Source organism: Littorina saxatilis, linkage group LG1 (assembly GCF_037325665.1).
Source record: "Littorina saxatilis isolate snail1 linkage group LG1, US_GU_Lsax_2.0, whole genome shotgun sequence".
NCBI classification, from domain to species: Eukaryota; Metazoa; Mollusca; class Gastropoda; order Littorinimorpha; family Littorinidae; genus Littorina; species Littorina saxatilis.
In genome coordinates, this window is record NC_090245.1 from 57,399,517 (window position 1) to 57,471,605 (window position 72,089).

The following is a 72,089-nucleotide window of genomic DNA, read 5'->3' on the forward strand; positions in this document are numbered from 1 at the left end:
ATCAGTGTCTTGTGCATTTGAATCTGAAAGCAGAGTGAATCATTATAAGCGCTCATTGTGTTCTTATACAAATCTTAGTACATGAATGCACCAACACTCTTGGGGAAGACATATCAGGAAACAACATTATTCAAAATAAAGAACGGATTGAGAAGAGATATTGTTTTATCAAGCTTCATCAATATGATCTTAACAGCATAGCCAGTACATACATACTTCTGACTAGAGGACAGATAATGAATTTTACCTGAGTAATGAGGGGGGGGGGGGGGTGGAGCATGTCTACTCATATATAATAATTTCATAGGTAAGGGCACACAAAGAATTTCAAAATGATGCATATATCATGCAAACAAAAACTGTTGGTGCAGATGGCCCATCGCATATGACAAATATCAGTGAAACTGCTTCTCTGCCTTCAGGAAGCTTCATAGGCCATGCATCTCTTGTGCAATGTTTTGTATAGCGGTGGAGTTTCATATTAATTTCCTGTCAAGGACGAATAAAGTATTGATACTGTTATTGCGGCTGTTATTGTGATACAGTTTTGCATAGTCTGAAGTACAAAAGGCATTCCTTGTCTAGCTACATAATACAATACAGATCATACATCACAGTTTACAGATAATCTTTTCCACTGTTAGCATTCCATGGGAACGTTACTAAAGTGGCGAGGTAGCTCCAAGTCTTAGAACATTAACTTAATTATGTTCTCAAAAATGGACCCATACATACTCATAAATAATTCTTCAATATCATGCTCTTTTTTCTCTCTCTCTCTCTCTCTCTCTTGTACATACATACACACACACACACACGCACGCACGCACGCACGCACGCACGCACGCACGCACGCACGCACGCACACACGCACACACACACACACACACACACACACCTACATGTACACATGCACGCACACACACATATTTATACGCTGATGTAAATAATAGAATATACTCATAGTGCTCAAAATATTAATTGTACATAGGCAAAAGTATAGAAATATGCACATGCATACAAAAAATCTTTCTTTATCTTTCTTTATTTGGTGTTTAACGTCGTTTTCAACCACGAAGGTTATATCGCGACGGGTAAAGGGGGGAGATGGGATAGAGCCACTTGTCAATTGTTTCTTGTTCACAAAAGCACTAATCAAAAATTTGCTCCAGGGGCTTGCAACGTAGTACAATATATTACCTTACTGGGAGAATGCAAGTTTCCAGTACAAAGGACTTAACATTTCTTACACACTGCTTGACTAAAATCTTTACAAAAATTGACTATATTCTATACAAGAAACACTTAACAAGGGTAAAAGGAGAAACAGAATCCGTTAGTCGCCTCTTACGACATGCTGGGGAGCATCGGGTAAATTCTTCCCCCTAACCCACGGGGGTATACAAAAAATCATGTAGATTTCAATACAAAAATTACATTTAATCAACAACCGCTTTCAACAGCTATATCCCTATACATGTACAACACATCCATCAGGAACGCAGATGCCAGTAACTCTACACACACACACACACACACACACACACACACACGCACACACACACACACACGCACACACACGCACACAAATGAAAACGATATGGCATTTTCCACCTCCAAACATTGAGAACAACTGTACAGCGTACTGTCACTGTCACAAACTATTCCCAAAAGTAAAATATGTACACAGAAATTAGCTGCATTATACACAAAAACAGCCCTGAAAGTTTAAGTAGTATGTGTAATCACGGATGGTTACTTTAAGCCAGAGTATATACATCCATTTTACTTTTTTTTTTTCCTGTCACTGTGTAAAGTCTGGTCAAAAAAATCATCAATAAATCATCCCATAACTCCTTCTTCACCTCTTTTTCCTCACTCATTTTCCCCCTTTTTCATGCAGAGACAAAATCAAAGTGCTTGATATATTAAATAAATGTACATTAATGTGCTGATCTATGTTCTGGCCAGCCAGATTAAATAGTTAAAAAATCTGCAAGATGTTTGTGGGAGAATAATATGCACATGCATTAAAAAATGCTGATTATAGTTTTGTTTATCTATAACCGTAACTGCATGTATTCATGACATTTTCAGCAAGATGGCAGCATCCACAATGGAAGCCCTTTCGTGGTACACATTTTTCTGAAGGTACAACTTCTAGGTTACCCCACACGAAAACTGACTAAAGCATTTGCCTCCAGACAAAACTGCTACTAAAATATGGCACAGCTTAATTCACAACGTAAGTTTCTGAACACAAAACACTGGCCTTAGTGGTCATATGCTCATATAATTTCTCATCCAACAAAGCATTGAAAGTAACAACGGTTTTTACTGTTTACATAATCTGTTTAATGAGAGCTGCTTCAACTTATCAAAGAAACATGTCTTTCAGATTGAGAATATCAATGGCTCCGTTACAGAGGAAAGTTACAACAATTCAAAAACTCTGAGAGCTTTAAGCTTGACACTAATCTAATGAGCTTCCTCAAACCGTTCTGTAACAATCATTCAATAATTTTGAGTATTTCCAGCCTGACAATAATCTAATGAGCTAGTCTGTTACAATTACTCAAGCAAAAGTACTGTTATAGTGAGGGCCTTTCTCCAGAAAAATAGTCATACAAACACAGCTTTTGATGTGAATTTTACTTGCTATCAAATTTAAACAGATCACTGACCCAAAACCTTGAATAACAGGACATAAGGAATGGATCTGGATATTGTACATCCAAAAAGTGGTATACAATAATTGGTATCATTTTTCTGTTAGGGAATTATATTGACTACTCACCGGCTAGTGAATAGTCTCTCTCTCTCTCTCTCTCTCTCTCTCTCTCTCTCTCTCTCTCTCTCTCTCTCTCTCTCTCTCTCATTTCAGTCTGTTCCCTAAAATGTAGGGGGTTTTCCTCTTCAAAAATCAAAGTCATTTGGGGGCTAACAAGCAACAAGTAATACAATAAAAACCAACTTAGAACATGAGGAGAAAGCAAGAAAAGCTGTGAGAAAGAGACAAAGACAGAGAAAAAGAACACAACATTCATCATGCTAGCCACTTTCTCATCATTTGGTCAGAGCAAGTCAAACACTTCATAATAAATTCCTCTCTGTCTTCCTTCTCTCTTGATGAAAGTGAAATTCATTTCACCATTCATACAACTGCCCTGCAAGAGGAAATATTGCCCTCATCCACACTGAAGTACATCTCAATCGTTATTGTTGGTACGTGGGGTGTCGGCTGACTCAAAAATGTCGCTGACTTCAGAAGCACTGCTTAGCTGGGAACTTATCATCTCTTTCGCACCAATTTTATCCACATTTGTTTCTGCTTCAAAAATGTCACTAATTGTAGAGGACACACTCTCACTGTTACTGTGACATTCGTTGTGGCCACCTTTCTCTGCTTCTTCTGCAATCCCGCTGTTAGCAGAGCAACTTGCACCTTCTGAATTTTGAGAACTTTCTGCAACAGCAGAGCCTGCACTTCTGGGTTCAAAAATGTGTTCATCAGCAGGGGAGCAAACCCCTACTGTTTCATAATCTTCTTGATGGTGGGTCACTTCCCTTGTGAGAGGGGAGAGTAAATAGTGTGTTGTTTGTGTTTGTTGTAACGACTGGGCGGATGACTGTTCAGTTTCAGCATCACTTCTTTTAGCAGCTACAGATATGGAAGACAAATCCACTGAATCAGTACCAGCCTGCCAACCTGCCACAAAAATGTCTTTGGTGGGTTCTGCCTTTTTCTCTTCTTTACAACTTTGCACAGGATCACCTGAGACTTTTTCTTCAGTTCTCTCCCCTCTCACACTTTCTGCTTTCACTGTGCCTCTGCTCGTTTCTTGCCGGATCTCCACTTCCTCTCTTTCCCTTGTCCTTTCTTTCTCAGTCCTGTCTGTTCTTCCCACCAGATCTTTCTCTCTTTTCTCTATATTCTTCTCTCTTTCCCTCTCTCCTTTTCCTCTCTCTTCACTCTCCTCCTCTGCATCCTTCTCCACCCTTCCCCCCTCAGCCCCACCGCTGTTCCCTGGCGTGGCCAAGGAATAAATATACATGGGTCTACTCTTGTCTTCAGGGCTGATATGCCTCAGCGACGTCTGGTCAAAACTTTGGATGGATTTCTGGTGAACCAACTTGTTGAGGAATGTGTAAGTGTTATCACGTGTGACGGCTTTCTTCAGCGAGTGTTGTTTGTCAAAGCCTCGGATAGCAGCGGTCAGAGACTGCAATGTTTTCAGGTCATCTTCCTCGAAGGCTGCGAAAAGCTGCTGCACACTGACTTGACTTCTTCCCACCACTGCAACAACAGAGGGTGAAAAGACTGTCACTGCTATATGGAAGTGGATGAACTTTATAAACAAGTCGCGTAAGGCGAAAATACAATATTTAGTCAAGTAGCTGTCGAACTCACAGAATGAAACTGAACGCAATGCAACGCAGCAAGACCGTATACTCGTGGTCCACCGCTCACGGCATAGGCAGTGAAATTGACAAGAAGAGCGGGGTAGTGGTTACGCTATGCTGCATAGCACGCTTTTCTGTACCTCTCTTCGTTTTAACTTTCTGAGCGTGTTTTTAATCCAAACATATCATATCTATATATTTTTGGAATCAGGAACCGACAAGGAATAAGATGAAAGTGTTTTTAAATTGATTTCGAAAAAAAAAAATTTTATAATAATTTTTATATATTTAATTTTCAGAGCTTGTTTTTAATCCGAATATAACATATTTATATGTTTTTGGAATCAGCAAATGATGGAGAATACGATAAACGTAAATTTGGATCGTTTTATAAATTTTTATTTTTTTTTACAATTTTCAGATTTTTAATGACCAAAGTCATTAATTAATTTTTAAGCCACCAAGCTGAAATGCAATACCGAACCCCGGGCTTCGTCGAAGAGTACTTGACCAAAATTTCAACCAATTTGGTTGAAAAATGAGGGCGTGACAGTGCCGCCTCAACTTTCACGAAAAGCCGGATATGACGTCATCAAAGACATTTATCAAAAAAATGAAAAAAACGTTCGGGGATTTCATACCCAGGAACTCTCATGTCAAATTTCATAAAGATCGGTCCAGTAGTTTAGTCTGAATCGCTCTACACACACACACACACGCACACACACACACACACACGCACGCACATACACCACGACCCTCGTTTCGATTCCCCCTCGATGTTAAAATATTTAGTCAAAACTTGACTAAATATAAAAAAAAGAACACCTATAAAAACACAGAACGGAGAAATTTATAGAAATAGCAAAAAATCTAAAGATGAAGATTTTTCTGGCAGAAAACAGACATACAAGTCCTACATGTCAAAACTATCGGACCATCGACTGGCCAGGGGCCAGAACACCCGTGTGTCGAATCAAAAACATATGTGTCAGTGACCGAAAAGCAGGGCTTGAGAACATTGTATGCAGTCCCCAAAAGCCACTTAATAACAAGCTGTTTGTTGCAACAACACCCAGCTTTTTAGTATTAGTTTCTGTCTACCGATTAAAGACAGAAATACTAACCTCTCTGTGAGGAGCTTCGTTGCCGCGTATCAGGTTGAAGTTTCTGGTGTTTCTCCTGCCACGTGGCCACGGCCCTCTGCAACTCTCGCTCTAACAACGTGTCCTACAAAACAACACACTGCCTCAACACATCTGTCAGTTTAAGTTACAAAGATAATACAATTACACACTTGAAGGTAAGAAAGTTTTGGAACTTCTATCACAAAATCACATACGTAACTTATATCATTTTGTTTTTAATAAAAAGGTGAAAAATAAACTACAGTATGACTAACCAAAGAAACTCACAATTTCATTGCATTTTCTTTATAGAATCAGATGAACTATATGTGTGCAAATATCACATCAAGCAAGACATCTGTCATCTCCATGACGTACACAATCTTTATAAGGAAACATTCCGAGACCTTTTCAATTTTCATGCAATGAATTGACCTGAACAGAAATTTTAAGAAGCTGCTGCAGATAACGCATATCTGCATAAGTCACTGCAATTAACCATGGAGTTTCAGTCACATTTGTCAAGAGCTTGATTAATTCGAAAATTTTAAGAATAAATTTTCATTTGATTAATGTACTTACCCGAATCACATAAAGCATTGACACAGTCTGAGATGCTAAGGTCTGAAAAGCGCTACCCGTCTAAGGGAAGCAACCCCACCACAAAAAAGTGTAAATGGAGCAATGGTAACGACACCAGACCAGGGGAGTTACCTCCCCTTGGTGTATACTACGTCACTACCGCTCCCCACCACGTGGTCAAGATCATACGGCTTTTAAAGAAACTAAAAACCATAAGCGGGGTTGGTGGGAGGGCATAAACTATGTGATTCGGGTAAGTATATTAATCAAATGAAAATTTATTCTTAAAATTTTCGATTAAATTACATATTCTTACTCCGAATCACATAAAGCAGATAGCTTCAACAAGGCGGTGGGAAAGAAAAATCTAACTCACTCTAAAAAACCTTGCCAGGAACTGGCCCGCTGCAACCAAGGCAGGAAGGGCCCGAAAACCATCCTGACGGACAGCCGCGATGTCTCTCAGGCAAAAGTTGCTAAAGAAACTTCAGAGAGCCAGTAAGCTGTGCCAAGCACTTCGTCCTATCTCCTGGTCGTAAAACAGCCAAGGAAGAGACCCAAGCCCTGGATTTAATTAACCCGAGCCGAGTCAAGGGGAATGACAGGCTGCGCCCCCCCCCCCCCCCCCCCCCCCCTTTCTATTGGAAGGAAATGCCAATGCCCTGAAACGAGCATAAGATTGTCCGCTCAGTACTGAGTAGGACGAACCAAGGTGACCGTAAGAAAATCATGCCAAAGTATGCAAAACCTTGGGAAGGAGTGAAGCCCGAAAAGGCCTAGGAGATAACCACCCGACAGCAGAACCCTCAACTGTTTTGTGCCTCAGTAGGCAAAGAAGGTAGCAGGTAGCCGCTTGCACCAACAGTGGTCGGCGTAACCGTATAACAGAAAAACCCACCTGACCGCCAGTTATCCTCTACCAGTCCATGCGAAAGCAGAGAGAGATAGTACGAGGAAGCAGCGACTTCCGGTTGTGTGTAGGCAACCGGAAGTGCGGAAATCACGGTGGCCAAAGCCTGTTGTGACTGGTGACCCTGAACAAAAAAGACTGAAAGCCATAGTGCCCACAGGTCAGTCTGCTTGTGGGTAATTGAATGTGAATCAAAAACCCAAAACAGAAAACAAGACTGATAGGCATAACCGGAAAACCGGGAAGCCAACCTGTCATAAGACTCCCAAGACAAAGTGTTCTCGGGAAAAAAACTGGAAGTTACTTGCGCGGCCAAATCAATTGCCTTCCTGAGTTTGGCAAAAAAAACAGAACGCGTCTGTCTAATTCTGAAAGACTGAGGGTCAGACGCGGAGACCGACGGACAAACGCCGTGGTCATAGTTGCCTGTGGTAGAAGGGTGACCGGAAAAAGGAAACCCGACCTAACGGAAGTCGTCCTGACTCACCTCATGCTTAGGATAAGGGTGAAGAGAGGAAGAGTCGAAATCCGAAGTGACAGGAACCGAAAGTGCCATAGTCGACACAGCGAACAGGCAGGAGACTATTGCACAGACTAAGGCTGAAAGCCGTGATGCCCGTAGGACAGCCATTGTTCCGAAGTACCCACAGTACGCAGATAAACTTAAGGAAGAAAAGTTTCGGCTGACAATTAAGATGCTGGGCTATGAGCCCACGGCAAAGAAACCGGAAGAAGAGGGCTAGCCAAAACCTGAGAGAGGTGGCAAGCCACAGAGGATGACTCCTCAACCCGGAAATAGGAGAGATCCTCCTTAACAATCCAGCACTAGGCCAACCGTGCCGGTCCAGGTGCTTGTGGCAAAAAGGGAAAACGGGGTAACCTGAAGACAGAAACCCCACCCAAACGGAAATCATCCTGCCTCATCTCCTGCATAGGATGAGAATGAAGGAAAACATTGTCGAAGTCCGAAGCCACAAGAACAGAGAATGCAAAAAACCCACACCACCGACAGGTGGAATGGCTGTTGCACAGGCTGAGGCTAAAAGCCTGGGTGCCCTTAGGTCAGCCGTTGTTCCAAAAACCCCGACGTACTTACGTAACCGTCAGTGAGAGGAACAACCATTCCAATTAAAACCGGAAGTGCGACAGAAGAAGCAGCTTGTGGCTGAAACGACTGTTACACTGACTGAGGCCGGAAGCCAGTATGCCCGAAGGCAAGCCCTAGATCCGACCAGAAGAGACCTCGGCGGGTGCTCGAGCCGATGGACCCTGTTCGCTGTGTTAAGATCGGACTGATACATAAGAATGTGAAAATATGCATCCGTCAGATCGATCGAAGTCGCCCGACCTCACCTCTCCCACAATCCATTGGCTGTGTACAGAAACCATCCAATTAGAAAGTGCAGGGAGGGGACCTCCGCCATCACCAAAGTGGAAGGCGGGGGGGGGGGGGGGGGGGGGGGAGTGAAATCGGGAGCACTTCATTGGGGGGGTGAGGCTTGCTGCTAGAGCTTCCCCTCCCACTGCCGGACACTGATCTTTTCTCGAAACTCAAGAACCAGGCAGAGACTGCCTATTGGCTGCCGGTTTAGCTTGGCCAGAGGCCTGAGCCTGCTTCCCCTGAGGAAGCTAGCTCTGCTCCAACCCTTGTAGAGAGAAGTCGGAGACCTGCTGATCTCTGTTCGACTGGATCTCTTTTCTTCTGGTATTAAAACCAAATGTTCGAAAAGAGATCCCTCTACCACGGGCAAAGCTCAAAGTGTCTCTCTTAGTCTGCTCAGTGAACTGAGAATGCGAGAGAAACAAGTCCCTCCGACACATGACTGTATGAGCGTAGTGAAGGGAGGACAACCTCATTTGCACATGTTCATTCAGGGCAGAAATAGTAACGGACATAAAGGTATTACGTGCTTCGTCCGAAACAACAACACGTACAGGAGGTCTGGTAGGTGAAGTCGAAGATTAGGTTTAACCTTACCAAGACATCAGCCTTGCCACGTTTTTAACACTGTCAGCCATGCTGACCAAAAAAAAATGGCGGCCAAACAATACAGTTACTGAAAAATTACAAGTCCAACAATGGGCGAAAAGTCAGCAACTACAACAAAATTCCTGTCAAAATAATGACTAAAAAGGAACGAGCTCACCAACTAACGAAGCAGAAGGCAAGTAAGACGGGTATGTGGCCGGTGGGTGTCAAAGCAAACACCAGACAGAACAGCCACGAGAGCGCCGAAAATCAACAACCTTCTCCTCAGAGCTGAAAAAGTCGTATGGCCTTGACAACGTGTTGTGGAGCGGTAGTGACGTAGTACACACCAAGAGGAGGTAACTCCCCTGGTTTGGTGTCGTTATCATGGCTTCATTTACACTTTTTTGTGGTGGGGTTGCTTCCCTTAGACGGGTAGGCTTTTCAGACCTTAGCATCTCAGACTGTGTCACTGCTTTATGTGATTCGGAGTAAGAATATGTAATTTAATGCAGATTTTCAAAGAAGCTACACACAAGACAAGAGAGCTAGTCCCTACCCTGGCCATGTTGAAGGCAGTCTTGGTCTGCTTGTTGCGGATGGTGGGGTCAGCTCCAGCCTCTAACAACGCTGTCACGATACTCCTGTGTGAATGGTCTGCTGCTTCGTGAAGCGCTGTGTTGCCGCGGTGATTGTATGTGTTCACGTCAGCTCCCTTCTGAGAAAAAGATGCAGTCGTTTGAGTTAGTATCATCTGGTTTTCTGTGCATCCTGATCAATTTACAATAGTGCAGCCGTTATGATCCTAACACCTTTTTTCATCTTAAAACAACAGCAAAATTTTCTGACTACAGCATCACTTTATTTTTCAAATTTTTCAATATAATTTGAGAATCCAAAAAAGGAATCTTTCTTTCTTTATTTGGTGTTTAACGTCGTTTTCAACCGTTCAAGGTTATATCGCGACGGGGAAAGGGGGGAGATGGGATAGAGCCACTTGTTAATTGTTTCTTGTTCACAAAAGCACTAATCAAAAAATTGCTCCAGGGGCTTGCAACGTTGTACAATATATTACCTTACTGGGAGAATGCAAGTTTCCAGTACAAAGGACTTAACATTTCTTACATACTGCTTGACTAAAATCTTTACAAACATTGACTATATTCTATACAAGAAACACTTAACAAGGGTAAAAGGAGAAACAGAATCCGTTAGTCGCCTCTTACGACATGCTGGGGAGCATCGGGTAAATTCTTCCCCCTAACCTGCGGGGGGAATCCAAAAAAGGAAGCAAAATCTCTTTCTTCCATTCAAAGAAACTGAAAATCTACTCCTTTTTTTATCTTCTTTTTCAATATAATTTGAGAATCCTAAAAAGGAAGCAAAATCTTTCTTCCATAAATCAAAATAAACTGTAAATCTCTAGAATAGTATTCAAAGTAGAATCTGAATAAACCAAGGTGCCAGCAAAATCTTCCATTAAAATAAAACCCAGAACAAATCTCTAGAACTGTACCCAAAGTACTGTACCCAAAGTAAGCTCAAAGCAAAATAAAAGAGCGCTGGTGACAGCAAAAGCTGTCTTTTCTAGCATTAGAAAAGATACACACAGTAACAATGTATAGAATTGTACTGAAAAGTATGCTCAACCAACCTGCAGGAGGAGCTGAACGCCTTCATGGAATCCACTGGCGCTACAGATGAGCAGCGGGGAATCCCCGTTGATGTCACGCACATTCAGTTTGGCACCATGCTCCACAAGCAGATGCATTGTCTGGGGGCAAAAACATCAAGCTTTGATATTAAGCTCTATACACGTACTAGTTTACATGACTTCTGCTTTTTTTTTTCATGTTTGATCGATTAAACAGTGTACACGACAAGCTGTTGAGAAAACATCTGTGAAATGTGCTACAGGTTCCATACAGATTCACACACAGCCGTTCAAAATGTCACATCAATATCTCATACGTTGGAAAAAGTTCAGTAAGACCAAACTAATATGGCAAAACACAAGACAATACTTTCTATCAACTAACACTCCTCAGCCTTTTTCTCCCATATATGACTGACAAGAAAACAACTCAAAAGTGAAGAATAAAAAAACAAGAAAGGTAAGTTTATGGAACATTTAATTACTGACAAAAAGAAACATCAAATAGAACCTGCGTCTTATGGTCTTTAAGGCGAAGTGCGCCACTGAAATTTAGAGTGATGGGACTTAAACAGCCATTTTGAGTTGTTAGCAGTTTTGCACCTTTTAATCTGTCTACTTTCATGAAATGCATATGATTACACTATACAAATTCATCAAAGTCTCTAAAAACATATTTCATTGCACCAACCCGGCGAATTTTTCTGTCTTTTCATTCACTCTTCCGATAAAAATTCCGATTTTCAACCCTTGACAACAGACATTTCTGCTCGCCCAACGCGGGAACGTCGTATACCGTTTGAACAGCAGTTCTCTCCCCTGTGTCATTCGGCGGTTATTTTCGGTTAAATATGGATTCTCCTGGGGAAACCCCCCTATTTTTCAAACAAGCAAATCACAGACACTTTCCATATACGGGGGTATGACGTAAATACCTGGCCACGATTGGTCAGATAGGCTCGCGTGGCTTTTCGCGTTTTAAAAGTCGTCTGCTCACCGCGTTTAGTTTTCGACTGAGTTTGCTTAGAAAAATGGCACGTGTGAAAAGATCAACGCTCCGAAAAACACATCATAAAGGCAAGTGTACGAGAAGACAACAACTGAAGAGTTGCAGAGACAAGAGAACAACTAAAACACAATCGGTGACCAAGCGCACAAAATCTGGATCGACCGCTGTGGCATGCAGATCAAATTCTGCGTCAGGACTGAGAGTGTGTTCTTGGCGGTTTGACGCGAAAACAATTCAAGACGAACACATAGGCCTACACAGCAGCCACTGGTCAAAAGCGACAGGTCCAGAGGCTTCCCAAACAAGGAGATGTCTTGTTGATTTGGAAACCTTTGATGGTATTGACTTGTAAACGAACTTTGTTGTCCGCAATGTAAACAGCCAACGCCCAGACTCAAAACAGAGACACGGCCTTGCAGTGTACGCGCATGTGAGGAAGTTGTTCCAGGTACCGCTGGATACCTTGCTTCCAAAGAAAGCGGTCAAACGGATTATGGTCTCATCAGGCAAGCCGTTTATTCGTCCAGACTCCTTGATATGTGGGCTAGGTGCTCAACAATTTAACAAATTTTGTGAAAGTTTAGATTTGGTAGGCATGGATCACAAAACCTTCCAGAAGAAAGCTGATAAACTCTATCAACGACTTGATGTAGATCTACTGGAGGAGAAAGTATTCAGTGAGGCTGTCCGTCAGGTCAGACAGATACACGCAACGCACAATGGAATGCCACTGTCTGATGATGATGTTCTTGATATCAGTGTAAGCTACGACGGATCATGGCTGACCAGGGGGCACTCGTCCCACATTGGAATAGGGTGTGCTGTAGTCTAGACGTGCTGACTGGAATTTGCTTTGACGCTCATGTTATGTGCAACTACTGTCATACGTTTGCCAGACAACTGGAAACAAACTTCTCCAGGAGAAACCCCTGGAGTATGCTGCCTGGCTGGTAAAACAACTGGACATCTGTGACAAGAATTTTGCAGGTGAGTGCGTAGATCTAAACAGTATGTGTGTATGGTGCGTTTGTGAAGACGTTTGTTGAAATGGGATGATAGTGTGTTGTGTTTGAATTTTACATAGATCTGTAAGTGTTTGTGAAAATGTGTGTCAGTGTTTTGTGTGCGCTGTCTATGTGAAGTGTACGTGTGTGTGTGTGTGTGTCTGTGCGTGTTTGTGTATTTGTGTGTGTTTGGGTACTAATCCATGCATAGTAATACATGTACTGAACAAAAACAATGATAGCGTCTATGTTGGTAGATCTGTGGCTGATTGCCTTGTGTGTGTGTGTGTTTGTGTGCATGCATGTGTGCATGCATGTGTGTGTGTGTGTTTGGGTACTAATCCATGCATAGTAATACATGTACTGAACAAACACAATGATAGCGTCTATGTTGGTAGATATGTGGCTGATTGCCTTTTGTGTGTGTGTGTGTTTGTGTGTGTTTGTGTGTTTGCTATTCAGTGGCTGACTTAACGGTGGTTTTATTTTTAGGTTCCAGTGGCATCATGGAAGTCGAGGCGGCTCGGGTTCTGTGGGGCAGGTCAGTGTCGCAGCACAATCTGCGATACACAGTTATCCTGTCAGACGGTGACACAAAAACCTTCCAGGAACTTTCCAAAATAAAGCCTTATGGAGATCAAGTAACCATCGAAAAAGAAGAGTACATCAATCACGTTTCCAAGCGTCTTGTAACAGCGCTTCGCAACCTTGTGACAGACTGCCGCAAAAAAGGAATCAGTTTGGGAGGGCGAGGGTATGATCAGCTGACTCTGAATACAATCAGGAAGTTGACGATATATTATAATATAAAATTTCAAAAATAAATTTTGATTTAATTAATATACTTACCAACTCACATAGAAAGCATTAACTTCAGTTAAAGTGCTAGGACACTGAACTACGCTTCACCCCAAAGGGGAAGCAACCCCCTAAAAAAGAACGGCCTTGACCTATAACCCAAGCTATACAAGAGTCGAGGTCATACCGTCACGTGACCTATCACGCGTGACTCGACCGCCGCCATGTTGAAACCTCACTCCCACTGAAGAGATCTGTTCATTTTTAGGGAAACCCTAAGCAATAACTTCGTTTTGTGATAAGACATGGAAGCAATCTTACATGGCACCGTGGGGAAATAACTCTGAAACAAAACCGTATGCCATATAAGGCATGGTCCTTAGAGGTTATTTCCACTACCGGTGTACTGCGCCTGCGCAGGATGTATACTGGTGAAACTCATCCCGTATTAAAACATATACCCCTTTAAAAAATTTGCGGGGCAGGCTGGGAGGGAATTCAATATGTGAGTTGGTAAGTATATTAATTAAATCAAAATTTATTTTTGAAATTTTATATTAAATTACATATTCTTACGCAACTCACATAGAAAGCAGATTGCTAATTTAGGTGGTGGGCAAATGAACTCACAGCTAACATCTTGCAAGTATCTGGCCTGTAGCTACAATAGCTGGCAAACCGAAAGTACTGTTCTGCCGAGCACCAGATACGTCCCCAGGAAAACATAAAAAGACATCTTCTGCAGAAGATGTCTAGTAGATGTGTGCTAAAATAGCGGGTACTTAAAATACCCCGCCGATAGAAACTCATGACTACGTCCTTGAACGTTCAATGAGCTGCATTCATGACTTATGTAAGTCTCTCAGACTTGAGAACAGGTAAAGAAGAGGCCTACACTCTGACCTCTTGAGCCCGTGCTGCCTGAAAAGGGAGGACTGACCGCCCCCCCCCCCTTTTTTCTTGCCACCACTGTAGGCATGCCTAACCAATGTGGCAGTCCATTTAGCTAAGGTTGACTTCACTAAATCATTGCCTCTAGAAGAGGCTAATTTTGTCAAGGATTAAACAATCCGAACTCCAAAACTCCAAGTTGGGACTGGAGATTTGCTTTCAGACAACCAAAGGGAGGTTCCCTTTAATCACGCTGGCTACAAAGAACCCAAGTGAAAATATTTTGCGACCTAGCTGTGTCAGTGCAACTGAAATCACATAAAGTCTTAATTCAGAGACGTGGGAGAAAAATCGGAAAGCCAGGATAGGTGGTTCGCCACCCGCATTGAACGGAGAGAAGTGGAGTTCTTTCCGTTAATATACGCCATTAGTTCCAAGCCAGTGAAAGTGACACAAAACGAAGACGCTGAACCCCTATGGAATCTCTAGACCAAATCCAGAGTTGGGGCAGAAGACCCTGAGCGTCTCAATGATTCCCGTACAGTAGACACCCGTGTGGCTCGAGTGTAAAAAACGGTGCCCTCTTGCCAGCCTAAAGGACTAGCAACCACGATTGAATGGGCCCCTAATGTGCGACCAACAGGACGCTCAAAGTAAAATCGAGAGTATTATCCGGGAACAGGGAGACGAACATTTAGCAGAAGGTGATAGTACAGAGAGGCAAAACTTCTATCAGCGGCTTCTCCAAATTCACCAGAAGGAGTAGAAGCGCGTAGTGAGATAGAGTCCAATCCGAGTGGACCTTCTTGGCCGACTGACTAGAGTCTGCCAATACCTAGAGCCTCTCAGAAAGGTACTTCACTGCTAATAAGATCTCGTGGTGGTAAAAACCACATCAAAACCTCGCATGCTCGCTGTGGCAGTGATAAGGAGCGAGATGCCACCCCCTGCTTATTGAGATAAAAGACCACTGTGGTATTGTCTGATTGAATCAACACATGTTCTCCCCTGACAAGGGGAAAGAAATCCACAAGAGACAGAACTGCTTCGCTGGTGGAGAGAGAACCAACGGGAACGCCCTGCATGAGCAGTGGTGTGAGAATCCAAAGATTGGTTGTGTCTGTGAACCAGTCAAGAAAAGACACTAACATGTTCCAGCTCATCATTTGATTGCTTAGAAAACGAAACCAGAGCCCTGAAGATCTGAATTAAGTAAAAAGCAGCCACTTCCGATCTATTTTGTATATCCAAAGGTGGAAGTAAACATAGGCACGATCTATATAAGTGACCCAACAGGAAGGGCCCCAGTGCCTCCCTCAAAGTGAGAGTTCTAATCGCCCCTCCAGCCGCTGTGGGAAAACACAGAGGCAGAGAGTAGAGTGGAGCCAAACGCTAATACTCCAGTTGACAAGTGCCAAGAGTATGCATGAAAGCGTGCTATTGTTTGCCCACTGAACCCTACCGCTAAATCGCCTCGAGGAGATAAAGTGGTGGGTATTTGGCAACGTGCCATGCCAAGAAGAAGATAAAAAACCAAAGCTGAGAACGGCCAGCTTAGCGCTTTTCTCTGATAAGAGAAGCCGAGGCCTGCCGTGGGCTTTTCCTTTTGCTGTGAGATTCTCTCTGTTAGAGAAGAGTCCGCGTGCAAAGAAGAGGATTCGCAAAGAAAACCCTCGAGCAAGGAAGAGATTTAAGTCTCACAGACAGAACAATACTGTCGGCCGAGGCCTTTTCCCAGACGAACAGCAAAGCTAAAACCTTTTGTATATGTGTCCCGACAGACCACAAAGGCATCCCGTGAGTACGAAACCGCACAAGGGAAAGAACGAATCAAAGTCTTGTACCAAGACGCGGATAATAGAAAGAAGAGCGGCCACAATCTTCCACAGCCAGGAGATCATTGTTCTTGAAAACAGACAGTTTCTCCTTGCTATGAACATTAAGATGTATGATCGACAAGTCCGGTGCAACCGGAAGCGGTTCCGTAGTACGAAGAAAAGAATAAACAAGTTCTTAGGCTTGGTGTAACCTAGGCCTACGGATATCGCTCAGCGAGTGAAGCGTTACTTGCGCGGGTGACGCAAGCGAAAGCAACGCCGCATCGCTGCCCACAAAGGAAGTGGTGGAAAAGGAGAATCATATGAGAAAACTTCCCCAAGTTCAAATTCTAGAGCCGGACAAGAAAGCGTCCCTGCGTGTGTAAACCGCATGTGCGTACAACCGTGCCACGACTGACATTTGTTCGGCTGAAACCTTAGCCAAAGAGGCCAGGAGTATGGGGACGTCTTTCACGCTAGCGTCGTTTCGAAATTCGAAAGGATCCAACGACACCGCGATCGACCGCGAAAGAGATCGAAGAAGTGTCTCTGAAAGAGACGCAAGTTCCAACGAGTATCTTCCCGTCTCATCCAAACCAAGTAATGCGCCTTCAGAGTAAGCACAAGTTTTGTCCAAACGATAGACATCCTCTCTGAGATTAGCCGACTCCGGAGTGACCGGAAGCGGTGCACTCGTCAAAGCGTAAGTCTCAATAAGACTGTGATGACGACGGGAGAGAGCAAACCTGCGTGAATGAAACGAAGTGCTCGACTTCCGTAACTGGTCTGAGGCAAGCCATGGCTGAGCAGCATCAGTAGCCTGACCGTGTGCAGCCAGTAAAGGCACAGTATCCACAGGCAAGCTATTCTCAGAACCCGAAGTTCTAGCCAGCACCCTGGAAAGTTCGTAAGCAACAGAAGGAGACTCGCTAAAACGATATCCCTGAACTTCCGTTAAAGCAGGGCGGAAATCACCCACCACTGAGGGTGGTGGTGCCGCAGAGCTTGTCGTAGCTGTCACCCCTTCAGCGAAGTACTTGGCAGACACCTGAGCTGCAGTAACCATAGCTGGTTAAAGTCTGAGTGACAACTTGACAACTTCCTCCTCAGAAACTGAGTGAGAATCGTCGAACTCCGAATCTGCTAAGGCTGGACCGTGAAAGTCACTGTGACTAGCTGCGTCACTAAAACGATCCACCACAGGCGAGGCTGATTGCAAAACGGAAGAACCGTGCAAAGCCTGCCCGAAAGCAGCTTCCTGCCCAGAGGGAGGAAGTTGAGACTTGTATACATTCACCGGAGACATGCCAGTCTGCCCGTGAGTACATCTGTCTCGTTGTCCGGTGTCGACCCCCCGTGAGTTCCGCCTCTTAAAAAGAGCGATAGCCTCCGGGAGAGTCGAACTTTCACTCCCCAGCCTCGGCGGGGGAGCTACTAGTTCCGGCCCAACTTGTTGTCCGGTGTTGACCCCCCGTGAGTTCCGCCTCTTAAAAAGAGCGATAGCCTCCGGGAAAGTCAAACTTTCACCCCCCAGCCGCGGCGGGGGGGCTACTAGTTCCGGCCCAACTTGAACACTTTCACCAGAGAACCTGGCTACCGGTGAACTTGACTAACCTGTAGAGCGTGAAAGCTCCTCGTATGAAGTAAACACACTCCTCTGCGTGGGCGTCAGCCGAAGTGACTGTGCATGAAGGCGGAACCTCGATGCGTGACAACAAGCCGCGTCGCCCACTCCCGCCGGGAGCGAGCGCAAACTCGACGAATGGCAACATGTTATACATTTGGGTCGAAAACATCTCAAAAAAGGGAAGAAAAACCATCTTTAACACAAGTATTCTTTCCCACTGCGTTTGCCTTGGCTGAAGTAACCTAAATTAAACCTGCTTCAGCACCGGCATGATTGGACTCATAGGGTCCGAAATTTAACAGACATTCTTTCTTTCTTCTTTATATAGTGTTTAAAGCCATATGTACTCGATGACTATACACGCTAATTGCTTTACCCACAGCTGGAGACATGCTAAATTAAGTTCCCTGCAAGATATTGTGGTCTAGGACCTCTTAAATGTTGAGATATTTGAATTTTATTTTGATCTAGATCGTCCTATTTATCTAGATTTGCCAACAGAGGTAGCGTTGACGCAAGGGAAATACCTCCGCGTCTTTGTTGACATCCTCACTTTTTCAGAGGCTAGAACAAGCTGTAATACATGCATATGGTCGGCGCATGGCGACATATCGTCATTACATGGTCTTATGGTGCGTTTGACATCGATTATAGACAAACTACACTTTGTAAACACGGGAGCGCGTGCATATATGCCTTTAACGTCGTTTTCAACCATTCAAGGCTATTTAACAGACGTAGTAGTAAGAGAAGCTGGGTCAAGAACAGAAATGGTAGTGCCTTTGCCTTTCTCTTTATGCGAAACTTAATAGGAGAAACCTCAGCAGCTACTGACTAGTCTGTGGTTTCTATTTCTCCTTGTCAGCCATTGCTGACAAAAAACCAGTCTGAGTTATGATATTGATAAACAACAACCAGACCGAACAACGGAGAAAGAAACAAACGCAAGCAAAAGCAAACAATTAGAACGAGCTCACCCAAACTTGTGCATGAGAAGCAGGGACCTGTAGACGGGGTGAAACACTGTCCAGAAGACAGTAGGCTAAAAGCCTGCAGCGTAGTGTAAAAAGCGTCCGAACTACTTGGTGACTGAAGTGGGAGTGAGGTTTCAACATGGCGGCGGTCGAGTCACGCGTGATAGGTCACGTGACGGTATGACCTCGACTCTTGTATAGCTTGGGTTATAGGTCAAGGCCGTTCTTTTTTAGGGGGTTGCTTCCCCTTTGGGGTGAAGCGTAGTTCAGTGTCCTAGCACTTTAACTGAAGTTAATGCTTTCTATGTGAGTTGCGTAAGAATATGTAATTTAATCGGGCAATTAGGGGGGAGGGGGGGGGGGGGGGTAAGACAGTTGCAGACATGAAACGGGCAGTGATGGCATCTCTGCGTCACGGCTTCTCAACAGATGACAAGCCACAGCATGACTTGTGCCCCCATGGTGCCGCGTCATGGTCCTTCTACCAGCCCCCAGGACCACACGCAAAACTCGTCCATACACCTCTCAACTTCAAGAAGCTGAATCCTCCTCTAGAACCAGTTTACCAGAGACTGACGAAAGATCAACTGCTTCAGAGATGTGTGTCAGGAAAAACCCAAAACTCTAATGAGTGTCTCCACAGCAGCGTTTGGGTTCGCTGCCCCAATGACAAATTTGCATGCAAAAATCGCGTACGGTTTGCAGTCGTCACAGGGGCTAGGGAATTCAATTTTGAACCAGCGGCTGCTCTCAACACTGCACAGTTCTACGGCTTTACAACAGGCTGTAACATGAAAAGACTAAACAAGGCTAGGAGTGTAAAAGGGTTCTTGGCAGCCTCAGGTTCAAGAAAGATCAGCTAAACAAGAGACGCGACACTGTGCGTGCAGCTAAACTCAAAAGACAGGATGAGCTCATCAGACTACAAGGGGGTGCAGCATATGCTGCTGGGCAGTTTTAGGTAAGCCTGTAGTTACCAGGTGTCTGTGAAAAATACCTGAACTATGTTAACATTGATTTGGGGTGAATGAAAGAGCTTTGAAATGTTCTCGGCCTTGTTTCTCTGTTCAGCATTTTTGCATGACCTGCTTTCTAGGAAACTGTTTTTCTTCAATCCAGCTGTTCAGAATGCAATGAAACTTAAGGGACATGCTTATCAGAGGACAACCTGTGGAATGACAACAGGAATTTTCTTTAAATTAATAAATAACTGTTCAGACGGGTCATATTTACTAAAATTGTGCTGAAAAACATGATAATTCATCTAAAACAAATATTTTATCAGAACTATTCATCCTAGAAAAAATCCCTGTTGTCATTCCACAACTATGGACTCCTACATCCTACATACAAAAAATCACATTCCTATGATTTAAGGGGAAGCTAAAAAACGTGTTCCTAGCAACCCATTTTGGCAGTTGGAGATTGCCGTTTCCATGGTAACGGACAGTGACGGTACTGAAAACGTTATCCGTTTTGAAATCGTATATGCCTTACCACTTCATAAGCATATAACATTAGCCTATGGTAGAAGTAAATACAAATTTAGATTTTAGTGGCTCCCTTTGCCTTAAAGGCGAGGATTAAATTACACAAACGACAAATATTAATGAAGGGTGGTCGATCACTTATCTTCAGATTTTGTTTCTTCAAAAATAGCAGGAAGCAAACTTGTTTTTATTCAAACTCAAGGGTGAGACACAACACACGCATGCAGCCACTATATCTCCTCCATCACAATCTGGTCCCCACAGAAAAGATCTTACCAGCAGCTTCCTGAGACACGCAGCGATGTGCAGAGGCGTCATATTCTTGTGGTTCTGTGTGCTGACGTGCGCCCCTCTCTCCAGGAAGAGCTGAACCATGTCGTCTTGACCGTGAAGCACGGCCATGTGCAGTGGAGTGTAACCTGACGTCGTCTTCACGTTCACGCTCAGCGCCTGGTGCGCTCTCACCTGAGCCTGAAATAAAGTTTGAAAATGATTTTTAACTCTAACCCCATTGTTTTTGTTTCGTCAGGGACGTTCCCCTGGACAAAACTTTTTAAAGGAGATGAAGATTTGAACAAGATTTGTCAAGTGAAAAGCGTGAAAAGCTGTGAAAAGCACAGCTGTGAAAAGCTGTGAGCTTTTTGTAACCTTCTTTCCTGTAAGACCCAAATGTAAATACTTTCAAAAACGGAAATCATGTAAACTGAAAAAGAAAAAATTGAATTGTTCCCAAATAGTCCAATAGGTTGAAGGGACATGAAAAACAAACAACTAAGCAAGCATTCATCTCTTATTGTTAGTTTCCTGTTGTCTGACTTTAGAGGACCCTCCCGGCCTTCCCTGTCCCTTTCTTTTTCTCTGCAAAAAGGGGGGTCTGGTTGCTCAGTTGGTAGAGCACCGGACTTGTGATGCTTGGGTCACAGCTAGGTTCAAAACTAGGCGAGGACAGCCACTGGTCAATATTATGTGATGACTAAGAGACAGTATCCAAGTCCCACTTATGTAACGCAGACAACAAGTAGAATACCTTGGTAATTTTGCAAGAAGTGCAGGTGGCTGATCACACCTAAACACGCACACACCTGGGTAGTGTGACTAGTTGCTGCTAGTTTTTCACTGGGAGGAAGCAACCCAAATTTCACAGCAATGGGAGAATAAGGTATGAAATGAAATAAAATGAAAATACATCCCAAGCCTCATTCACCATAAATTATGATACTTCACATTGTTTTGAGGATGTGGAACACAGCCTACAACAGAGGTACACACATCCCTTGTGCTGCTTATCTTCTGTATGGAGAGACACTTGTGGCACTGACACAGAGGATGACACATGTCGCCCAGTGACACATCCCTCTGTGCTGCTTACCTTCTGTATGGAGAGACACTTGTGGCACTGACACAGAGGATGACACATGTCGCCCAGTGACACATCCCTCTGTGCTGCTTATCTTCTGTATGGAGAGACACTTGTGGCACTGACACAGAGGATGACACATGTCGCCCAGTGACACATCCCTCTGTGCTGCTTACCTTCTGTATGGAGAGACACTTGTGGCACTGACACAGAGGATGACACATGTCGCCCAGTGACACATTTGAGGGTGACGGAGACAGCTCCTCTTCCTCCTCCAGCTGGTCGTACCCTAGTTCTTTTATGCCCAGATAGAACTTCACCTGCAATTAAAAGTAAACAATTTGTTTAATGGAGACAGCAACTCAAAAAGGTTTTTATTGCTTTTTGCTGAAAAGGTACACACTTTATAAAGTAAGGAGAATTGCAACAGACATTGGTCTAGTTCCAGAGACAAGGAAAGATAGCGAGCGTTGATTACAGCAGTCTTTATCAGGTAGCTTTACTGGCATTTCTCTTTAGGTCTGAAATTGCAGCTCTTATTTGATCCCTGCTGTCATGTTTGATTATATACAGCTGAAACTGAACAACGAACAGGAAACCAGTTTCACAGCTTAACATAATCATAGCAAATGCATGTACATAGTCCTATCTCCTTGGAGGTATCCTTTCAAATGTTTCAACTAACAGGCCTCACACTAAAGGTACTCTACATGTATATACACTAAAAATGTTGTATCGTAGGCCAAAATCGCGATCCACCGAGTCAGTGTGGATCCAGTACTGGGTGTTCCTTTGATCCCTTAATCCCACACAATGTCTTAACCACAAGTTTCCTGTGACTAACGTAGTGCTGGCTTTGCCTCCAACGACTTGGTTGAAAAGATTTTCACAAACACAAGAGTTGTCGCCATTCGTTTCTTACCTGCCAGTGATGTTGAAATTATAAGTAGACTATTGTATCAAAATGTAAAAATCAAGTCCCTCTCACCAGCTGAATGTCCCCAGCCATGATGGCCTTGAAGAGTTTGTCCTTCCTGCTCTTCAGCTGCTTGTCCTGAGCTTCATCCAGCGACGCTGTCTCCACTCGACTGGGGGCCGCCTCCTCTCCGTCCGCACTGCTGTGCAGGGACAGCGACTCTTGTCGCACTAGGTCGCTACTTGATGATGATGACGACCATGACCCTTTGCCCTTGATTGACCCGCTTGCTGTGGAGACCTTAGGACATGAGTGATGCTGTGTGTAATGAGCGACCTTGAATGCAGTAAATCTCTTGTTCTGATCAGCAAAACAGTGTATAAAAAATCAAAGAAAACAAGATTCATAGTATACTCTGGCAAGTTTCTTTTTTGCAGCTTCTAGGGATATATGTACGGGAAGATTGAAAACTTCAACATGTCACAGATAGATCTGAGATGTCATTTGGCGTCAGAAGTCAGCAAAATGCCTAAACTTATTCAAAACTAATGAAAACTTTACCATAATTTTGGCAGACCCATCAAACTTTTTCATGATGAGAGAAAGGGGGTGCCAAGGACCGCCTTGAATTTGCTAAATTATATAACCGTTTCTGTTCATATCAGCAAATTTACCCAAAATATACTTCCCAGCAAAACCCCTGCATGAATTACTACCTGGCAAAACCAAAGAACAAATGATGAAGAAAAACAAAAATTAAAGCACGTCTGTTGAGCAAAACATGTGTGAAGAGCACTTACAAAGGAAGAGACGGGCTGGAGTTCCAGGCCGTCCACAGAGTGCTGCAGCAGACGCTGAACTATGACATTTTGCGCCACATGGATTGGAGATTGGCGCTTGCGATTCTTGATCGTGGCGTTTGCTCCGTTCTCCAGCAGTGTTTTCACTATACTTTCTGGCAATACAGAAAAACACAGCAGGGTTCAAAGGATGAAAACATTCAGAGCTTGTCAGTGAGCTTCCAGCCGTTTCATCCATAGAATTTTTTTTTTTAAAACACACACACAAAAAGACAGGGTCTCAAAACCAGTATAGAAATAAGGCTACCTCTTGCCCAACCACACTTAAAAACAGAGACTCAAAAGACCACATGCTCTTCGAAGAAGAATTATTCTTTTCTTTTTACATTTAGTCAAGTTTTGACTAAATGTTTTAACGTAGAGGGGGGAATCGAGACGAGGGTCGTGGTGTATGTGCGTGCATGCGTGTGTGTGTGTCTGTGTGTGTGTGTAGAGCGATTCAGACTAAACTACTGGACCGATCTTTATGAAATTTGACATGAGAGTTCCTAGGTATGAAATCCCCAGACATTTTTTTCATTTTTTTGATAAATGTCTTTGATGACGTCATATCCGGCTTTTCGTGAAAGTTGAGGCGGCACTGTCACGCCCTCATTTTTCAACCAAATTGGTTGAAATTTTGGTCAAGTAATCTTCGACGAAGCCCGGACTTCGGTATTGCATTTCAGCTTGGTGGCTTAAAAATTAATTAATGACTTTGGTCATTAAAAATCTGAAAATTGTAAAAAAAAAAAAAAAAATTTATAAAACGATCCAAATTTACGTTCATCTTATTCTCCATCATTTGCTGATTCTAAAAACATACAAATATGTTATATTTGGATTAAAAACAAGCTCTGAAAATTAAATATATAAAAATTATGATCAAAATTAAATTTTCGAAATCAATTTAAAAACACTTTCATCTTATTCCTTGTCGGCTCCTGATTCCAAAAACATATAGATATGATATGTTTGGATTAAAAACACGCTCAGAAAGTTAAAACAAAGAGAGGTACAGAAGAGCGTGCTATCCTTCTCAGCGCAACTACTCCCCCGCTCTTCTTGTCAATTTCACTGCCTTTGCCGTGAGCGGTGGACTGAGGATGCTACGAGTATACGGTCTTGCTGCGTTGCATTGCGTTCAGTTTCATTCTGTGAGTTCGACAGCTACTTGACTAAATGTTGTATTTTCGCCTTACGCGACTTGTTTTTTCTTGTCAAAGCCAAGTGTTATCTTCCCTGATACAAACAAAAATATCCCAGTCATTTTCACAAAAGTAGTGCAGTATGTTAGATAACTGTCACCTTAAAAATGTATCAAACTCTTAAAACCTGAGCCAGGGTATACAAGGCGCCTGTAATTCCATTGCAGCAGATTTTCAAACAGCAGTTCTGGCAATAATCAAACATCGCTCTCACCCTTTCTCAACTATCGTTTGACAAAAGGCCTTATCTTAAAAGTTATCAGGCTGGTAGATGTATCTTATGGTTCTTTACAAAAGTACACACAACATGTTTCATTAGTATCTAAGTAAAGAACTATTGGTCGGGAAAGTTTTGAATCACTGTGCACACTGGTGAATCACTGGGCGGGAAAATAGCTCAGTCGGTAGCGGCGCTGGCTTCAATACCAGTCGTCGCTACCAGCGTGGGTTCGATACCCACGTTCGGCGAGGGATTTATTTCCCAGAGTCAACATTGTGCAGACTCTCCTCGGTGGTGGAACACCCCCGTGTGCACGCATGCGCACGATAAAGAACCCAAGTTCACAGCGAAAGTTTCAGAGCTTTGAAACATGAATACACATACACTGTTTGGCAGCTCGCTTTCCCCAGTGAGAAAGCAGCCCAAATTTCCATGAGGGAAACCTCACAGGACTAGATGAAATCTTATCCATCGTATCCTTATCCTGTCCTCCACATGACCGAACAGTTAACTTTCAGTTTCTGTTGCTTAAAGAACAAGCAGGACTAACCATATCCCCACTTGGCTGCCATGTGTAATGCAGTGTCCCCATGTTCATTCATCGTGTTTACTTCAAGTCTGCGTATGGTGCTATCGGAGAACACCAACGCCTTCACGCACTGAAATCAGAGTTGCATTGAGTGGTCATTTTTATATTTAGTCAAGTTTTGACTAAATATTTTAACATCGAGGGGGAATCGAAACGAGGGTCGTGGTGTATGTGCGTGTGTCTGTGTGTGTGTCTGTGTGTCTGTGTGTGTGTGTAGAGCGATTCAGACAAAACTACTGGACCGATCTTTATGAAATTTGACATGAGAGTTCCTGGGTATGAAATCCCCGAACGTTTTTTTCATTTTTTTGATAAATGTCTTTGATGACGTCATATCCGGCTTTTCGTGAAAGTTGAGGCGGCACTGTCACGCCCTCATTTTTCAACCAAATTGGTTGAAATTTTGGTCAAGTAATCTTCGACGAAGCCCGGGGTTCGGTATTGCATTTCAGCTTGGTGGATTAAAAATTAATTAATGACTTTGGTCATTAAAAATCGGAAAATTGTAAAAAAAAATAAAAATTTATAAAACGATCCAAATTTACGTTTATCTTATTCTCCATCATTTGCTGATTCCAAAAACATATAAATATGTTATATTCGGATTAAAAACAAGCTCTGAAAATTAAATATATAAAAATTATTATCAAAATTAAATTGTCGAAATCAATTTAAAAACCCTTTCATCTTATTCCTTGTCGGTTCCTGATTCCAAAAACATATAGATATGATATGTTTGGATTAAAAACACGCTCAGAAAGTTAAAACAAAGAGAGGTACAGAAAAGCGTGCTATCCTTCTTAGCGCAACTACTACCCCGCTCTTCTTGTCAATTTCACTGCCTTTGCCATGAGCGGTGGCCTGACGATGCTACGAGTAAAATGGCATTGCGTTTCATTCTGTGAGTTCGACAGCTACTTGACTAAATATTGTATTTTCGCCTTACGCGACTTGTTTGTATCTTACAAGCTGAACTGGGAAAAAAAGAAACATCAGAAATAAAACTGTCAACCAACCTGACCAACCAGATCATTTTACCTTTAAACACTTCTCTTCCCTGTAAAATAAACATGCTTACTTTCACCTGCTGCCATATCTGATTGACAGGTTTCTATGGGAACCAAGGTTCAGGCTTGTTAACTTTTACAGTTTGCAAAATGGCCAAAACAATCGCTGCAGGAAACAAGTGGGCATTCAGTAAGCCCGATACCTTCCTGGACTAAACCAATTCAGCTGTGTTCTGTCTTCTTAAAAGGAATAACGCACAATGACAAAAACACTGTTTCTTTTAACCATCGAAGGATAGGAAACCTAGCTTGAGCACAGAGCCTGAGTTTAAAAATCTCACATCTTCATGGCCGTTGTAACAGCAGTGGTGGAGCGGTGTGTTTCCGTCATTGTCCTTGCACATCACGTCTGCTCCAAAGTGCAGCAACAGCAACTAGAGATAAAGAAACCATACAGCACTTTCCAAATAGATTAACTCTAAACACACTCACACAGGCGTGAATACAGGCACACAGGCATGCATGACACACACACAAACACACACCATTCCAAATAGACAGAAGGAATGGGTGCACGAGGAGCATGAAAACTCTGCCTGAAAATGTTAAAGAGCCACTGATACAATGAGATGATTGTTACTCTTCCTTGCTTTGGACCTAATTTCCTTCTGCTTCGCCACCTGCGGCAATATTTATTAAGTTGCCAGAGCTCCAGCTTGAGACACTGCCACATGTACAAATACAAACGTAGACAAGCACAAAGACACTATATATTCTCTTCTTTCCATGTCTTCTTTTTATTTTTATTATTTTTAGCGGAGGGGTTGGGGGGTTTAGCAAACAGAACGTCAAACTGACCATATCTTTCTGATAACCTCTCTGACAAGCCAGGTGTAGGGGGGTTAGACCCAGGTAGTCTGTGGCGTCCACCACTGCCCCACTCTGTATCAACAGGTCAATCAGCTGGCCCTGGCCGTAGTACGCCGCCATGTGAAGGGCTGTACACAAATGTTATACACAATGGAATCAGCTCAAGTCTTGTATACTTTTTTCAGTGACACAATCGTCGAACACTGAAGAAGAAGAAGAATTTTACTTTTTTCAGTTTTCGTTGCATCCTTCAAAAGTATCGGATATACACATACAAAGAATTAAACTGAAAATCAAAAGTCCGTCATCATCAACGTCTCACTCTTGAATATAGCAACAACTTCCAGGTTCTCCTTCTTCATACTTAATCTTGCAATTCTGTATTATAACATACAGATTTTAACCTTTGAGTGGAACTTTGAAAGGGAATGGTACAAAATTTAATTTGTACTAAGGCATGTAGTGAGCTTCACTTGTGAAAATCTGACCATTTGATCTGGAATCACCAGCATCTATTAAATGAAGAAAGACAGTATCCGTTACATCAGAACAGCTCATCACACAGATCTTTTGTGAGACCAAATCCAAGAAGCCATCTCTGTCATGACTTAATGGGTACATGCCTACATACCACATCCTAGACATGTTTTCTGTTATGCATGCATCACACAGGCTTCTTATCTGACACAGGAGTTATGCATGACACACCCCATTAACTAATTTAAAGGATGCACTTAATAGACACTGGTGTTTTAAATCTCTAAGTATTTACTTCAATGCTAGCCATTTCAATCTTAACGTCGTTCTGATCACCGAGCATAATCTGAAAATCTCTCTACAGCATTAAAAACACCCCCTCTCACCTGTGTAGCCCTTGTTGTCGCGGGTGTAGGTGGTGACGAGGTCGGAGTCGTTGCGTGAGGCAGACACCACTTTCTCACACTTGTCGCAGGAACACAGAGGGTGGCACAGCTTCAGGTACACCTCCTCGCTCGTACGCTGCGGCCGCTGCAGCATCTGCTTCACAGCTTCTTCGTTGCCTTCTTGCACATTCTGCGCACAAGCGAAATCACGTTAAAGTACCAGCCACTGGTTGTTCCCCTTTACTCCCCTTTAGATGCTGGACATTCTCCTGGTGGACTCACACACGCTTCGTTCAATCAACAGGAGAGGCCAGCTTTGTTGTGTGAAGTCGTTAATAAGTTTCCATGTCAACATGCTAAAAATACGTGACTCGTAAGGACGAGAGAAAAAAAAAGAAAAAAAAAATACGTGACTCAAAACGGCTGTACTACTATTGGCTCACTCGGTAGTAAAACAGAGAGATTTACTTAATTAAAAACAATCTCCATCGCTTGCCCATTTCATATTCATCCAATAATTTTTCTAATCTTGACTTTTCACCTCTTCCATTGTCACAGTTTTTAGATTCTGTTACTCAATCATTAACCCTTTATTTGTTATATCCAAAAGAATTTAGCCTAGTACAGTGGAACCCCCTTTCAAGACCCCCCCCCCCCCCCCCCCCAATTTAAGACCCTGTTTTCTCAGATGTTCTGTTCATAACTTCTGTAATTTTACCCCCATTTTAAGACTCCCTCTTTTTTAAGACCCTGTTTTCTCAGATTTATGAAGGTCTCAAAAGGGGAGTTCCACGGTACATGCATTTAAAACCCAATTACCATGAAGAACTGATCGGTGGCCGCAGAGCTGTCCTGTCTCTCCAATTGTGTCTCTGTATCTGTAGCAGCAGAGTGACCGGGGCTCAGCTCTAAGAATGACCATCCCTCACGCTGAAAACACAGCAACAAGAGACATGCAGTGATCATTGAGGAACAGACTGCTTGTTAGCAGTGTTGTTATTCCTTTGCAACAGTATCTTGAACTTGAAGGAACATAGCCGCTATTGGATGACAAGGAAAGAGAAGAAAGAGAGTAAAATGACAGCATGTTCATTTTTTTCCCTTGAAGGTGCAATAAAAAGACCGAAAAATACTGTACTCAAGTGTTTAACGAAGACGATACGAATAACAAAGCACGACGTTTCGACCACTGGAACAGGGTCCCCACTGGTTTTTAGAAATTCCATGACTTTTCCATGACTTTCCATGAGCCTCAATAACATTTTCCATGACTAAATCCACAGGTCGCCATTTCCGAACACGCAAACTTTTTCGTCTTGTCATTGCCAGTTTTGACACTGGCTTGCTTTGCACTGAATTTGAGTCAGTTTCTACGCAGTGTCTCTTCGACAAGCAAGTCAAGCATTTGCTACGCAGTCAGATTATCGGTAATGTTTGCTGGTCCTGTCATTTCACTAAACTGGACCAGCCACTGTTTGTATCCATCTGCACTTTCGTAAATTCCGTTTCGTAACCGTCACTGTGACTTGACGAACTGTCATTTTTTTTCACCGCGATACACAGTTCATTGCGAAGATCTTCCTCGGTAATTCGTTCCAATTCTGCATACTTTTTGTTGTCAAGAAACAACTTGAAAGAAAGTTTAAAACTCATCATCCTCCATCTTGCTTGTCGAAGCGCTAAAGTACTTTATCGATGCATAAACAAAAGCAGAAAACTTCGACGAAACCGACTCAAATGCAGCGCAGACGACACGACGAGATAACGGAAGGAAGTGAGCCTCGCTTTGGCTCAAGTGCCGTTAAAAATACCGTGATTTTCGTATGCAAATACGAACGAGAAGTTGGTCATACGAACAAGCCTTGTGCTGGCGACGCAAATCGCTCCTGGCTGGCAAAGGGGGGAGGGGGGGGGGGGGGGGGGGGGGGATGGCTGGGCAACAAAAATCGCCGCTGGCGTGCTAAAGGTTAATTTTTTTTTCTTTCTTATTTTTGTTAAATTCCATGACTTGAATTGAAATTCCATGACTTTCCAGGCCTGGAAAATTAAAAATCAAATTCCATGACTTTCCAGGTTTACCATGACCTGTACGAACCCTGTGGAATCTCCCTCAAGGTACAGTTAATTTCATGCCCACCAAGAAAAAGTCAGCATATTTCCACATGAAAGAAACTGTGATATTTTGTATCAATATATTACTTGTATACTTATTGTGAGTACCAGAAGATCAGTATATTTCAAAGAGACACAGACAGACACACACACACTCTCAAACTTTGAGCACTTGACCCATCACACATTCAGATTCAACTATCAGTCAACATAAAGCACACAACTGAGACAGCTATCTGATACCTTTGGTTTGTTGATCTTCATGTCCTCAGAGATATAGCCACTCTTGATGTGCTCCAGGGCAGCCTCCACAGACGCCAGGTAAAAACCAAACTCATCATCGTCTGTCGACTTCGCTAGGTGAAAATGCCTCATATACGTCAGGTTGGCCATCCTGAACAATATCCAAGCATTTTGCCATTTAATAATCACATCAGAATGTTCTAAAAATGACGAGTGTTATGCAAACACATACAGATCTACACATGTGCGTGCTCACACCCACAATTACACTCAGGCAGACAGACACACACACACTGAAAACATTTAACCTGTTATCTCACAGTGTACAATTTGCTATCTGTGCTTAACCTGTGATTATCTCCCTTATATTATGTCCACATTTTGACAACCTACAGTACTACAAGTCGGCTGAATGTTATAATGCTTCATTAGACTAAAGCTGAACACTGACATCACATTTGACTGTTTTGACCAAACAAACTTTAAAATCCACCTGGTGAATTGTTTTGGCAGCTGACAGAGAAAGGTATGTCAATGCACCTACACCCTAAAATATACAGCCATTACTCACCAGTTTGGTATTTCTGACTTTATAATCAAGAAAATCAGGATTGGTAGAAAGTCATCTGTTGTCATCATAGCTGTACTATTATCTGCAAGTAAAAGAAACATTAAAAAGTCAAGCTCCTAGTTTTGAAAGATCCAATACATAACTATATATATATACGTCATAGAGCAGAATTTTACAGAAATGTCGTTCCCTTGGAAATTGGATGCAAATAGACGGGCGCAGATCGAGGCTTGGTGGTAAGACGTCGGCCTCCTAATCGGGATGTCGTGAGTTCGAATCCCGGTTGCTGCCGCCTGGTGGGTTAAGAGTGGAGATTTTTCCGATCTCCCAGGTCAACTTATGTGCAGACCTGCTAGTGACTTAACCCCCTTTGTGTGTACACGCAAGCACAAGACCAAGTGCGCACGGAAAAGATCCTGTAATCCATGTCAGAGTTCGGTGGGTTATAGAAACACGAAAATACCCAGCATGCCTCCCCCGAAATCGGCGTATGCTGCCTGCATGGCAGAGTAAAAACGGTCAAACACGTAAAAATCCACTCGTGCTATAACATTGAGTGAACGTGGGAGTTTCAGCCCATGAACAAAGAAGAAGAAGAAGAGGGATGCAAATAAATCAAACTATCAAAAGGGTATCCAGAAAAGACATTTTGCAAGGCAGGTAAGGCAAAATAATATCTGTGTCCACCATTACCAGACAAGACGTATTTTTTCAGAACCGACTCAAACATGTTCTTCAGGGGAAATGAGATTAAACATTTGTTACAAAAGTAAGAAGTATACACAGCATACAGGTTTAACAAGAAGAGCAAACGCTCGATCGAGTCACTTTCGCAGTTCTGAATATTATATGAGGCATCAGATGGACAGGAAGAAATTGCTATTCACAACACAATGAGTCACGTTCACATAAAATTTGAGCCCGGTCACTTTTATAGTTTCCGAGAAAAGCCCAACGTTAAGTTGTGTGTTGCCGAACAGAAAAGGCTAGTTATCTCCCTTGTTTTTCTGATAATGTTCGTAAAAGGCTACAGATGTAAATACATTGATGTAAAGAATAATCCTACAAAGTTTCAATCACATCCGATGAACTTTGTCAAAGATATAAAATGTCTAATTTTTCCTTTGACGGTGACCTGTGACCTTGAAAAAGGTCAAAGGTCAACGAAACCATCGTTAAAGTGTAGAGGTCATTGGAGGTCACGACTAAACAAAATATGAGCCCGATCGCTTTGATAGTTTCCGAGAAAAGTCCAACGTTAAGGTGGTGTCTACGGACGGCCGGCCGGCCGGACAGACTAACACTGACCGATTACATAGAGTCACTTTTTCTCAAGTGACTCAAAAAGTGTTGTCCAGCCTACTAACCCAGTGCCTTTGAGGTAAATGACTGCAAACAGGTCTCAAGTAGTGATATTCGTGAACCTGTACAATCGAAAATTTTAAAAGTAAATTTTGATTTGATTAATATACTTACCCGACTCACAACTAGCATTAACCTCTGGTTTAAGTGCCGGGACGCTGAACTACGCTTCACCCCTTAAGGGGAAGTAACCCTAAAAAAGAACAGCCTAGAACCCGCAAGCTGGGTCACAGGTCAAGGCCATACCGTCACGTGACTGATCACGCGAGACCGCCGCCGCCATGTTGGAATACCTCACTCGAACGAAGCGAAACGTTCATTTTTAGGGTATCATAAAGCGGGGTAGGCGGGAGGGTATAAACGATGTGAGTCGGGTAAGTATATTAATCAAATCAAAATTTACTTTTAAAATTTTCGATTAAATTACATATCTTATCCCGACTCACAACTAGCAGATTGCTAATGAAGGAGATGGGTAAAAAACTTACTCTACAAGCTGGAGAGAACCTGCCCTGCGGCTACCATAGCCGGAAGGGTACTGGTCCCATCCTGATGAGTACTTGCGATGTCCCGCAAGTAGAAATTTATAAACACGTCTTCGGATCTCCAGTAAGCGGAATCCAAGACTTCTGCCAGTCTACCAGACTTGAGAACGGCAACCGAGGATGCCCAGGCTCTGGTTTCATGCGTCTTAGAAGACGACTGGGGAAGGACTGACTGCCCCCCCCCCCCCCTTTTCCTTCTTGCTGCCAGATGTACGCTTGTTTGATCAAGGTAGACACCCATCTGGCCAAAGTGGCCCTAGACAGGTCTCTGCTCCGGGCCGTATTGATCGAAATGAACAGGAGTTTCTGATCTTTTGAACGAATAGACGCCGTACGCGACAGATAGTTGCTGATTGCTTTGACAGGACAATTTACGATATCTGGGTCCCCTGGTGCTAAAATCGTGGAAAGAGGAGGAATTTTGACCAAGGAGGAGAGCTGATCTGGCCTCTGATTTTTGGCTAGAAAATCCGGACGAAAACGAAGCACGACTGAACCGTTCCTCTCGAACGAAATGTCTTTAGCAAGACCGGATAAAGCATGTATCTCACTGCTTCTCCTAGCGGTGGAAAGCAACGTAAGGAAAAGCGTTTTACGGGTAAGATTGTGGAGACTCGCTGCATGCAAAGGCTCGAAATCCCGTGACCTGAGAAACTCGAGAACCAGAAACAAATCCCAAGCTGGGACTGGTGACCTTGTCTTCGCAAAGTCCAAGGAAGCACCCCTGAGGACGCTTGCTATAACACCATCAAGAGAGATTATACGCCCCAACTGCCTAAGTGTTGAGGAAATCGCTGATCTCCTGACCCTCAGAGAAGCAGGAGACCGGCCCTGAGACGCCAACCAGGCCAAATGATTTGCCACCTGCATTGAACGGGGGGAAGTAGCGTTCACGCCATTATCCGTGCACCATTTGGACCAAGCTGCCCAATGTGAGGCATATACAGAGCTTGTGGACTGTCTGGGAGACTTTTGCACTAAGTCGAGAGTCCTATCCGATGCACCGGCGCGGCGCAGAGACGTCCTCACAGTCTCCAGCCGTGAAGAGACGTCCTCACAGTCTCCAGCCGTGAAGGCGTAGGGACTGCGGATTGTCGTGCAGGACGCCCGTGCGCGGCTGAAGAAGTTCCCCTTTTCGAAGGTTTAGCGGAATGGGTGGACCCACTGCGAGACGGAGAAGGTCCGGGAACCAGTGCTGAGAGGGCCAAAACGGAGCCACCAGAATGAGAGACGGACGTTCCATCTCCGCCTTCCTGAGAACCTTGCCGAGAAGCTTGACAGGCGGAAACGCATAAGCCTCGAGTCCCGACCAGCCTATCTCCAGTGCGTTCGTTTTCCAGGCTTCCGGGTCCGGAAACGGCGAAACGAACACGGGAAGTCTTCTTGAGAATCTCGTGGCAAACAAGTCGACCAGTGGCTTGTCCACCTGAGCCCACAGCCGGAGCAGGGCTTGGTGAGCGATTGTCCACTCCGTGTGGATGACGGTGGCCGACCGGCTGAGAGAGTCTGCCAGAACATTGAGAGACCCTGGCAGAAACTTGGCTGACAGAATGATATGATGCTGCTGGCACCACACCAGAATTTGACAAGTCCTGAGAGACAATGAGTGGGAACGTGAGCCGCCCTGTCTGTTCACGTAAGCAGCTACTGTAGTGTTGTCCGTGTGTAACTTCACATGGTGCCCCGTCACAGTGGGAAGGAAACTCTGAAGTGCAAGGAATACAGCCTCCAGCTCTAGCATGTTGATGTGCAACAGAGACTGTGTCTCTGACCACACACCCGAGGCCGTCAGATGGGCTAGATGAGCGCCCCATCCCACCATGGAGGCGTCCGTGAACATGTCCTGGTCCGGAGGAGGAAGGACAATGGGAACGCCGAGAAAGAACTGAGCCTGAAACCACTGCTCTGTGGTCTGCTTGATCCAGCCCTGAATGGGGACAGAGACGTCCCAACCCTGAGAGGCTGCTTCCCATACCGAGCCGAAGGCCGCCTGAAACGGCCTCTTGGATACTCTTCCCAGGGGAACGAGTGTAGCCATCGACTCCATCTGGCCTAAGGCAGAAGCCAGAACCCTGGCCGGGGCCCGTTCCCGACACCGCAGCGACGTTAGGAGAGACTGTAGCCTGTCGACTCTCCTGAGAGAAGGTCGGACCGTCCAGGCCATGGTGTCGAACGTCATACCTAGGTACGTAAACGTTTGTGACGGAGTCAACTCCGACTTGCCCTGATTGACACAGAAACCTAGGTCTGCCGACTGACTCAAGACAAACTGAGTGTGAAGACTGCAAGTCAGACGATCCTGGTGCAGAATTAGCCAATCGTCTAGATATGCACGGAGGCGAATGCCCCTCTGCCTGACAAGGGAGCACAGCTGACGAGTCACCATCGTGAAGATCCAGGGAGCCAGAGACAACCCGAAGGGAAGGGCTCTGAACTGGAAAATCTTCTCTGCCCACCTGAATCTGAGCCACTTCCGATCCGAGGGGTGGATCATGATATGGAAGTAGGCGTCCGTTAGGTCTATGGACGTTGCCCAGTCTGATGGCCTGAGAGACTCCCTGACAGAGGTTGGAGTTTCCATAGTGAACTTTACCTCTCTGAGGTACCTGTTGAGAGGAGACAGATCGAGAACAGGCCTCCAACCCCCCGAGTTTTTGGGGACGACGAAAAGTCTTCCATAAAAACCCGGAGAGTTGAGGTCCAAAACCTCCTCTATAGCTTCTTTCAGAAGAAGAGAGGCAATTTCCGACTGAATTGTCGCCTTTGCCTCTGGTCTTGCTGGGAACCGGAATGCTGGGGCTACTCTGGTAAGAGGAGCTTTTTCTTCTTTCCAGAGTAGGCGGAACCCCGAACGCACTATCCCTACGATCCACTGACTGTCTACAAGCTGTAACCAGCAGGGAAGAGCCCGGGAGGGGCCGCCCGCCACCAAAGGGGTGGGGGTTGTAGGGATGAGTGGTTCGGGGAGGCATCATTGGGGGTTGGGCTTTCGCCCACCCCCCCTGGAATTCCCGAACGATGGCTTCTTCTTAGGATAAGGGGCACCTCTGCCCCTTCCCCTAAAAGAAGACTGAGAGTGCTGCGTGTTGTGGCCACGATTAGCTGCCGAGAACGAAGCCTTAGCCTGACCCTGCTGCTTTGCCTGTGGCTTAGTGAAGCCATGCTGTGCAAACCGAGCGATCGCCAAATCCTTGGTGTTCTGGGTCTGCTTGTCTAGGGCGTCAAGCGAGGGCTGCCCGAGCAGAGCTCCCTCTGTAAAAGGAGAAGACTTGAGAGCATCCAAAGTCGCTTTCTCCTGAATCTTTGAGCCCGCCAAAAAAGAGTCCCTGCGTGTAAACACGGCGTGGGAGTAAAGGCGAGCCGCCACAGACATCTGTTCCGCATTGACCTTAGCTAAGGTGGCCAGCAGTGTCGTAACATCCTTCACACTTGCGTCATTCCGGAATTCAAACGGATCCAGAGAAGACGCAATCGAACGAGATAAAGTCCGAAGAAGTGTCTCAGAAAGGGAGGCAAGTTCAAGAGAGTATCTGCCTGCCTCCTCCAAACCAATAAGAGAACCTTCCGTGTAGACACAAGGTCTGTCTTGACGGTAACCATCCTCCCTAAGAGTGGACAGCTCCGGCGTGACCGGAAGGGCTGCACTCGGCAGGGCAAAAGTGTTGATAAGGTTCTGAGGCCGACGGGTGAGTGAAAACCTGCGCGCAAGGGCAGGGACACTAGCATGCGGAAGTTGGTCAGTGGCAAGCCAATTCTTGGCAGCCTCTGGCGCCTGACCATGAGCAGATAGAAGAGGGACCGTGCCAACCGGCAAGGAGCTCGACGTGCCTGGAACTCTTGCTAGAATTTTCGAGAGTTCATAAGCAACTAAAGGAGACTCAGAAAACTGAAAACCCTCAGCTGCTGTTGGAGCTGTGCGGAAGTCACCCACCGCTGAGGGTGGGGGTAAGACAAGACCCGCAGATGAAACAACGCCGTCAGGAAAGTATTTGTAAGCGACCTGTGCTGCAACAGCTAAGGACGGCTTCAATCTTGGCGGTAACTGGAAGTCACCGTCATCCTCATTGAATGAGGGAGGAGCGTCTCGCTCCGACTCCACATCCGTATGTATAGACAAGTCCGCGTGACTCACCGAGTCTTGAACATCATCAACCGGAAGCGAGGCTGACTGCAAACCGGAAGTAGAACTTCGGTGCAGAGCCTGCATGGAGTCAACTTCCTGCCCAGGAGGAAGTGGTGACGCGAATACACCAACGGGGGAAGTCAAAGACGGCCCGTGTGCACCTTGGTCACCAGATCGATGTAAAATCGATTGCATTCCCGCGTCAACACCCCATGAGCTCCGCTTCGTATGAGTCGTTTGCCCCAGGTATGTCGAACTTTCACTCCCTGACCTATGAGGCGGGGGAGCTACTAGTTGCGGTCTATGCGGAACGCTTTCGCCAAAGAGCCTGGCTACCGGCGAACCCAACGTACCTGAGGAGAGAGCCTGCTGCGCAGGAGCAACAGTGTCCCGAGGGACCATCTCTCCGAAGCTGGCGTGAGCCAGTTCTTCCGCCCGCAAGTCCGCCGACGTGACTGTGGCCGAAGGAGGCAACCGGATGCGGGAAAGTGAAGAAACATCGCCCACACCCTTAGGCAGCGAACGCAACTCATCTCGCGTAGCCTGTAAGTCGGTGGCAAGTTGCTGCTGTTGAGAAAACATGGTATGCATTTGCGAGGAGAAAGAAGAGAGAAGGGAAGAGAAATCTTGCTTATCACTTTTCTTAGACTTGGCTGAACGAGCCCTACTCCTGCTTTTAGATTCTTTCAGAACGGGCATGGTAGGGCTTGCTGGGTTATCAATATCAACCGAAAGTGAAGCATTAGAAACCGGGTCTACAAGCGTAACCGTTGTACCTTTGGGTTTATCTTTTGCCTGACTGCTAGCAGGGGAAGAACCAGCAACTAACTGTCGAGTATTAGGCTTTTTCTTCTCTTTGTCCGACATGTTGGAAACAACTCACAGAGAGTAGAACAACAACAACAACAAAGTTGACGGACACAAGGCAAAAATTCAAGTAAACAAACAAAGAACGATCTCACCAATACAGCCGTAGAAGCAGAGACCGTGAAGAAGAACCGGGGTGAAGATAAACTGCCGACCAGGCAGCAGGCTGAACGCCAAAATGCGTAGCTCGAGAGAACAACGTCCTATCGCTAGAACCGCTGAGGAAAGAGTGAGGTATTCCAACATGGCGGCGGCGGTCTCGCGTGATCAGTCACGTGACGGTATGGCCTTGACCTGTGACCCAGCTTGCGGGTTCTAGGCTGTTCTTTTTTAGGGTTACTTCCCCTTAAGGGGTGAAGCGTAGTTCAGCGTCCCGGCACTTAAACCAGAGGTTAATGCTAGTTGTGAGTCGGGATAAGATATGTAATTTAATCACCAACTGTGCCCATGTTCACTAATGTTTAAAGATACCTTCCCATTCATCTAAACCATGTCATCCACATCAGATCTTTCCAGACTTGGCCATTCTTTGTTAAATCAAGTTCTTCATTGAACAACAGCCTTGCTACTTTCTGTGCAGAATGGCCATTCTTTGTTAAATCAAGTTCTTCATTGACACCAGCCTTGCTACTTTCTGTGCAGAATGGCCATTCTTTGTTAAATCAAGTTCTTCATTGACAACAGCCTTGCTACTTTCTGTGCAGAATGGCCATTCTTTGTTAAATCAAGTTCTTCATTGACACCAGCGTAAACTTGCCCAATGAATTCAGCAAAAATGTCTCAGTATATGCAGAACACAGCCAGGGCATTGCCTTATCATCTTATGTGCTCAAGTTCAAGGATGCTCTCATTCCGTGTAAAAGCATGAATAGATACAGTAGACTCTACATAAGGGATGACACGACTTCAGACGCAATGTATCTTCGACAAAACAAAAGGAACAGATGATTAACTTACCATCCATTTTGCCCTTCTGTTTGAGGGGTCGAGTGAGGGCAGTGACAACCCGTTTCACACAGAACAGACGGCCCATCGGTGTGCTGAAACTGTTCAGCCCTGCCAGTTCCTTCTTTGCCGGAGGTATGTTTTGACTGGTGAAGAATAAAGGGTAGAGTTAAGGCTTTTTGTTTATATAGAGCTGCATTCTGACCAGTGTCAATTGCTCTTAGATAATAAATATGGGTGGCTTTTCTTACTTCAGTTCAGACTAACAACAAAGTTTTAATGTGCAAGCTTTGACTTTAGACAGAAACAAGTCGCATAAGACGAAATAACAACATTTAGTCAAGCTGTCGAACTCAAAGAATGAAACTGAACGCACTGCTTTTTTCACCAAGACTGCATACTCGCAGTTTCGTCAGTCCACCGCTCGTGGCAAAGGCAGTGAAATCGACAAGCCAAAATAGTGCGGTAGTGGTTGCGCTGAGCAGGATAACACGCTTTTCTGTATCTCTATTCTTTTTAGCTTACTGAGTTTGTTTTTAATTAAACCATATCATATCTATATGTTTTTGGAATCAGGGACCGACCAGGAATAAGATGAAATTGTTTTTAAATCGATTTCGGAAAATTGATTTTAATCATAATTTTCATATTTTTAATTTTTAGAGCTTGTTTGTAATCGAAATAAAACATAAGTATAAGATGAAATTGTTTTTGGATCGTTTAATGGCGGAGGCGACCACGGTGCAAGGGAAGCTCTATGGCAGTCTGGACAACCTACAGCGCACGGCAACATTTGCGCGGAGAACCGGCGTTTCCATCTGAGTGATCGACAAGAAGAAGAAGAAGAAGGATCGTTTAAAGCCATATGTACTCGATGACTATACACGCTAATTGCTTTACCCACAGCTGGAGACATGCTAAATTAAGTTCCCTGCAAGATATTGTGGTCTAGGACCCCTTAAATGTTGAGATATTTGAATTTTTATTTTGATCTAGATCGTCCTATTTATAGATTTGCCAACAGAGGGAACGTTGACGCAAGGGAAATAACTCCGCGTCTTTGTTGACATCCTCACTTTTTCAGAGGCTAGAACAAGCTGTAATGCATGTATATGGTCCGCGCATTGCGACATATCGTCATTATATGGCCTTATGATGCATTTGACATCGATTGTGGGCAAACTACACTTTGTAAACACGGGAGCGCGTACATATGCCTTTAATAAAAAATTAAATTTAATTACGAGTTTCCGATTTTTAATGACCAAAATCATTCATTAGTTTTTAAGCCACTCTTACATATCTGACCTGAAAATTTTCCTGATGCCAAGGTCTTGAAGCTGTAGGGACGCTAAGTTGCGCGTCATCTTGTTGATTTCGGCGTCTTCACTCGCCATCAGCGCTGTCAGCACCCGGAACAGGTTTTTGTGCACTGCATTCGTCAGGTATGTCTGAAACAGCATTATACAATATTAGTGAGCACTGCAAGATAGATTTCTTATTAAAGACAAAGCAGGAACCAATCATAAAAAAAATGTCAAGACACCATTAGCACTGTGCTGTATGCAACATTTAAAATAAAATAAAAAATAAATAATTACAGAAACATTTTGTGAAATAAAAATTTTCTCTTCACACATTGCAGGCTGCTCCTAGCTCCAGTGAAAATCGAGTACATTGAGTAAGTCAAAGACTAAGAAAGGAGATTTGATCACACAGTAAGAAGGCATTTACACCATTACTCACTGGTCATATAACTGTAAAAACTATCTTAGAAAAGAACAGAAAGCTCACCTCCACTGCTATCTTAAGACTTTCCATGTATGCAGGGTTGTGTTTGACAGACCTCCTCTGCAACCAATATTGTCAAGGTTAGAAAAAAAACGGTGAGAGATGTTTCAAAATGAAATTTTGTATCAGTCACAGAAGCTGAAGAAAATCACCGGCAAAAATCAAAGGGTTTGGCAACTTTCTCAAGAACGAGACCAAGGAAGCTGTATATTGCTGCAGTCATGCATATAAATACACAGAAACATTTACTCACTTATGTACACACACACACACACACACACACACACACACACACACACACACACACACACACACACACACACACACACACACACACACTGTTTAAAAATTGGGTGGGAGCAATCAACCACTTTCTTTTTGACTATAGTTCAGCTACTTTTTATCAGTAAACATGGCTGGACAGCCCTGATATTACAGATTTATAGTTTGAAAAACATGCAACAAAACATATTTCTTCTAATCATTATTGGATATACTGACACACTCACATGCACAAAAATGTTGCTACTTACCACAACTGAATCTTTGAGCAGCAGCTGCATTGCCTTTGTAAAATGAGCACCAGCCATGTCCTGAAAGGAAACAAAGAACATTAACCATGTCTGAATTCTCTAGATGGTAGATAACCTTGCTACAATTACATGTATTAACAGCTGCAATTTGCCAAGTAAAAAATGCATCACATTAAAGTTGCGATGATCAGTCCCTTCTAACTACAAAATTGACCAATGGAAGATTATTGTACCTGTGATAACAGACAGGGGTGGGACTCTCTTGTGATGAAAAAAGAGGAAATCCCTTTTCTCTAGGGGGGTTCGGGGGCATGCTCCCCCGAATTTCTTTTAAATGGTACATTAAAAGCTGTGCAATCTGGTGCATTCTGAGACTAAAATTCAACTCGTTTGGATCGGGTAAAAAAGACATTCTCCACAAAAATATTCGGGGTTCCCTTTGGGTGGTTGTAATGGGGAGGTGGTCACAACCGACAGATAGTCGCAGGTGCAGATGTAACTGTACTGTCAATAGACCAAGGGACAATAAAAGGTGTCCTTTAATGGCAGGTCTCCTCTCAAGAGAGAAGTCTCTGATTGCAGGTAGCACTGTATGAGTGAATAGCTCAAACACAGCTGTACCTGAATGCTGCGAAGACTCTCCCCTTCCAGACTGTCATACACATCACAGAATGCTGTCATCATCTTGTCCAGGTTGTCTCTAGTTTTCTGGCCACCTGCATTGAGGAAAGAACAATTATTCTTTATACGTCACTGTTTCTCTGTCTCAGTCAGCTAGCACAAAGAGCAGGTGCTGGCTTTACATGGTAGCTAATTTGTCATGTTTATTCATACGAATACATTGCTTATTCAGATAAAAAGCCACCTGCAACAGTGATGTTCCTAGGACTGGAGGGCAACAGGACAAAATGTCCTGAATCAAAAAACTAATAGGACATCATGTCCTGACTACAAAAAAAACAATAGGACATTCAGATCAAGCGAACCAATCATGTCACCTAACCTTTTTAGATGACTCAGAATATATATGAATAAAGGCAAATAAAAAGTGAACAGTTCCAAATTTATTTTATTATTTTAAATGCAACAGTGTTCAGTAGGGTTACTTTCACACACACAGACTCATGCTTCAGAATGTCATAAGTGATCTTTCACACACACACACACAAACACACACACACACACACACACACACACACACACACACACACACACACACACACACACACACACACACTATGCTTCAGAATTAATGTCATAAGTGACAAGTGATCTTTCACACACTTCAGAATGTCACACGTGATCATTTTCAGTGAGCTTGAACAGCTTTCTATCCTTCTTTAACTTCCATGGCGGGGAAAAAACGGTCTGCAACTTGACTGTCCGTGTCGTCCTTTTTTTAACAAAGCCACTAAAAAGTGTCTGCCCTTTTCCCACGCAAACCTTTTTCTTCGGCGGCATCTTTGCAGAAATGTGGCGGCGGAAGTGTGTCGCTGTCAAAAGTAGCGAGAGTTGTGGCTCTTGTAATATTGTTCTGTCGAGAGTTGCGTCCCTTGTGTTATTGTTCGACCGAGAGTGAAAATTGAAGTTCAAGTAGGCCCCGATTCGAACTCGTTTTAACGGGGTTTGATACTTCAGTTTGTACAGATTCTTCTTGCAGTGACCGCTCTAGACGTAATACTATCGGACAATGACCGCTGACTTCGCGATCGGATCGGACATTTGACGGGACAGAGGTGTTTGCAATCGGTCATTTTACAACCTAAATCGGTCTATGACCGATGACCGACGCCTCGGAACATCACTGCTGCAACCATGCAAGGAAAGAGCAGTGCTTCACCAATTATTCAAATACTTTTGTCGACCTTAACAAAAAAATTACAAAAAAGTTTAGATTAATCAAAGGGACGTTCTATAAACTAATAAAAAATAAAAATAAAATAAATAAAAAACGTTCACAAGGGCATTCACACACCAGTCTTTAAAGAGACCATAATTCAATTCTTTGACTGTTACGTATACATTGCTTCATCAATCTATTTGTTTTCTTCATTTTTTCTATTCTTGATTTTGGAACATCACAAGTCTATCTGTTTCAAATTGTTCCATAAAGATTGAATTAGAAGCTTTAAAAATAATTTCACAACAACAAACACATTGTACACTGAGTAAACATGTGATCAGATCATCCATAACAACCGAAACCTACAAAAGAACATCTGACCGCACTTTCTTTTACCTGAGTGATTCCACAGTAAATCCAGGCACTGCGAGTATGTGCTTGGGTGGTCATCTCTTTTGACGCTGCCCTTTCTGGTGGCTGTTGAAAAGAAGTGAAAATAAATGCAGACGCTTGTACAAAATGCAGATAGCATAAAACCATTCGGTACTTTGGTATTTAGTATTAGTTATTGTTAGACGTTGCTGTGATATCAAAATGCATCAGTCACAAGTTCGAGAAAGGAAGAATCATATCAGATCGAGGCGGGGATATAGCTCAGTTGGTAGCGCGCTGGATTTGTATTCAGTTGGCCGCTGTCAGCCTGAGTTCGATCCCAGGTTCGGCGGAAATTTATTTCACAGAGTCAACTTTGTGTGCAGACTCTCTTCGGTGTCCGAACCTCCCCCCGTGTACACTACATTGGGTGTGCACGTTAAAGATCCCACGATTGACAAAAGGGTCTTTCCTGGCAAAATTGCTTAGGCACAGTTAATAATTGTCTACCTATACCCGTGTGCTTTGGAATAATAGGCCGTGAAAGGTAAATATGCGCTGAAATGGCTGCAATCTACTGGCCGTATAAAATTTCATCTCACACGGCATCACTGCAGAGCGCCTAGAACTGTACCCACGGAATATGCGCGATATAAGACTCATTGATTGATTGATTGGTAAGACGGGACAGTTTTATGCATCATTTTTAAAATAAACAAGAGAACAAGACAGGCACTTCCATAAGCCTCTCTTCTGTATAAGCTACTGAGTATTTTTTCTTTTGGATTACCTGAAGCTCTCGGCCAACCAAGACTATCCCATACACGTAGGCCCCCCCTAAGAAAAGAGTTCACATCCTTTTGCAGCTCGAACAGGGATGTCGTTTGGCACCGGCAAAACTAAATCCTTGCAACATCCATGCCAACATCATCCTGATCACAACTGGATTAAATCAACAGATTACATATTAGCAGTTCGTTTTTTTTTCTTTTTCAGCTATGTTTTTCATTTCTTTTCACAGTAAAATGAAAGTAAGTGGCAGCAAATGCGTTCTGTACCTGGTAGCCGGTTGATGAAGTGTTCAATGCATAGAACTCTGTAGCTGTTGTCATTTTCACTGTGGAAGGTTTCCTCAAACAACAGGCGCACCTAAATGTGAAAACAATTAAATCTCCAAATAAATGTTATATATACATATATATATATATATAACTAAAGGTATGAAAGTTGATTTTTCTAAAGACGCTTTGCCGAAATCTGATTACCTTTTGAAAAATGTTGATACATCCATTCATAGAGCTGAACAGGAAATACTGCATGCTAGCAGGGATGCCTATCAAGCTCTGCTTAAGAAAGCAAATGAGGAAACTAACACTATCATGTACGACATTTTTAACAATACTTCTCATATTGAGTTTGAAGAAGTTCTGGTAAAATTCAACAAGCCATCCAGATCGGCTCAAAAGAACAGAGCTAAGAAACACAGGAAACTTAAACGTCTCATTCAAGAAAAAAGAACAGATATAGAAACTACTTCAATGAATGAAGCTAATGTTAACATTAAAAAGGACACACGTAACCGGCGTTTGCCAAACAAGACAAAAACCCAGATCATAAACTTGTTAATCTGTCTACTGTGGAATTGACAAAAGCTCAAACACAGGTACTTGCTTTTGGACCAAAGTTTTGTCCCACACCAAAAACCATTGACATACAAAAACTAGAGAGTGACATTGGTGAAGGCTGTCGTAAAGTCAGACTAAAGGAACTTTTCTATGATTCTGAGAGAGACAAAGAGGTCAAAAAGACACCTAAATTCTATAAACCTACAGGATATGAACCACCGACTGGAAGCGACATCACACTCGAAACGTACTGTCAAAGTGTGAAATGTAAACTGCAAAACTACAAAGATGCTAAACCTAATCCAACAAAGGACAACATGACTAAAGACCAGAGAACGGCATTGAAAGAACTGAAAGAAAAGGTCAAAGACAGAGAAATAAGAATTAGCAAAGCCGACAAAGGAGGAGCAGTTGTAGTGCAGAACTGTGAAAACTACATCCAGGAAGCTAAAACACAGTTGGACAACCCTAAATTTCTGAGACTTAAAAGACTCTGCTCAGAAGAGGAGCAATTTAAACAAAGGTGCGATGAGATGGAGAGACAGTTCTGTGCCAGGGGGTACAGCAAAAAGACTGTTAAAGATGGCAGGAGGAAAGCTTCAGCTAAAATCAGAAAGGAGACTCTTTCATATCGCAAAAAAACTCACACAAACAGAGTCCCTTTCGTCATCACTCATAACCCACTCAACCCTCCCCTCGGCCAGTGGTTGCATGGTTTACAGGAAAGCTTGATCAGCGAGAGTGAACACATGAAAAACGTTATGCCTGAAACGCCCATCTGTGGGGAGAGAAACTGTAAGAGCATACGCAATATCTCACATTTCCCTGCACAGATCCCCTCAGTCATCAGCTTTCCATTTAGAAATTAACCAAGTTTCATCGACTTTCTTGCAAGGAGTCGAACACAGCAACTTTGTGACGAATTAATATTTATCATTGTCCTGGTAGGCTAGCATAAGACAGTAAAAGTCAAATTAAGCGAAGCTGAAACCCTTTTAAATCAAAAGGAGCTTCTGGTAGTTTGACTCACCGACTGCTGATGCTCAAAGCCCGGTTTGGTGTGAACTTGGCCATCCTCTATCAGCACCACCTGAAACAAGATGAAGACCATACAACTGCAGTCAATTGGGCAAGACATAGCTACCACGACGTTGTACTGATCTTCAAAGAACACACAGCAGCCAGATGGAACAGATATTTGGGGAAAATATTGTTATCATCCGAGACTGAGAGAGCAGGCAAAACACACTGAATTCTTGCTGTGTTTTTAGACAGTGGAGTCTCATACAGGGCCTGAATCTTCCACAACATATATCCACTGATACAGTGGTACCTGCACTGTGAGCCCCCTCTGAGGACAGTACACCTTCCATTTAAGGACACATTCTGAAGTTCCTTGTCTACTATCTTAGACCAAAATTATACCTTTCATAACAGGTCACCTGCAATGTAGAGACACTCTTGGCTTGACCATAGGGTGTCCGTTCATTGCAGGTACCACTGTACTATTGCCTCAAGGCACAAATTACACACAGGCATGCCCTTGTACAAACAGTGCGGTTGCACCTCAAGAACTAAAGTGTAAACAAACCTTTCCAGACAGAGTTTTATACAGGTTATTTTCCTCGTCTTCTTCCCCATTCAAGACATCAGTGCCAGGGAAAAGGATGTGGTCCTTGATGTCAGCCTCTGTGATGCTCTGCTGTGTGCACGATGAATACTTGGGGATACACACCTGAAACGTGAACACACCAGACAGTGAAGACAACCACTCCAGAGACAATCTGACACCCAGGTGTGGTTATGCATACTGAAGAAGCAAGGTTTCAAGTTACTTAATTCCCTTAAAAAGGTAAGAATTGTGGCGCATTTAAATTACTACAGTGGAACCCCCATTTTAAGACCTAAATAAATCCAAGAAAATCAGACTTTAAAAAGGAGGAAGTCTTAAAATGGAGATTAATGTACAAAGGCTATGATTATCAACACAAAAGCCTTTCGCTAGCAGCCGCGCATCTACGCGCGGCTGTGAGGTCACTGTTCTAAATACAACCCTCACGCTAGTCACATGATCAAATCACATGACTTTTATCACATGGTCAGTCACGTGAGTTTACTACAAATGGCTGCCTCCATGTGTTATTGAAAAGCGATTTTAAAGTGTGTATTTTGAGGTTTTTCTCCGTGATTTTTTCATTTGATCCAAGATGGCGTCGAGGTTTGTGCGTAGGTATGATGTGGAAGACGTTCATCGCTTTATATTTGATGTGGTAATGGAGATGTCAGCGATGAAGAGTTCCAACGAAGAAGGCAATGTTTATGTTGAACAACCTGACAACGGTGAGTCTGATTCTGACTATTCTGAGGAGAATACCTTCGACAAGTACATCAGTACCGAGAGGGCGTGGTCGTGTTCGTGTTCGTAGTGGTCGTAGTGGTCGTGTTCAAAGCAGAGGTCGTGGTGAATGTGCTAGACATGATAGGGTCGCAGAAAGTGTTGATTTAGGACCTATGGATGAACATGTACACAAAGACTATCCTGTTTACATCTGATTCAGTGATTGGTCTAGATTAATTAATATGATTTTTCTAATGAAGTACCCCAGATTTGGGGAAATTTCCTTCTGAGTGCTGAGGGTCAAAGGGTTAAAAGAGAGGAAAGACTCTAAAATTGGCAATCTAGTGGCTGCTCCGCCTAGCGTCTGGCATTATGGGGTTAGTGCTAGGACTGGTTGGTCCGGTGTCAGCATAATGTGACTGGGTGAGGCATGAAGCCTGTGCTGCGACTTCTGTCTTGTGTGTGGCGCACGTTAGATATGTCAAAGCAGCACCGCCCTGATATGACCCTTAAGTTAAGCAAACAAACAAACAAAAGTGAGAAAGTCTTAAATTAGGGGGTCGTGAAGGGGGGAGGGGAAGGGGGGGAAGATGTATAACTTCACATGAGGTCGATATTTTTTCTTGAAGTAACTTCATATCCAAAATGTCTGTGCTTGGTATTGTAAAGAAATAGTTTTTAGCTCCAAGTTAGCTTCTAATAGGTAAACAAACGTTCTGCATGTAGGACACAAGAAAATTCAGTCTTACCAATGCTTTTTCTGCAACAGCCTTGTTGAAGAGAGCTGTAAACTGCTTGTGAATGGTCAAGAAAAATGGATTCTCATAGAGATCCTCATCGTAATTTGCCATGGCTGTAATTTGTAAATTATTTCGGGGACCAATATACTGCTAGAAACCTGAAACAAAACAAATTATAATTAAAATTTGTATAATGTTTTAATTCATACACAATGCTAAAGTGAAAGACATTTTTTAATAAGACTGACATTGTAAATTAAGTCAAAAGTGCCATTAGCGAATACAAATGCACAGTGGCTAAATTTCTCTGCAAACATATATATAATATATGTACATAGGCATGAAAAGGAGTCTAAAACTGTGACATGCTCAGGAAAACTTTTAGCCTAAAAAGGAGACACACAAAGAAAGGCTAGACAAATCCAGTCACACTTATAAGCTCATAAACACACTATAAGTTCAAAAAGTAGTTTATTTTTAACAAACTAGTAAATTTAAATCCCGGCATATGTACATAACTTGTCACAACGTCACAAACTTCATTTAACCTTACAAGTGCACTATGACAGAAAATAAACATAACCCAAGCAAAAAACCCACATTAAATGACTTTAAATATCAAAACAACACCAAAAACAAAAATCTAACATTATTACACCCGACTAGAGCATTGTGTACATAACCGTCACATCATATCACAAAAATGCAACAAAAAAGGTGACAAAAGACGATTTCTGACCCCTCAGTACAAAACACAAGTAAAAGAGATAGACACCAGACAGCCACAGCAAGGAGAAATGTAATCACAGAGGATGAAAGGAATAACATCCTTTTTCACTTCATCCGTAAATAATTGCTAAAAAATCGAGATTAAAAAACAATTTAACCACACAGAATGAAACCAACATCAAATATAGTTAGAAATGCTTACAACTATGAAGTTAAAGTGGCAAACAAACAAAATCCGGTTATAGGGGCTAGACAATTAAAAAAACCAGCAGCAGTCAAACTTTGTTCATAACATCACAGCGTGACATAACCAAAACAGATACATTAAAACAAGAACATTCTGACCCAACAGGCAAACAAATGTATGGACATCTCCAAATAAATGAGAAGAACCCTTAAGAAGTAAAACTTGTGGATGAAACCACCATAAATCCACTATACAGCAAAAGAAACCTATGTGTACATAACGGCACGCGAAGTCAGAGGATGAAAGTGCCCATATCAGCTAAAAATGGTGCCAAAATAACTGCAATCAACAAATCTGAGAAAGAAATTAATAGCAAAGGGACACAGTTACCATTTTAAATCAAAAAACAAGAGGCGAAGCCTTCAAGGCTCACGTAAGAAATCGACAAACAGTAACACAAACTCAATCACTCCGTCACACACACACACACACACACACACACACACACACACACACACACACACACACACACACACACACACACACACACACACACACACACACACACACACACACACACACACACACACACACACACACACACACACACACACACACACACACACACACACACACACACACACACACACACACACACACACACACACACACACACACACACACACACACACACACACACACACACACACACACACACACACACACACACACACACACACACACACACACACACACACACACACACACACACACACACACACACACACACACACACACACACACACACACACACACACACACACACACACACACACACACACACACACACACACACACACACACACACACACACACACACACACACACACACACACACACACACACACACACACACACACACACACACACACACTTATAATTAAAAATACGTCACTTCCGATGGCGGAAGGTTGGAATTTCTCCAAAAACTGTCCTACCAAATGAAATATGGCACGTTCAAAAAAGTCGAAAAGGAAAAATAACAGCGAAAAAAAGTATTACGCCGTGAGTGTGGGTCGACGAATAGGCATATTTGACACCTGGAATGAAGCCAGCAAGTCTGTAACTTCTTTTCCAAAGGCGACACACAAGAGCTATGACACGTTAGCTGCGGCTCAAAGAGCAATGGATCTCGCCGGAATTCAAAACCCACATTTATTTGAAGGAGAGGAACACGTAAGGGAAGATTTTGAAGATCAAACGGAGGTGAAGGAGATTTCATCTGCAGCGGCGGTCCCTAACAGTAACAGTAACATCAACATCAACACGCAAGACGATCGAAAGGAACTGAGCGACGGTGGTTGCTACGACGACGAGAAAGATCCAAAAGAAAGAACACTGACCTGTTCTGACTGCAGGAACAAAGTTTTCTGGAGAGATACCAAATTACCGGGCTACCAGATAGCGATATTTGCACGAACGCAGCGAAAGTTTACCTGCGAATATTGCACGGAAATCATGCTGGACGACAAAATAATGGAAGAAGTGGAGAGGGTTGTTCCATTCGAAAGCGTTCTCGCCACAGAAAGCAAAACTTCGACCAACTCAGATGGAATAAAAGGTCCTCTTGACCAACTCACAAATGAGGCCAAAGATCTTCACAAAGGCCTTCAACATTTCGAAAGTGCCATGGTTTATCTCTCCGAGAGATTTGAAGAAACGCGATCACAGAATGAAGTGATGTTGGGGGACATGAATCAGACACTACTGACTGCATTCAATGAATCTTCAAAAAAACGAAAGAATAACTGGGAAGAAAATCAAAGCACAGAACAACAAGACTCACCTCATAGTCCTGGTCGAGAGAAGAAAATGAAAGGAGGCAGCGGCAAACTGAAAATAACAACAGAGCCCCGAAAAATAGAACAAGAAGTTGACGTCATAATAGAGAAAATGACACTTGAAGATAGCAAGGCAGAAAAAACACCTCAGAGAAAAAACTCGTCTCGGCAAAAGACCAAAACATCGCTTGCATCAGGTAAAATAAGAGAAAATACCTCCAAAGAAAGTAAGGGAAATGTTTCCAACTCGGCACAGGCGTGTAGATCATCTTCACAGCCAGCCTCATCATTGTCGACATTGTCATTGTCATCAGTAGAAGAAGACAGCGAAAGTGATTAAAAATCAAGTGATGAATAAAAAGAAGAAGAAAATGATGGAAACAACAAGGAACAAGGCCTACCATCAGTGTACATCCTTCATGATTCCATTCTCAATGGAGTAGACCCTGAAAGAATGGGTCGCCGTTTTGGATTGCACGTCACAAAAAAGAAAACAAGTAATATTGATGACTGCCTCGCCGAGATAGCAGGGCCGTAGCAACCCTACCGGCCACTCCGGCCATGGCCGGACCAGTTTTTTGTTAAAAAAAAAAAAATCGTCTTCATAAGCTTCAGCGCTGTGTTAGGAGGAAGGAGGGGTCGTGACTTAGATCGCACAATGACAGCGTTAAGCGAGAAATTGTCACTAATTGACATTCACAAGTGAAGACTATAGATCTAAATCTAAAGTAAAACTAAAAGGCAAACTGCGTATGCACCGACTGAGACGCATTACTGATCCACTGAGCCATCGCGTTTTGCACTGAAGAGACATCTGAGTTATCTACCTTAGTTCACGTTTTTCGTTTCCCGGGAAAAGTACCTTTTTATTTTTTTTATGGCCGGACCACTTTTAGGAGCTGTGCTACGGCCCTGGATAAAGTCAATAAAACAAAAACCAGAAGCCATTCTCATTCATGTCGGCGTGAATGATGCAAAAGTAGACAACTCAACACCCTCAAAAAAACTGAAAGCCTGTGTGAAGACAGCAGAAGAAAATTTTCCCCAAACGAAGATCATTGTAAGTCAGGTGGTTCCAACAGCCTCAAGGGACATGAATGTTCGCACGAACCTTATCAATGCAAAGATGGAAGCTGCATTCCAATCAAAGATGAACATCTACTATATAATACTGGTAGGATTTTGGGTGGTTTTTCGATTCCTGTGACCAAACCGCGCGGATTTGTGCCTTCTCCTTCGGTTGCTATGCCAACGTGACCCAGGAAATCGATTCCGCTAGGTCCCGACTTCCAATTTTGTCCACGAACAAAGTTTGAAGAGGTTTGTCTCGCAAATTTGAGCAGACAACAGTGAACTTTGACCTGAACTTTGACATCGCGGCGAAAGAGATCTGTGATTGGTTCTTCTTCAACTTTCGGTTCGACTAAACACGCGACCGCACCTCAGACGAACCTAGCTGTGTGTTTTATTTCTCTACCCCAGACGAACCTAAAATAATAAGAAGATAGATAGATCTGTTTATCTGTTAATGGAACTCCAAAATATTCCATAGATTTGTTTACTAAATAGTTCGAAACATTATCACCTGATAAGTCGCCGTATAACCTTATAGGTTCCAGCGACTAAATATTTTCCCCCGGTGCAACCATAGACATGTACGTCATCATGATCTCCCCTTAATTTGACCGTTATTTTGGCTGTCTTAGTGAAATGGTAAGATATATCTCTATGTTTTTTACATGTAAGTGTTCGGAAAAAATACAGTTATAGCAGTTATGTACAAAAATAAGCAGCATATGCTCTTTTCGCCAAAGTAAAGTCCTTTTTTCTTCTGGTTTCTTATATGTGTCACAGCACACCGCAAGCTTTTAGGCGAATAGCAAGTGAGTGGTATATATATATCATCAATTTTATAGTAGGTAACGGTGTAAATTACTTGCCATGTTCATGTCCATTATACGTTTTCCATATTCCATATGTGTCATTTAATTGTGTGTTGCTTGATGCCATGTATGTATGTGTGTGTGTACATGACTTTAAATAAGCATGGATTGGATTGGATGTGTGCACTCGATTGTGTGTGTGAACCATGTATATATTTTCTGTTGTCAATTACATATGTTATACTATGCGTTTGAATCATTAAGTATTTTAGACGTCATACTTTTTTTCGTATCTTCACGATGGCTTTTTACCCGTTTAAATTTTAATGCTTCCAACTTTCAAAGCGCTGCACGGCTGGGAAGAGATGCGCACTTTTATCACTGTTGTTCATGTAGACGTAATCATGGATTTATGCAAACGTCATACCTGCTGTATTTTATTTTGTTTGTTTGTATAGTCGCGTGCGGTCGCGCAGTCTTTTTGGTCAGTTCCGATTACCTCCCATTGATGCGAAAACCTATATGACTGTTTTTTGTTATTTTTCTCTCTGTTAATTCACCAGTGGCTATGTAACATGTGTTACAGAATTGCACCGGTGTAAGGGTTAACATTTTATTTTTCACCAAGAGAATATAATTCATTATATGCGGGATAATGTGCGGGGGGGGGGGGGGGGGGTGCAAACAACATTTTCACAACCTTATAGGTTCCAGCGACTAAATATTTTCCCCCGGTGCAACCATAGACATGTACGTCATCATGATCTCCCCTTAATTTGACCGTTATTTTGGCTGTCTTAGTGAAATGGTAAGATATATCTCTATGTTGTTTACATGTAAGTGTTCGGAAAAAATACAGTTATAACAGTTATGTACAAAAATAAGCAGCATATGCTCTTTTCGCCAAAGTAAAGTCCTTTTTTCTTCTGGTTTCTTATATGTGTCACAGCACACCGCAAGCTTTTAGGCGAATAGCAAGTGAGTGGTATATATATATCATCAATTTTATAGTAGGTAACGGTGTAAATTACTTGCCATGTTCATGTCCATTATACGTTTTCCATATTCCATATGTGTCATTTAATTGTGTGTTGCTTGATGCTTGATGCCATGTATGTATGTGTGTGTGTGTGTGTGTACATGACTTTAAATAAGCATGGATGTGTGCACTCGATTGTGTGTGTGAACCATGTATATATTTTCTGTTGTCAATTACATATGTTATACTATGCGTTTGAATCATTAAGTATTTTAGACGTCATACTTTTTTTCGTATCTTCACGATGGCTTTTTACCCGTTTAAATTTTAATGCTTCCAACTTTCAAAGCGCTGCACGGCTGGGAAGAGATGCGCACTTTTATCACTGTTGTTCATGTAGACGTAATCATGGATTCATGCAAACGTCATACCTGCTGTATTTTATTTTGTTTGTTTGTATAGTCGCGTGCGGTCGCGCAGTCTTTTTGGTCAGTTCCGATTACCTCCCATTGATGCGAAAACCTATATAAGAAGATAGATAGATCTGTTTATCTGTTAATGGAACTCCAAAATATTCCATAGATTTGTTTACTTAATTTTTAAAAGATAAGTTCGAAACATTATCACCTGATAAGTCGCCGTATAACCTTATAGGTTCCAGCGACTAAATATTTTCCCCCGGTGCAACCATAGACATGTACGTCATCATGATCTCCCCTTAATTTGACCGTTATTTTGGCTGTCTTAGTGAAATGGTAAGATATATCTCTATGTTTTTTACATGTAAGTGTTCGGAAAAAATACAGTTATAGCAGTTATGTACAAAAATAAGCAGCATATGCTCTTTTCGCCAAAGTAAAGTCCTTTTTTCTTCTGGTTTCTTATATGTGTCACAGCACACTGCAAGCTTTTAGGCGAATAGCAAGTGTGTGGTATATATATATCATCAATTTTATAGTAGGTAACGGTGTAAATTACTTGCCATGTTCATGTCCATTATACGTTTTCCATATTCCATATATCCATATGTGTCATTTAATTGTGTGTTGCTTGATGCCATGTATGTATGTGTGTGTGTGTGTACATAACTTTAAATAAGCATGGATGTGTGCACTCGATTGTGTGTGTGAACCATGTATATATTTTCTGTTGTCAGTTACATATGTTATACTATGCGTTTGAATCATTAAGTATTTTACACGTCATACTTTTTTTCGTATCTTCACGATGGCTTTTTTTACCCGTTTAAATTTTAATGCTTCCAACTTTCAAAGCGCTGCACGGCTGGGAAGAGATGCGCACTTTTATCACTGTTGTTCATGTAGACGTAATCATGGATTCATGCAAACGCCATACCTGCTGTATTTTATTTTGTTTGTTTGTATAGTCGCGTGCGGTCGCGCAGTCTTTTTGGTCAGTTCCGATTACCTCCCATTGATGCGAAAACCTATATGACTGTTTTTTGTTATTTTTCTCTCTGTTAATTCACCAGTGGCTATGTAACATGTGTTACAGAATTGCACCGGTGTAAGGGTTAACATTTTATTTTTCACCAAGAGAATATAATTCATTATATGCGGGATAATGTGCGGGGGGGGGGGGGGGGGGGGAGGGGTGCAAACAACATTTTCACAAGCACATAACCAACAAAATGACATCGCATGCGCAGCACACAAAGTGCGTAGCACGGGTACCACTAGTTTCTTTCATTAGAAACGCAAATGTTGCTGCACATCTACAAAGAGACGGAATACACCCGAATAGAAGGGGAGATGGAATCCTCGCGACAAATATTGGCTACCATCTAGAAAACCTTCTTTGGAGCAAACAATCAGATCACAAAAGAAGAGAGTCATTTCCGAACCAGAGAAACCAGCCATGGAGACAAACAGACTACAGGGAACAAAAACAACAGCAACGGCAACGTGTTTCGTACAATGAGCAGTACAATGATCACGCTGATATCAGTGAGGACCAAAAGAGATCATTTGGCAGTCATAGGAACGAATCGTTGCACCCTAGAGAATATAACCAAACTTACTACAGGGAACAACAACAACATCGGCAAAATATCCCGTACAACAATCAGTACAACTGTTATGCTGACTTCAGAGAGGATCAAAAGAGATCATTTGATGGTCACTGGAACAGATGGAAGTTCTCCAGGGAAGATGACCAAACCGACTACAGGGATCAACATCGAACATATGTATCATACAACAGGCAGTACAATCGACACGCTGACTTCAGAGAGGGTCAAAAGAGATCATTTGGTGGGCATCAAAACAGATCTAGGTACTCCAGAGAAGATAACCATTACCCGACTCCACAGAATGGGGCAGAAACCAGGAATTACTTCAATAGAGAGTATGACAGATACACCTACTACAGAGGAGACACCCCATACCAGAATTCAAGATTGGAAACAGAACAAGACACATCGTATAATGGGCAGTTCAACAAGCATGAGTACCAAAGAGAAGACAACAGATACCAGAAACAGCAACTTGAAGAAGAACAGACCGCACCATACGTTGTGCAGGCCAACAGATACATTGGCTTTAGACAGAGAAAGCCCTACTAAAATACATAGACAACAATGAACAAATGCAAACAAATATCAATATTGAGCTGGAACATTAAAGGGATAAAAGGAACAATAGATGGCTGCTTAATCAACAAGTTACATGTAGAGAAAGTCTCAAGTTCTTTAATAGAACATGACATTGTACTTATAGAGGAAACACACCTTAATAAAGAGGAAGAACAATCACTGTTTTTAGCAGGATTTGGAAGACCTATCAACTTTATTAGACCCAAAAGAAAGAAAGCAGGAAGCTCATCTGGAGGGATTGCCTTATTTATCAAAGATTCAATTCGACCCAATGTGAAAATTTTACCCAAAAGTAACCACAACATAGTTTGGATACAAATAATGACAGATACTGGTCACAATGATGTGTTTCTCGCATGTGTGTACTTACCACCAGAGCATTCGTCATTCGGTAAAGACAATACAGTTCAAATGTGGGAGGATCTAGAAAATGACATTGATGACTTGTCTGCAAAAGGATCAATAGTACTGTGTGGTGATTTCAATGCAAGATCTGGGGAATATAAAGATTACATAGAACATGATAATATCAATAACATATATACATTGCCCCCTGATTATTCCTCTGATGATATATTTAGCAGACGTTCAATGGATAAGGTGATCCACAAATTTGGTAGACGATTAGTTGATTTATGCAATAATTTCAATATACACATTCTCAATGGAAGAATAATAGGAGACATACAAGGCAAATTCACTTGTTATCAACCCCAAGGTTGTAGTGTGGTAGATTATTTCATATGTTCCCATGACCTTCTTAAGGACGTTATAAGCATGAGGGTCAAGAATTTACAAGTATATTCAGATCATTGCCCATTGGAAATGAAAATCAGACTCCCATTAATAAATAAAGATAATACTTATAAAAAAATGAGATATCAACACAATCAAAATATATCATACAATATTAATGAAAAACTAAGTATAAAAGAGACGTACCAATGGGACAGCAGTTCATATGAAAAACTTATGCAAGCTCTCAGTGCTCCCGATATGAATAGACAACTACAAGATTTATAATTAGAGATAGAACAAACCCGTGTAATAAGCAAAATCAGTTACACAGAGAGCAATGTTGATAATATCACAGATAAATTTACAGACATATTAAATAATGCTGCAAATAATAGCCTAAACAAACAGATTAAAATGAAAATCAATATTCGAAAAAAGAAAAGAAACAAAGTTTGGTTTACCAAAAATTGTTATCAACAAAGAAAAGAATTAAAATCGATATTAAACGCTTTGAACAGATATCCATTTAATAGCTCACTTTGTCAAAAATATTATAGTGTACGTAAAAGATATAATTCTCTAATAAAGAAACAAAAAAGAGAATATAGAAATAAATTAGTTTTAATATTAAATGACCAATTCAATAATGATCCAAATAAACTTTGGAAAACATTAAAAGACCTAAAATCAATGGGTGATAATGACAGAAATAATAATAAATGTAATATAAATCCAACCAAATGGCTAAATCACTTAGCAAATTTAATCGGAACTAAACCAGATATTTCAGAACAAAGAAGTAAGGAAGTGTCAGAGGAACTAAAACAGAGTACTCATCAATATAATATACCCACATTAGATAACCCAATTACAGGAAAAGAAATTAAAATTGAAAGTAAGTCATTGAAAAACAAAAAAGCACCAGGACCAGATAAACTATCAAATGAGATTATTAAAGCAAGCTTAGATCGAACTGTACATATTTTAACAAAGTTATTTAATTTAATATTAATTACTGGACATTATCCCAAAAATTGGAAATCAAGTATAAGCATACCAATCTATAAGAAGGGAGACCCTCTTAACCCAAGCAATTATAGAGGTATTACTTTGAGCAGTAATCTTAGTAAATTATTCTGCAAAGTAATGAATTCAAGGATTTCAAAATTCTTAGAAGATGATAACATAATTAGGAAAGAACAGGCAGGCTTCCGAAAAGGATATCGAACTACGGACCAAATTTTCGTATTAAAAAAAATTGTAGACGATCTCTTAAAATTAAAAAATGGAAGAATGTATGCATGTTTTGTAGACTTTCAGAAAGCCTTTGATAATGTATGGCACGAAGCACTTCTACTTAAACTATATACACTAGGGATAAGAGGATACTGTTTCAATATAATAAAAGATATGTATACAAATTCATTCATTAGAACTGAATACAATCAAGAGTGTCCAATGAGTATACATGTCAGAAAAGGTGTTCATCAAGGAAATACATTAAGTCCTATACTGTTCAACATTTTCATAAACGACTTCACTACAAATATACCTGATTTTGATTCACCATACATTGATATAAACTCAAAAACAAAAATATCATGTTTAATGTATGCAGATGATTTAGTAATGCTATCCAAATCAAAGTTAGGTCTGCAACAAAAATTAGATTACTTAAATATATACTGTCAACAATGGGGATTAAAAATAAATACTGAAAAAACGAACATTGTAATATTTTGTCGTAGTCTTCCCAAAATGAATACAATATTTAAATGTGGAGATTGTATTATCAAAAGAACAGACCAGTATAAATATTTGGGTATAGTGTTCAACCAAAATGGAAATTTAAATATTGCCCAGGAGCATCTTAGCAAACAAGGAAACAAAGCAGCTTACTCTCTTCGAAAAGCGTTCAAAAATAGTCTTGTTCAAACAAAAACAATTTTAAATTTATTTGACTTGTTAGTGTCCCCAATTATTTGTTACGGCGCAGAAGTATGGTTTCCGTACATTATAAAAAATACACATATATTTGACGACATTGATGCCTTTTTTCAATGTTGCATCTCCAAGGAATGCCCTCATGAAAGTGCACATATAAGATTTTGCAGATTCATTCTTGGTACGCATAAGAAAAGTATGAAAATTCCAGTGCTAGCAGAACTAGGACGGTTTCCAATAGGATTGAGAATATTATCACAATGCATAAAATATTGGGCTCATATACTAGAGACTAAAAAAGACTCCTACATATATCAAGCATATTTATCACTATTAGATCCGTCACGGGAAAGTTCATGGTCACATTTCATAAAACAAGCAGTAGATAAATTAGGATTTAATCATGTCTGGCAAAATCAATCTACATTTAATTCTAAAAAGTTACAAAAAGCCATACAAGAGAAATTAGAATGCAAATTCATAAAATTCTGGATTAATAAAAAGTCTGAAGGAAGTTCAAAATTAAAATTCTACGCAAAAGTAACAGACTCGAGGAAATACGAATTGCAATCTTATATCAATGAGGTAAAAAATTTAGATCACAGAAAAGCATTAACAAAGTTAAGAATAAGTGCACACGATTTAGAAATTGAAAAGGGTCGACATTTAAATACACCAGTAAATGACAGATTATGCAAAAAATGTAATATGATAGAGGATGAAATACATTTGTTGGATAAATGCACCAAATATACTTCCATTAGAGAAAAATTCATATCAAGCATAGCCTATTCAGGCCAATACACTCTTCCCAGCCAAATATTACAAATACCCAAACTACAAACCCAGCTAGCACAGTTTGTTTACGAATGTTTCAAAAAACGGTGATGTTTTCTTTTACTACAGTTTCTTTGTTAATTAATTACGTGCCTTATAAACTGTGTGTTTCATGGCAATAAAGATTATTCTATTCTATTCTATTCTATTCACACACACACACACACACACACACACACACACACACACACACACACACGCAGACACACGCAGACACACACACACACACACACACACACACACACACACAGTAAGCATAGGTGAAACTATGCAAGAAAGCGAGACCCTGGATCTGCCAAGAAGTCTCGGCCCGCTCACAATAACAATGACCGAGACTTTCAGTACCGTAATTCCTTTGCGTGACGTCTAACCCTCTTACGTCATAATGTGACGTCTTCAAATAGTTTCTATCACACACGTCGAACACTTTTGACCGAGACTGACGTAATCCATAGACTCGGAAATGTTAAAGTTTCTACCACAGACATACACACATACATACATACATACATACATACATACGCACGCACAGACAGACAAAGTTTATCATCGCATAGGCTACACTTACGTGGAGCCAACAAGATAACATATGTAGCAGGTAAGAGATAAGAGGGAAAAATACATTGTACATAACGCCACACTGAGACACCTAGGATTCTGAGTGATACTGTATCTTAAACAGATATGCACACCTACAAAGGCAGAAATTATAAGAAAACAAATGACACACAGAAGGTACAAATAAAAAAGCAACTAGCAGCCCTGGAACATAAATTCAGATCATCATCAGAAAATGCAAGAAAAATGAGAATGTGTACATAACATTACAACAGGAGATTATCTTTCATGCATTGAGTGCTGGTAGGTGTCACAGAATTGCAACAGATCACCGTCAATAATCACCAACAAAACATCGATTATATTCCGCACACGTGAACCACACGCTACGGAGTCATGTCCGAGCCGAGAAAAATACCTTCTTCGTCAATGCTCTTCATGTTCACGATTTTAAATAAAAAAGAAGCATCAACAAGAGACCTTTTCCGGAGGTTGTATCACTTTTTCTGACTCGACGCCATTTTGTGCCTGTGACCATATATATATTTTATCTTTGAAATATTTGCTTTGTGACTCGTAACTGAAATAACCATGGTATTGTGTTGCTTAGTAATTAATGCATGAATTGGCGTCTCGCAGAATTACACGCCCCTGAGGAAGGCCTGGCAACAGGTCGAAAATTTGGGCTGCCACTTGACATTCTTTGTTTGGCTTTTCTTTTCCTTGATTTTGTTAAATATACATCTAAAAAATTGTGCAGGTAATTTCATGAGTGCCTTCTCTTGCAAGTACAATCATATGTGATACACTACAGCAGTCAGAGGTGTTGCAAGACATTTTTGTGAATCGAACAATTGTCCTGACCTCATCAACATGAATAGGACATTTGACTGGCGTTTTGAATTTCAAAAGGACATTTGACGTGACCGACATTGTGGTCTTACACATCACTGCCTGCTAGCAACTCTTCTCTCTATGTGACTATGTCAGTTACCGATGCACTGGATCAGTTCTTGTTGCAAATGTGCTGCTGTGTTTGGGGTTGTGTGTGGTTTACACTTTTTGCTGAATGCAAAAAGGGAAAACCCTAGTGTTGTGCTCTTAAATACATAGCTACACAATTCTGGCAAGCCCAGATCTGTGATCTAAATTGAATGCAATGTAAGCGCTTTGACCAATGCAAACCAAATTTAATCGGATTCTGTCTGCCCTCTGCGAAGTATGATAGGACATACGACTGACACCTGACCAAATGAATTCGATATGGGCGGCAGTTAATCGGACTATGACTGATGCCTAACAACATCCCTGGCAGTGTTGACTGTTATTCTCCGGCCTCACACTGCGACAACTGACACATACCTTTTTTTTTTTTTTTTATCTCAATCACTTGTCTAACACCCTGCCCTGGCTCAGTGGTTGGTTGACAGTTCAACAGTTTTGACACAAAGGAAGCCCCCTTACCGAACAATTTTTATTAGCCAGTACATTTGGAGCTATTTCAGGCCAGGTGCAACTGACCAGCTATAGCTACTGTCCTATGAGTCCGCATGGAACATTACGTAAACTGCTACAGTGTTTTAGCTTTGCATCAACCATGATTGAAACAGTGATGATGAGCATGAATAGAAAAGTAGTAAATAAATGGGATTTAGTATTTCACATGTATACATGTGTAATAAGGTTGTGCCTAAAATGAACAAGAGCCCTCATGTGACTCACGTTTGTGGAACGGAACATTTGAATGAGAGGGAGGCAGATCGAGAAAGAAAGACAGAGAGAGACTGACTGAATGAGACTGAGAGAAGATGATGCTGTTTTCTTCAAAGCTCGCACGTTTTCTAGGTCTGATCAGTTAATGAAGGTGTCAGAAATAGATTACCACACACCTCAGCGTTCAATTACTTTTTTAATACACTGCGCTCGCACACACACACACATGTATGCGTGTCAAAGTTATGTTTGTTTCAAAGTCAAATTGGCCTTACTGTATAAATCAGCTCCCAAGAGAGAAAAATCCAGAAGAAATGAATGCCAAAACAAAGCGATAACAGCCGCAAGTGAAAAGCGCATCATATTATTATATACTCACCAAAAAAGAACGTTTTGTGGCCAGATTGAATGAGAGATACAGAGACACTCAATTTCCGGTACTTCCAAATGATTTCTTGATCTGACCAACAAATTGTTTAGGCCCAAAAAAAAAAATTGTCTGTTTAGGGTAACATGACCAAAAAAAGTAGGGTCGGTAGGTAGGTAAATTTTTTTTTTTTTTTGTGTGTGTAATATGCTATTTGGCTGAACATTCACTTCTTATATTTGATGAATACATGTTTCAAAACTAACGTATAAATAAAACAGAGAGAAAGGGAGAGAAAGAAACGCCAAATGTCTCTTTTTAGCATTTTTACCTCTTTTTTTTTCTTTTTATATTTAGTCAAGTTTTGACTAAATATTTTAACATCGAGGGGGAATCGAAACGAGGGTATGGTGTATGTGTGTCTGTGTGTGTGTGTGTGTAGAGCGATTCAGACTAAACTACTGGACCGATCTTTATGAAATTTGACATGAGAGTTCCTGGGTATGAAATCCCCGAACGTTTTTTTCATTTTTTTGATAAATGTCTTTGATGACGTCATATCCGGCTTTTCGTGAAAGTTGAGGCGGCACTGTCACGCCCTCATTTTTCAACCAAATTGGTTGAAATTTTCGTCAAGTACTCTTAGACGAAGCCCGGGGTTCGGTATTGCATTTCAGCTTGGTGGCTTAAAAATTAATTAATGACTTTGGTCATTAAAAATCTGAAAATTGTAAAAAAAAATAAAAATTTATAAAACGATCCAAATTTACGTTTATCTTATTCTCCATCACTTGCCGATTCCAAAAACATATAAATATGTTATATTCGGATTAAAAACAAGCTCTGAAAATTAAATATATAAAAATTATTATCAAATTTTTTTCCCCGAAATCAATTTAAAAACACTTTCATCTTATTCCTTGTCGGTTCCTGATTCCAAAAATATATAGATATGATATGTTTGGATTAAAAACACGCTCAGAAAGTTAAAACAGAGACTGTAGAGTATACAGAGACGCTTCATCCTTCTTTGCGCTGCGGTGCGAAAGTGAGACCGGCCAGCCAGCGCGCGGGAAAAGAGCCACTCCCTGCCGCACAAGGAAGTTCGCGTTTAGCGGCTGCTGTCGGCTGTGTTTATATCACGTTTATATTAACATACTGTCTGTTCTGTCCGGCTGACAGCGCTGCAAAAAGTAACTGAACGAAAAAATATGTTTGTTTGTGAACATCCTTTTTAAATGACCATAAAAACACCGCAGAAAATGGTGTAGATTAAAATTAAATCAAATTTACTTAGGCGGCAATACCCGCTGCATCGCTGTAGTTATGCAAACATGATTCAAGTCAGTGTCTTTTCACGAACTAACCGTCGTTATTTTTGTGTGTTTTAGTCAAATACAAATACATACTGTACTAGAATGAATACCCGCTTCGCCGGGTAGCCGGCTTCGCCGGGAAGAAGTACTTAGAGCCGTACGCCGGCTTCGCCGGGTCCGAACAATGGACCCGCCAAGCTTAGGTCCCTCCCAGATTCGTGGAATGGGAACAGCACGAAAATGATTCAGTGGCCATAATGCCATTCCTGACTATATGGAGTCCCATCCTTGTCGACGAATGTAACCGTGTTAATCACCTTTGGAGGCGAACTCCACTCAAACAGGACTGAGCAAGTTATGGCTTCTCAAAGGAAGGCCAGTACATAAAATTACACAAAAGCCGCCAGACCACATCACAAACAGAACTGAACAATGCACAGGTGTTGCTCATATAGAGAGAGACACACACACACACACACACACACACACAAAAACACAGAGAAGCCGTATGTATAGAGAGATAGATGACAGTGTATTTTTCGCGTGGCTGTAAATTGATTCGACCTTTGCACTTTTACAGTGAGGATAATTTACGGGTCCAATTTACGTTCTGTACACTGCGTTGACCTTCTAAAAATAGTAACAGTAACAGAACGCCGGGAATATCCGAAGACGCTCAGCGCGGTGGACAGCGCAGTGACATTCTAAAAATAGTAGTAAGCTGAGGTGGAACCAAAATAGCTGAGGTGGAACCAAAATCGGTTCCGCGCTGCGCGCTGAGAGCACGTGTTGAAATATTGACCAGGTTGTGTCGTGTCCCGGGTCTACCTGAATATGCCCACCAAATTTGAAGCAGATCCATCGAGAACTTTGGCCGTGCATGGCGAATACACAAATACACAAATACACAGACAGATACACAAACGCACAGACAAACAGACACAAGTCGTATATATATATATAGATACATGGTCACTTAAGCCTGAGAAAATATGTCAGGAATAAATCGTTAACGAAATAGTTCCCGGTCAAATCGGTAACTACTAGGCATTTAGTCAACTTGGCGTCGTCCCAGCACCTCTAACTAAAGTGAAATGGGTAGTCAATTGCACGGTGCTAAGAAATTATCATGTAAGGAAAACTGTAAAATACAGCAACTTAAACATTATTGTGACCTAGCTGACTTTAATTAAAGAATCTTGATCGATCGATGATTGTCTTATTTCTTATCGGTTGCTTCTTTCTTGTTCAGAAAGCTAAAGCTCTCTCTCTCTCTCTCTCTCTCTTTTTTTTTTTCCTAGTCATAGTTATAGTAAAATAGTTTAGTCCCTCTTTAGGACGAGGGCCAGATGCAAAAAAGCATATCTATGCTTATTCTTGTCACCCTCGAAAAATAAAGATTTGTCATTGTCATTGTCATTCTCTCTCTCTCTCTCTCTCTCTCTCTCTCTCTCTCTCTCTCTCTCTCCCTCTCTCTCTCTCTCTGAGTCAGTTACACACACACACACACACGCACACACACACACACGCACACACACACACACACACACACGAATTGAGATGAATTAACGAGGTACGGACCGACTGGATGACACTTTGAACAGCATCGTCACAAGTATTCTAGTTTGAGAAGTTTTCGACTTTTGCGCTTGGACGAAGAATAGAATCAATTGTTCAGTTGTCCTTCAAAACAAAATTAAGCCTGATGTTAATTAAACAACTGCGCAATCACATTGTTGAGCTTGTGTACAGTGTGTGTTTTCTCTGTTCTGGTAGAATACACGCAGTTCGACGCTACACTTTTTACTGATTTTCCGACATTTAACGAGAAAAAAAAAAAAAAATCCTCACTTGCTCTCTTCCTCAGGAAATTTGAACATCCTGAAGCCTTTGGCATGTGAGTTTGAGCAATTGACGGCCAAAGACCATGCCCCGCTGTGTTTTCTTTTTGGTGCGGCCATGGTTGTGCTGCACGATATCGCTACTGCTGTGGAAAGGGAAAGTAGGTTTTTACATGTTTCCGCGTGGTGGCGCCACGGGGCTTCCTGTTTCAATTTTCAGCGCCGAATGAAGCGTCTCTGTGTACTCTACAGTCTCTGGTTAAAACGAAGAGAGGTACAGAAAAGCGTGCTATCCTTCTCAGCGCAACGAATACCCCGCTCTTCTTGTCCATTCCACGTGCACTGCCTTTGCCACGGGCGGTGGAGTGACGATGCTACGAGTATACGGTCTTGTTGCGTTGCGTTGCGTTCAGTTTCATTCTGTGAGTTCGACAGCTACTTGACTAAATATTGTATTTTCGCCTTACGCGACTTGTTTTTTTTTTAAATAAAAAAAAAGTTTTTGGGTCGGCGCCAAATCGATAGGGTCGGTCGGGTTACCCTAAACAGACAATTTTTTTTTTTTGGCCTTAGCAGGGTACATCCATGTGTGTGTGTTAGTGAGAGAGGGGGGGGGAGGAAGAGATTATTGATGCATGATCTGGAACATTCATGTGCTCACAAAACCCATCATTTTCCCTGATAGCAACGGTGCTGTGACAAGATCATAGATTCTGACACAGAGAAAGGCCAGGGTAACATCAAGAGAAAGGCAAGGGGGGCATGAATAGCACATGTTTAAAGGAGTTGTACTTGGGCGACCAATGACACTTCACTGTGCTGGTATTGATTGAGCCGCAATTGACATTACAAAATTACATGCACCCACGTTTTTAGAGAAGGTTAGCGACTGTTAAGTTTTGTAGCAACACGCATTTGTATGTCATGGCTGAGATAAGAATCCCGATCTCAACCAGAAGTTCCCTGGTAGGATTTAGTGATGCTAGTGCTACTCATGCAGTGAGCAAGGCACCACGCACACTACAAAGGTTGTGATAAACAACTCAGACGATACTGAAATATAGAGAAACATGCAGAAGCTAATGTTATCTTCGATGTATGACGATCGCGATAACATTCCGTCAATATTCACTTTCGTATCTCAACTGGTGAGACAGGTCACGTGAAAAGTGCGACTGCGACCTCCCATCCGCGCAGATGTAAACATAGAAGATGTAAAAGGTGTTCCCCACAACAATCTTCAGTCCCTCAGTAACTCGACCTTTCTGCTACCTCAAACAAAGCTTTACGTACCTTGTTGGCAGATTGTCTCGTCTTACAGGCAGCTGAACAGCTGGTTTAAAACTCATGTGCTCGGTGTTGATTGTCATTCTTTTCACAAGTTGATGGTATCCTTTCCAAGTTGACACGACTTCTCGACAGAAGAGCTCCTTCTCTTCAAGGGAGATAACTTGCTCAAGAATCTGGATTGGTGTGTTTTGGTTGTCCTAAATTGGTATAGCTCGTTTTGAACGGCATGAAGTTAAAATTACAAAATGTGCACAGTGTAAATAATTTACTGGTAAATCTCCCATTCCTTTTTTGATCACAACCTTTTGCTCCTGATAACCATCCGACCAGTGAGTACCGTGCTGCGGTCAGTTGCTACTGCTGCAAGCTGCCTGACTGGCTGACTCAGTCCTACCGATTTGGGTCCAGTTCTGGCAACCATGGCGGCCATAAACCAACTGACCCTCTTTTTACATTCAGTCAAGTTTTGACTAAATGTTTTCACATTGACTGGGACTCGAGACAAGGTTGTGGTGTGTGTATGTATGTATGTATGTATGTATGTATGTATGTATGTATGTATGTGTGTGTGTGTGTGTACAAGTGTATGTATGTGTGTGTATGTGTACACGTGTGTGTGTGTGTGTGTACATATATATAAAGTGATTCCGAGAAAACTATACTGGACCGATCTTCATGAAATTTTACATCAGAGTTCCCGGGTATGATATCCCCAGATGGTTTTTTTTAATTTTGTTGATAAATGTCTTTGATGACGTCATATCCGGCTTTTTGTGAAAGTTGAGGTGGCACTGTCACACCCTCTTTTTTCAAACAAATTTATTGAAATTTTGGTCAAGCAATCTTTGACGAAGTCCGGACTGTGGGATTGCATTGCAGCTCGGAAGCTTCAAAATTAATTAATGAGTTTGCTCATCAAAGTTGTCATTAAAATCGAATTTTTGCAAATAGATTAATTGCATCGTATTCTTCATCAAATTCTGAATCTAAAAATATATACATATATCATGTTTACTCTAAAAATGTGATCACAATTAATGAAAATAGGTTAACTAGGTACTACAATTAAAAGTTTAGAAATCGATCCAAAAAGGATTACAATTTATTCTTTATGATTTCCTGATTTCAAAAACATAGAGAATTAATGTGTTTGTACATGTATTAAAAACAAGCTTTGCGCAATTCGCTACTGTGCTTAACTGGCTCGTCAATTTCACTCGATCGTTTTGCACGTGAAAAGTTAGGTATTTTCTTGCCAAAGGGATTGATGAAGCTGTATTGTCTTGGTGAAAAAATTGACTAAATGTTGTAATTTTGCCTTGTTTGTTTTCTTTCGTCTTTTATTTTCAGCTGTTACCAGAAACAAACTTCTTTTTTTTTGGGGGGGGGGGGGGGGCTTATAGTTATTTCATCAGATTCAATTGGCCTGGAATTGTTTTGTCTTTGAAAGGCTTCCTTGGAGTCTGACCTTTTTACATTTAGTCAAGTTATGACTAAATGTTTTAACATAGAGGGGGGAATCGAGACGAGGGTCGTGGTGTATGTGTGTGTGTGTGTATACATGTGTGTGTGTGTGTGTGTGTGTGCGTGCGTGCGTGTAGAGCGATTCAGACCAAACTACTGGACCGATCTTTATGAAATTTGACATGAGAGTTCCTGGGTATGATATCCCCATACGTTTTTTTCATTTTTTTGGATAAATGTCTTTGATGACGTCATATCCGGCTTTTCGTGAAAGTTCAGGCGGCACTGTCACGCCCTCATTTTTCACCCAAACTGGTTGAAATTTTGGTCAAGTAATGTTCGACGAAGCCCGGACTTCGGTATTGCATTTCAGCTTGGTGGCTTCAAAATTAATTGATGACTTTGGTCATTAAAAATCTGAAAAATCATTTGCTGATTCCAAAAACATATAAATGTTATATTTGGATTAAAAACAAGCTCTGGAAATTAAATATATAAAAATTATTTTCAAAATTAAATTTTCGAAATCAATTTAAAAACACTTTCATCTTATTCCTTGTCGGTTCCTGATTCTAAAAACATATAGATATGATATGTTCGGATTAAAAACACGCTCAGAAAGTTAAAACGAAGAGAGGTACAGAAAAGCGTGCTATCGTTCTCAGCGCAACTACTACCCCGAATGTTTTTTTAATTTTTTTGATAAATGTCTTTGATGACGTCATTATCTATCCGGCTTTTCGTGAAAGTTGAGGCGGCACTGTCACGTCCTCATTTTTCACCCAAACTGGTTGAAATTTTGGTCGGGTAATGTTCGACGAAGCCCGGACTTCGGTATTGCATTTCAGTGTGGTGGCTTAAAAATTAATTAATGACTTTGGTCATTAAAAATCTGAAAATTGTAAAAAAAATATGTTTTTTATAAAACGATCCAAATTTACGTTTATCTTATTCTCCATCATTTGCTGATTCCAAAAACATATAAATATGTTATATTCGGATTAAAAACAAGCTCTGAAAATTAAATATATAAAAATTATTATCAAAATTAAATTTTCCAAATCAATTTAAAAACACTTTCATCTTATTCCTTGTCGGTTCCTGATTTTTGAAAAAACGTCTGACCCTTGCAAATGTTTATGGCCCAAGTAATGCTGATTGTCCTGCCTTTTTTGATAAACTGTTTGAGACAATTGTGCAGATGGATAATGAGTTAATTATTATCGGAGGAGATTGGAATGTTGTTATAAACCCCAATGTTGATACAAACTACCCGGCCAAATCTTATAAAGTCAATAGTAGGAGAAAAGTTGTCGATTTTATGGAGCAGTATGATCTCATTGACATATATAGATCCTTACATGCTAATGTGAGACAGTATACATGGAGGCGGTTCCATAGTTCGCAGCGAAGCAGACTTGATTATTTTCTTGTGTCAGAGCAGTTAGGTTTTGAGATTGTGAAAGCTGATATTACACCAGGTTATTATTCTGATCACTCAATTGTTGGTGTAAGTTTTAGAACTGATGTTGTTAAACGTGATAGACCCTTTTGGAAGTTTAATAATTCACTGTTGACAGATATGGAATTTGTAAATATAGTGAAGAAGGTTATTGTTGATGTAAAGGTACAATATGCTTTACCTGTTTATAATGTGGATAATATTGATGTGATTGACGATGATGATTTACAGTTATTGATTGATGATCAGTTGTTTTTTGAGATGTTATTGATGGAAATAAGAGGTAAATGCATTTCATATTCCTCATATAAAAAAAAAGGAAAATAACAGAAAAGAAAAAGATCTTCTTTCTCAAATATACACTTTGGAAAGCAATTTGACAGAGTATAATATACAACTTTTAGAGCAAACACGACAGGAGTTAAGTCAAATAAGACAGAAAAAAGTGGATGGTATGATAATTAGATCCCGTGCTAAGTGGATTGGAGAAGGGGAAAAAAATACAAAATATTTTTGTAATTTGGAGAAAAGACAGTTTGTCCAGAAGTCCATGTGTTTTTTGCAGAAAGAAGATGGTGAAGTTATTCATGATAATGCCTTGATTGTTAAAGAAGCACAGACTTTTTACGAGGAGTTATATACTTCAAGAGAAGCCGAACTGGTAAATCAAGAGATTGATGAAAACCTTGCTCATCCTGTATTAACAGATGATGAGAGTAAACAATTAGAAGGTAGACTTACTCAATGTGAGCTACTCAAAGCTGTTAAAAAATTAAACAACGACAAAAGCCCAGGATCAGATGGGTACACTGCGGAATTCTTCAAGTTTTTCTATTCCGACTTAGGAAAGTTTATGTTACGGTCTATAAATTGTGGATTTGAGAAAGGAGAAATGTCAGTGACTCAGAGACAGGGCGTTATAGTATGTATTCCAAAGGAGGGAAAAAATAAAACACTTTTGAAAAATTGGAGACCAATTACTCTGCTAAATACGGTTTATAAGGTTGCATCAACGTGCATTGCAGAACGGTTTAAACGTGTTTTGCCAAATTTGATTCATGATGATCAAAAAGGCTTCTTGAAGGGAAGATATATTGGTGAAAACGTCAGATTAATATATGATACCCTGTTCTACTCAAATAAACATAATATACCTGGCCTACTTTTGATGGTCGACTTTGAAAAGGCTTTCGACAGTGTTGCCTGGTCATTTATTGAAAAATCTTTGAGCAAATTCAACTTTGGAAATGACATGAAACGATGGATTTATACTTTTTATTGCAAAATTAAGTCCTGTGTTTCAGTTAATGGTCGGTATTCAGCATGGTTTAACGTAGGTCGAGGCACCCGGCAAGGGGATCCGCTGTCACCTTATTTATTCTTGATTTGTGCCGAAATATTGTCTCTTATGGTACGCCAGAACAAAAAGATTTGTGGTATGAATATTCTTGGCGAAAATATTTTATTGTCACAATTCGCCGATGATACCAGTCTATTTCTTGATGGTACAGAGCAATCATTTTGCGAAAGTATAAAAGTGTTACAATTTTTTGCATCACTATCAGGTCTGAGAATGAATCATGATAAAACAAATGTAGTTTGGTTAGGACCTTTAAAGTTTTGCAAAAGAAGATTTTTGCCTGATATGAATTTTACCTGGAACCCGGATAACTTTAAAGCACTTGGTGTTATTTTCTCAGTAAATGTATCCGAGGTTGTTTTTCTTAACTATAAAAATAAGTTAAAGGAAATTCAAAAACTTCTGAATTCATGGACCAGAAGGAACCTGACACCTTTTGGTAAAATAACAGTCCTAAAAACCTTGGCTATTTCCAAATTGACACATTTGTTTACGAATTTACCTGATCCAGACGAACAGTTTATGATGGAGTTAAATAATATTTTTTTCAAATTTCTTTGGGACGGAAAAAGAGATAAAATTAAAAGAACTACGGTCACCCAATCCTATGAAGATGGTCGAGGATTAAAGATGGTTGACGTGAAAAGTTTTCTGTCATCTCTAAAAATTGTTTGGTTAAAAAGAGTTGTTGGTCTTACTGGATTAATATCAAGATTATTGGCTAAAGCATGTCCATCTGTTATAACAATTAATACGAAAGGAGAGGAATTTGCAAATGTTTTGATGCAGAGAATAGAAAACCCGTTTTGGACCGATGTTTTTAAACATTAT

General features: G+C 41.6%; 1 protein-coding gene across 1 annotated transcript; it reads right to left on the minus strand.

Moving 5' to 3' along the window:
* Window positions 1-960: 960 nt before the first annotated feature.
* On the minus strand, window positions 961-60,039 carry LOC138975026 (ankyrin repeat domain-containing protein 27-like). Its single transcript, XM_070347676.1, has 26 exons — window positions 56,739-60,039; window positions 48,145-48,293; window positions 46,649-46,792; window positions 46,088-46,147; window positions 44,491-44,581; window positions 43,457-43,537; window positions 41,839-41,933; window positions 41,218-41,277; window positions 40,688-40,744; window positions 40,202-40,344; window positions 38,906-39,039; window positions 31,052-31,133; window positions 30,481-30,631; window positions 28,945-29,055; window positions 28,126-28,315; window positions 27,251-27,390; window positions 26,734-26,826; window positions 25,347-25,455; window positions 23,330-23,484; window positions 22,602-22,829; window positions 21,790-21,933; window positions 20,533-20,727; window positions 10,647-10,766; window positions 9,552-9,710; window positions 5,532-5,634; window positions 961-4,297 (listed from the first exon to the last, which is right to left on the minus strand). The coding sequence occupies exons 2-26, from the start codon at window positions 48,244-48,246 to the stop codon at window positions 3,210-3,212; spliced, it is 4,035 nt and encodes a 1,344-aa protein (XP_070203777.1). The 5' UTR covers window positions 48,247-48,293; window positions 56,739-60,039; the 3' UTR covers window positions 961-3,209.
* Between the last annotated feature and the right edge of the window lie 12,050 nt (window positions 60,040-72,089).

What these genes read in the sequence shown, in the direction of transcription:
- LOC138975026 (XM_070347676.1), bottom strand. Translation starts at nt 48,246, where the DNA reads ATGGCAAATTACGATGAGGATCTCTATGAGAATCCATTTTTCTTGACC. An exon ending in TGCTCAAAGATTCAGTTGTG is followed by an intron (nt 40,745 to 41,217) that starts GTAAGTAGCAAC and finishes TATTGGTTGCAG; the next exon opens with AGGAGGTCTGTCAAACACAA. An exon ending in CGACAACAAGGGCTACACAG is followed by an intron (nt 27,391 to 28,125) that starts GTGAGAGGGGGT and finishes ATTTGTGTACAG; the next exon opens with CCCTTCACATGGCGGCGTAC.